A 70,963-nucleotide genomic window follows, 5' to 3' on the forward strand; every position below is an offset into this window, starting at 1 on the left:
GCATTGTCAATTTGTCATGGCATGGTTGTAGATGATAGGATGTAACTTAAATCACACATATATTAATTCGACACATTCACTATCAATGACTCCTTAACACCTCAACCATAAAATGTACGAGTGCTGTGAAGAATTATTCCTTGACTTAAAAATTGAAAGGTCTCCATATAGATTCACACCTTATGATAAACTTTTATGTGCGCGCGCATTGAGCAACTTGCACAATTTGAAAAAATCTTTATGGTGAAATTAAGCCTGTAGCCACAGGAATGTTGATATGGGAGCGTCGTCCACAAATTCTTTGGATAGTTGCTTATAATAATTACAAGAGCAACGACCTATTTCATTCATCACACGCCTAGATATTTCTCATTCCTAGCTAGCATTGAGTTTTCTCATCATTCCGACTCAGACATTACAATGGCCAGTAGTGTTGTTGCTTATTATAGTCTCAGCGTCGTCGGCTGATCAAAAGGTGTTATTGTCACTGACTGCATAAAGATAAGAAATTGTGTGATTAAAACGGTATGTGTAGGGACTAAAAGATGCTTTTAAGTAAAAGAGTTAAAAGAAAAAATATTGAAACTATAGAAACTAATTAAATAACTAAACCATTTAATAGAACAACATAAAGAAATCTTGAGGTTGTGAATCATGGCTAGCAAGAGGTTTGAAATTGCAATAGTAAAATTTCTTTGTAATTTTTAACATTATGGAAAATTAAATTGTTGGTAAACATGGCGGATGTGACTATAATTATAGTTGTGACGCGATCACGGTGTACCCAAAAATCTAGAGGTTGTGATCAATCATGGCAGCAGATGGTGTATTTATAAGGTGGAATTTCGGCCTTGCGTCAAGTCTTGTCAGCCGCCACGCATTGATAACACTACCTCATAGTACTGTTCTTTTAAAACCATGACATCTAGTATACTGCTAAATTTGCAAGGTTCTGATGTTTTTTCAATATTCATACACAAACACTTAGCTAGTGAGCTAACTACCATAATTGCAATACCAACAGTATGAGTGATTTTATTTTGACAATTAAAAATTTCAAATCAATAACTATCTTTTCTCTCTATCTTTCTCTTCTTATCGCATTACATCATCAATCATATTTATCATTAATCATTTATTTCTTTTTCTCTCTCTCAAGTTGTAAATAACTCAAGGTTGTCCAAGAAACATTTTCCCACTAGTATACCATTAGACAAGTCATTCTAAGTTGATCAGTAATTCAAGAACCATTAAACCCATGGTCCTCATGGAGGGGGACATGCAGAAAGAACAACAATTCATTTTTCAGCTCTCTTTTGAATACGTTTTTTCTTATTTTGAATGAATTTCTTGTAGTTCACGTTACATTCAGAAAAAAAAAAGGTTCCAATTAATTAGAAGAGTTAATTCACAGGAAATTTACATAATAATGAAGAATATATTAAAAAGAGGGCGTGTATAAACTGATGTTTCCTGTAGTATAATAGTCAAATGAGTTATATATGCATTACCACCATAAGTTCTATATGTTCCCCTTACTGTTCTAAACGAGCAATCTAATCATAAGCAGTGTCTTTTGGTCCCTGTTTTGCTGCCAATGGTTTTGGATGCTTGTGCTAGTTAATTTGTTCTTCTCCCAGTTGGTAGCAAATCATTATCGGCAAGAATTAGAAAAGAGTAACAGAGACGTAGTATATTAACACATAGCCAGCTAACTATCAATTACTGAAAAATGCAGCATCTGCAACTTGCAAGATATATGGACGACAAATTAAAGATAAGAATGGTGAACCCAAAACTTTGCTTGGCAGAGACTGGGGAAGAAATGGTTGATCACGTATATTTGATTCCCAACCCGCATCCTCAATCACTTGACCCAGTAATGATGAGAAACGAACCCAATAAGAAATTAATGTAGACCCAAGTGCAAGTAGTGTCATTGCGTCAACGGTCAAGTGTCAACCCAACCTGAGTGAACTTTAGTGGATAGAAGTGTCATTGAAAATGAATTTATATTTGAAAAAAATATGAATTTGATTTTTGACAGAGAAGATTTTATTGGTGAGTAATTTATAAATATTTATGTAAGTGGTTAAGTGTTTATTAAATCTTAAAATCTGTCAGATGAATTTTTGGGATCCAATTAAGTAAATTTAAAGGAAAAAAGAAAAACCAACACAGCATTGTGTGACATAATGATGATGATTTTTCTAATGTTTGAGAACTTCATAGGTTCAGTCTCAGGCTCTTAGCCAATGAAAAAACAACGCTAGCTCGATCCACCAAACGCATTCCTACATTCTACAGTAACATTTTGAATCATGTCCCCCCTCATGTCTGCCAATAGAGCTGTTACATTTATGGTCCATTCTTTGTTCAATTCAAGTGAGGATTTTAGAATGTGGCTAGAGCAGCAGAAGGAGAAAGCAAAAAAGCCTATTGGAGGATGTGATTCTGTGCACTTTTTATATGGTCAACTAGTATACTGTGTTCTGTAGAAGGAAATGAAACAGTAGGATGGCTACAGTGGTGCCACTAACATTTGACACGAGTAATATAATCATCAACGTCCATTTCAAAATCAGGTAAATTGGGGTGAAAAAAAAAAAAGAAAACCCAAAAGAAAAAAAAATAGAGAAAGAAAATAATAAATGTGATATACAATAGAAAAAGAAAGAGAGATATAAAAAGAAAATATGAAAGAAAACATCGGTGCATGAAAAGTACTTTTCATTTCATACGAATATTAAATAATAAAAATTAAGTGATGACATGTATTTTAATACTAATTAATATTTATTAAGCGTTAAAATAGTTGTAGAAAAAAATGGCATTTTAATACTAATCAATATTAGAAATTTGATACCTTGAACTCCTTCATTTTGGTTGTATGTGAAGAATAAAGTTTGAGTGTATCTTTGGGAAGACGTTTTCAACCCTCCAAATGTACATTCAACTCAAGATACAAAAGAATTCCTTTTATCAACGTATGTTCACCACCTTAACAAAAGATATATATTTTTGTGATTTATGAATTTCACCAACGAATTTCCAAACATATCCTGAGTTGCTAAAAAAGAGCTGGGCTGATAGAGATACTTCAAGACTATGTATCAAATTAATACACAGAAAATTAAAATTAAATGAGTACAAAGTTATTACGATATTACATCATGCAAACATCATAATTTTGAGTCAAACCAAGTTTGGCTCAACTTACCATGGTTCACCTTCATTTCACTACCAAACCAAATCGTAGCTAATCTTATCCAGGTTGCCAAGTTTGTGAACAAGTGAAGCATGCACTCCAATTGTGTCCTTGGAGTAAACCACTCAGGTTTGGATTCCAATTAATTTCAGTGTACGACTATCATCAAACATTATTTATTTATTTATCATTATCATATTTGTACAAGCATGACTAGTTACAGTTAAAAAATCTGATCATATCATCTTTAGACGAGTCATTCTTTTCAATAATTTTTTTTATCTACAAAGTTTAAATTTGAAATCTTTGTTTATGATGATTGAGTCTAATTCTACCCGGATTAACAATATGTTAATTTTAATTAATGTGTTTATGCTAGTATTTGAAATTTAATTTTAGAAGATCTTAATTTCATAAAATTAATTTTATTAAATGTGATTTGAGCTTAAGTCATATATGCTCAAAAACTTTATCTTAAAAGTAGGTTTATACTAAAAAAAACAAGTTTTTACTAAAATCTAGCATAAATTTTCATATTCAACATAAATTTAAGTTTTCTTCTAATTAAACGCGTTTGAGAAAAATCATTACCATTTTTTATATCGTGTCCGGTTAGTGTTTGTGTTTGATCAAGTATCAGACAATACTATTAAGTAATTAATTAACCCGTTTTCAGATAGCAAAGCAAACATCCTTGGGCCAAACTTTGTTGCGAAATCGTATAACATTGCTACTTTGTTGGGCCTTATAATAGGCCAGTTTGATACTTTGGATCATCTCAGTTTCGCTTACCAAAGACAAAATCATAAATACAATCAAAACAATGGGAAAAGATTTTACTTTGTTTCTTGAGTTTCAATGAAGTTTTCATTTAGTTCCTTTTTTTTTTTTTGACGTAATCTCATTTGTGAGTCGGATTGTAAAAGTATCACAATTAAGTAAACTAAAAGAAAACTACTGAATTATATCTTGGATGTAACTACATTTATTAATGACATGAATAAATATTAAGCTAAACATATCATATTATAGATATATATTAACATGATTTTTAATTTATACTAGTCACTAGTTGAATTATAAAAATAAAAAAATAGAGATAGAGAGAGAGAGAAGCTTTTATTAAAGTCATATTGATATTCTGTATAAAATCTTATTTCGCATTGAACAAATTAAGGCAGATATTTAATTATAACTATTAGTTATTAAGAACTTAATCATGAATGAAATAAAAAAAAAGTTATAAATATTTTTCAGAAAAGAAAATGAAACCAATTGCATTGCAACCATGTAAAGTGTAAACTGTACCCGGTTCAGAAAAGTTATAAATATTTTTCAGAAAAGTTATATTGTTTTATGGAGTTTTCTAATCAATTAGGCACCAAATTCCAAAAGCTAAAAAAATTAACGACAAAGGCAGTGGTGCCCAATGGCCCCAATTGACACCCCAACCTAAGATAAAACATGACTCTGCATATTGGCATTTGCCCCAGCAAAATCTTTAGTTGTTTATTTATTTATGTCACAAACTCATTATTTATCGAGTCATGAACTGATGCTTATGTTTTTGTATATGTCGCAACTTAGAGCTAAGCTGTGAGTCACTAACTAATTAACCTAGTTGAGATAACATTATTGATTAAGGGGGGAAAAGTTCAATAAAAAAAAGGAAAAAAATCAAATAATTGAATTTGGAATTTTTTTTTTCCCCTCAAAAACAATGAATTTAAAGAGTATTCACAGTAAAATTAGATTTAAATCACTTTCAGGATATAAATTATGTTTGAATTTATAACTTATTAGGTGAAAATTTTATCTTATTTTACTCGAATAGTCATTTGAGGTTTTCTTGATATTAATGATATGTTAATTTGGTTCAGGAACGACATTAAAAAAAAAATACTACAATGGTAGTAGAAAGTGACGCTAGTGTAAATGTTTTCTTTTTTCTTTTTTCATTTGGAAGGTAGTGATGCTGTCGGTGAAATTGAAAATCATGAGATTGAAATAACTTGGACACTACGTCAGTTTTTTTTTTTTTTTTAACGATGGAATATATTATTTTTCAATTAAAGGTTAAGATTTTTTTCATTTTTTTCTTTTCTTATTTTTCCATTTTGTCCCTCGATCCTCATCTCTCCCAAGTCTCATCCACTAGTAACAATAAGTGTTGCTACCACCAGAGCCAACGACGGCAAAACCATCAGAACCCACGGTAGTGGGAAGAGCAACGACAACAGTAACGACTCTCTCTCTCTTTCTCAGATTTAGAAACTAAAAATCGGTCCTAAGAAAAACACAACTCTTTCAGATTTTTGTTTAGATACCAAATATTACAAACTTGATTTTAGCTCTTGTTTGAAGATTTACAATTAATATAAAAATAATTTTCAGTATGCAATTACCTAAATGACTTAAGTCTAAGGGTATATATGAAACAAATAGCGTAACTAATGGTGTACATAGAGTAAATAACATGACTAAAGCTAATGTTGATACAAAAATTACTTCTAATATCATCAATGAAACTTGAATCTAAAAATCAAAATCATGTTTCCCACACAATGTCAAACACTATAATTAATATATATATAAAAAAACATGTTTAACTCAGGCTCAAGTTGAGACATCTTAGCCGCAAGTTTGGAATGACATTATTTACTCACATTAGATCCAAAATTTACATCTAAATTGACAATAGTTGCATAAGCTACAAATTTTTTGTTATCTCATATGTGGATTGAAATATTCACCAAAAAAAATATGTGGATTGAGAAATTGACCTGACTTAGATTCAAACACACACTTTAGAATAAAACACACCCAAAATTGTTTTAACTTAAAACCAATTGTGAATCTATAATCAATTCATCAAGGTAGACTTAAATATATAAACATTTGCTTAAAATCATGTTAACTTATATTTAACGTGATTGTATATCATCTAACATGAATTTAAACACCGGTTATCGGGCCATTAAGCACAAAAAAGACGTCAAATTAAAATCCTCCATAGATCTTGTATTAATGCTGCTTCAAATAAAATTTCACCTATACACAGTGTATATTCTGGTTTCATGACTAATCATCGCAACAATTTCCGCAATTTAGAGAGACAGTTAATTTAGCTCATTACTTGACATTTTTTTTAATGTTGTTATTGACTTATTGTGGTTCATCTTTCGGATATATGATCAATAATGGTCATGTACAATTAATCTATACATTTCTGCATTATAAACTAATTAGAAACTATCATTTTGATGTCATTTAAAATAATTATTATGAAAGTCAATCAATTATTTTATCATATAATATGATAATTTATAATCATAGTACCTAAAACAATTTTCTAGGTACTGAGAATGCATTTTAATTGATTTTAAAAATATTAATGACACATTTTAGAGTCTTGTTATATATTTTTTTATTTTTAATATAGAATAAAAATTATGTAAATTTGTTATATATAAAAACAAGGTATATTAATTTTTATTTACATTTATTTTGTAAATAATTTTGAAGGTTCCCCTGTCTCAGTGTCCCAACATAAGAGTCCTCCCACAGAACAACAGTGATTGAGCCCCACACGAGCAATCCATGCACAGAAAAGGCGGAACAATTATGGCACTCACTTTTGAAATAACGAAACTGCTAAAAATTGTTACTCCCACGAGGCAATAATTGTACCCGTAAATTATTGATTTGGTTAAAAGTAGATTAGGCGTGTGTGTGTGTGTGTTCAGATTTTTAATTTGACGATTAGGAAAAGTAAACAACGACTACGATCTAATAAAAGGAACCCTCATGGTGAGTGTTTAAATTTGAAGTCTCCAGAACATGTTCACTCGCATTTTCTAAGAGAGGAAATGGATAATCAACAATGTTATGCCAATAAAAGATGTTTCAAACTCTCGGTGAGTCAAGGAAATTGAGTGTTTATAAAGGAAATTTAGTCTTAATTCCAAAGTAATATAAGATTATTAATTTTGATATTCCGGAACAATATCAACAATTGCTTTATGATGAAAATGTTTGAAAATAAATTATTTATTCATGCATTTTGATAAATAGGATTAAAAAGTCTAAGTTCTTAACCATTTTTATCTCTCAATTGTTTCAATAATTTTCTTATATCATTTCCTCTAAATCTGTTAAAGGTTTAAATATACGAAAACTATGGAAACTATTGAGAGATAAATACATAATCATGCCATTAAGGAGATAATGTGTATCAATGAGTGTGGATAGAAGATTGAATGATACATAAGTTATTGAGTTGTGACTAACCAACACATATAGGAGATGGACCAGATTAATATTTTTTTTCAATTCATTGATATTTTATGGTTAATTAAAGTGTTGGCAACAAGTATGAGTAATTAGATACTCAATCAGTAAGGATACAAATATAAGAGTTAATTAGATCATAATGGATATTGTAATACATCTTATTTATTTTCATTTTTATATCTTATTTCTCTTATTAGATTTCATCTTTAAATATTATTTAATAGATGTATAAGTTGTACCATGATAATTAAGACAAACAATGTAAGGCTTTTCAACACTCCATCCATATGTTTTCCAGGTGATGCCTCTCATAATAGATGATTTACATAAATGAAAAATCATGTTAGATTTCAATTCATTTTAAAATCGATTGATAAACTGAAGTTGGTCAACAATAATATAAACTATATTCTCCCTTAAGAATTATGACAGGTAATGTTTGACTTTTCAACACCCTAGGTAGCATTCTACAAAAACACATTACAATTAAAAAAATGTTTTGTTTTTTTTATTCTTTGTCAGTATTTTAATAAAATTAAAAGAAAAATGATCATATATTTTATCCTATTCCGTTTTTAATTTATATCACACATAAATAGAATTCTTATATTTTATTTTATCCTGTAATGTCACGTCTATCAAACACTACCTCAAGCCCTCAACCAACAGGATGATCCTACTATTTTACACATTTTACAAATAACCAATTTGTTCAATTAACTAATAATTTGGTCCAACCCTGTATAACAGATAGCTCCAATATTATGATTGGGTATGTCTTTTGTACGAAAGCTCCAATGGCTTCTTACTACTTCCTCCTCTTGCTAGTTCTCGTTGGTGCAACTACAGCAGCTTCTGAGGAAGAGCTATGCACAGACTTTTACTCCTGCACCTGCCCAAACTTGTTGCCTATAGTGAAGAAAGGAGTGGCCAAAGCCATTCAGAAAGAACCACGCATGGGGGCTTCCTTACTCCGATTGCATTTCCATCACTTCTTTGTAAACGTGAGTATATAATAATTAATAATGTAGTATAATATATATATGTGCATTTATGTTTACTTCATTTAACCTTTTGTATAGGCTGCAAGGTGCAAGAAATTAGGTAGTCTGACTCATTATGGTCCAAATAATCTTATAATGACACGTAATTAAGTGTCAAATGTTGTTAATTCTTGTTGTAAATTGAAAATTTTAAATATATCTCACATAAAGATTGACTGAAATTATCTAATAATTAGCTTGTTCCAAGTTGCTTTCATAAGATAGTGATATTTCAGGGTTGTGATGCACCAATACTGTTGGATGATACAAGCAACTTCGTTGGAGAGCAAACAGCAGAAGCTAACAATCAATCAGCTAGAGGGTTCAACGTGATTAATGATATTAAGGCCAATGTGGAGAAAGAATGCCCCAGAGTGGTGTCATGTGCTGATATTCTTGCTCTGGCAGCTCGAGATTCTGTAGTTTGTGTAATATAGATACTCCTTTCGTTTTTTTTTTTAATTATGGGATTTTGGAGAAATTTTATTTCTATTTACATGTTATTTATAAAATTTAAGATCACATTAAATGTTTTTTATCCATTAATTTTTTTTATCTTTAATTAATGTAGCCATGTATTTATTATGAAATAGAAAGAAAAAGGAATTAAATAGGAAACTCCACACCTATTTTGTTATAGTTGAAAAATTATTATATTTTTTTATTTCAAGAAAATAACTTTAAAAAACAGATAAAAAGCAACTGAAGTAGTAATATTCTGTGATTCTATTTCTATCCCAGTCAAAGTTATCAATTATTATGGCCCTTGAATTAGTAGCACTTACTATATCTTTTTGTGTAAAACATTTGCAGTTAGGAGGACCTACTTGGGAAGTGGGGTTGGGGAGAAGAGCTTCTACTACAGCATGTAGAAGTGATGCTAATAACAACATTCCCGGGCCTTTCCTCAGTCTATCTGCTCTCATAAACAATTTTGCTAATCAAGACCTCTCAGTTACAGACTTGGTGGCTCTTTCAGGTGTTATAATATATTTGAGATGTCTTAAGTCAGTTAAAATATATGCCTCCCAACAAAAAATAATCCCTCATTTTAATAAAAGTTAAAATAAATGTTTTTTAATATTTTTTATCCATAAAAATAAAAAACAGAAAATTTACAACAACTTACTTACGCACCGACCACCTTACTTTTTAATACATCTGGGTTCCAAATTAAAGTTGTGGTTTTATATATGTGGAATGATTGTGATGGCATGTGGAGTTTCTTGCATTAGTAATTCATTTTACATAATAGTAGTAGTATCTATTTAAATAGAATTTGCAAGAGATGAACTCATAAAAAACTGAGGAAATTGTTGTTCTTCCCTTTCATTTTAACTAAAACGAATAATGTGATATTCGACCAAAAAAAATTATTAGATGTAAAGAAACTAATTTTGTGATTCTGCCTTTTCAGAGCTTTTTCCATAAACTAATTCTTTCCACTTTTAAGAAAAATACTAAATATTTTTTACTTTTCATTTTTTAAAACTAGCATAATTATTATAATCTTTTGAACATATGCATAATTAAAAACACACTTTTTCCTAACGAAATCAAACAAAAAGGTCCCCAATTTATTTTTTTCATGCAGTCCAACAAAAACTCATTCTTTACTCATCTGCTATCCATTGAGGTATGAAATTAGAACCAATTTATTATTTATTACTTTTCTTATTATTCGGTTTACTTCTTAAATAATGTGATAAAAAAAATTCTTCTATTTCAACATAAAATCTATATATAATCAAGGACATTATAATTTTATTTCATTTTATCTCTTTCTATTTGAGCTCGTCTCATGTTATCTCTTCTCACTTCATTCATTCATTATTAAATATCCCATCGTATTGATCTAGGTGTCTTTATTTGTTTCTAGATATCAACGGATTCTAGTACTCTTAATATTGGTTATTGCGTGAGTAACAAAACAACCATTTCCTGGTTATTATTGTCATAATTAAGAGTGTTGTTCTGTCTATTTATTACCTAAAATTATCACTCGTCGGTTTGAGTTTTGCTCAACCTATTTATTGATATAAAAAAAAAAAATACCACTGTTCAAAAGTTGTGCTTGGAAAAATATTTTAGTGAATTTGGTCATTTCATTTTTTTTCTGGAGAATAAATAATATTTCTTACTATTTTGAAAGAAAAACACATTTTTTTCCTGTGTAATACCTTCCATTTCCTGCACTGAATTGTGTGTTCCTCTGCCTCTGTAAGAACACTGCCGTACTGAAGAAATGAGAGGATCCTAATTGAATTTTGGCTTCCCATATTCACTTTTAGTGTTTCAAACTTTCAACTCACTAACAGCAACTTTTCAATAACAGGGGCACATACCATTGGCCTGGCTGAATGAAAAAATTTCCGAGCACACATCTACAATGATTCCAACGTTGATCCCTCCCACCGAAAGTCCCTGCAGAGCAAGTGCCCCAGGAGTGGAAATGACAAAATACTCGAACCCCTTGACCACCAAACTCCAATCCATTTCGATAATCTTCCAGAATTTGGTGAGTAAAAAGGCCCTTCTTCATTCTGATCAGGAGCTCTTCAATAGCAGTTCTACTGACAATCTGGTAAGAAAATATGCTGCCAACTACTGCTGCATTCTTTGAAGACTTTGCCAAGGGCATGGTCAAAATGAGCAACATCAAGCCTCTCACAGGAAGCAAAGGCCAGATCAGAATCAATTGTGGGAAAATAAATTAAAAGTTAGCAAGTGATGATGTCTAGTATGTTTTAATATAAATTTTATTTCCCTCCTCCAAAGTTATGTCAAATAATTGGATCCTCTCGCACCGTCAAGCAACCTTATTAATCATCAATACACTATGTAGTTTTATATGTATACAATATATGCACATGACTTTGTGACAAATGAACGACAATCAACATAGCCAGCAAGCAGACTTATAGCATCAAATGAACGACAATAGCAAGCTATCTATCCAGAAAAATTATATCTCTTTGCATTTGCCTGGTTAAGTTTTTAAAGAATCACCAGCCTAAAACAAAGCAAGGCATTAAAATCACAAAATTAAATGAATTATAAGAATACTACTAAACTCCAAGAAGAAATTTACAAGAGAAATAAGAAAAAAAATATATAAGGACAATTAATATGTTACAGTGTTAGGCTAAACAATTTTAACTTCGATTATTCCCACTAGACTATTACAATATATTTGGTCAGAGAGATGACTGGGGGGTAGTTACTTCATCATGAAAATCACGATATCTCAACTATAAAACATTACAACCTACCGAAACAACGAAATTTCAAGCTGCTATTTATAGTTATATTACATATCCCCCACTTAATCCAGCTCATCACCAGATTCAACCTCCAGTTTGAATTCATCAATCTCTTTAAAGTAAGCTTTCTGTTTTTCTATAAATTCTTGGAGCTGGTGATTCTTGAGCTCATCTTTTTCAGATGACAAAGCACACTGTTTCTGAAAATTCAGAAAATATGCATCAGACACTAGCAAAATATTTATTTTGACATGATTGAACATGAAACTGAGAAACAAGAAGTATGCAGAATCTATGGCCTGTAAGCAAGCCCCCTGCCAAAAGAAAATGTCATGTGCAGGAGAAAACAGAAGTGTATGAAGCTAGAAAGTACCAGAAAATTATATATTCTACTTCCACCCAACAACTATTTCAAAGATTTTATTAGGGCAATGAGTAACGTGTAATGACAAAGGAAATCTAAATAGTTGGGAGTCACAATAACTATCAGAGATTGAAAATTGATCAACTTCCATTGTAACCACTATAAAACTATTCCAAATGACACAAAAATGGTGGTTCAGTGAAAAAGGGTCCCACTATATCCCAATGGGTGGATAGGTTGTATCTGAGGCTATATAATCTGTGGGCAGATCACCGGGTGGCAATCTTAACATTGCATCAAGATTCACCCTTCACACAAATTAAAATCCTACAAAAGTGTGAAATACCCATTATATTTTAGATGCAAGTTTCATAGACATTCTAAAATTGTTTATGTAGTTTCATTAAACATCAAGGGAGGTTGGCATAAAATTGTTTGATGTATAGATGATGGACTTGTGATTACTCATGTGGAGTCATGCCACAGAGATTGACATACTCACTAAAAAAGCAGGAATACTCATCTTAAACAATAAATAAACAATCCTCAGAAAATGCTCGTTGCAATATTTTTAACAAGGACAGTTTCATAAAAGATCAAGTTCTTGTTGAATAACTAATTCAATATCCCTAGAGTCAGAGGGGTTTGAGTTTCCTAATAAAACCACAGAAACTCAGGAACACAACAGTAAATTAATACCTTCGTACGAGGAACTGTCATTGCCTTTGCCTTGGGTAGGTTTGCACCTTCAAACTCATCATCTTTCTCACTGTTTTTTCATCACAAAATCATACACAATAATTATATAGAAGAACTTCCAAGAAAGAGACAATAAAAAGCAAAAATCAAATACAATTCCCTTAATGAAGACAACCAATATAATGGACCTATCCAACCATAACATGGATACCAACAGAGAATCGAAGGAAACATAAAATGTTAAGGGTATAAAGCATTGTAACTGCAAAGCAGGACCGACTAAAAAAAGTGAAACAAAAAGGGATAACTCTGAATCAGTAATCTATTCAGGAAAGCTTCACAAGGCTAAGAAATTTCATGCATTCATACATATATGCCTAATATAGCCAATCCAAACAGGAAACTCCACAAATACTTTGGCAAACTCCTTTCAAGAACTGTGAAATGTTTAAGTAGCAACACACTCTCTAATAAACTCCAGTATTACTTCAAATTCAGTAGAAACTACAGAATAATAAGTAATTACCAAGTATGAGAGATCTTGAAATTGGGCGTGGTAGTGAAAGGAACAGCCACTGCCTTCCCTTTATCCCTCTTTCTTTTATTTGAAGAACGTCTTCGACTGTACACGACTGTAATAGGCTCAGAGGCTTCAACATCAACAATCTCTAAAGAAAAAAAGGGAATCACAAAAAAACGACAATAATAGGAAGTAACTAAACACAGCGATTAAACATGGTATATTCAAATTGAAGTATTGCTAAGCTGGAATAAAAGTTTTGGTTGCAAGACAAATTGAATTTGAGAATTGAATGGGGGAGTGATGAAAGTACCGAGGGGAGAGGGAGAGGGAGAGGGAGGGTTTGGGGAATTATGGAGATTGGTGGTAGTGGTGGTGGTGGTGGTGATAGTAGCAGCGGTGTTGCATTTAGCGGGTGCGGAAGAAGAAGGGTTGGTTATGGTTTTGTGAGGTTTGAGGGGAACAAGGGAGGGAGAACAAGTGTTGGTGCGATCGGAAAAAGGCTTTCTGCGAGTCACCACTCGTCTTTCGTTACTACCAGCTTCCATTCTTACTTATGCCTTTGCCTTTCCATTGGAAGTGCCCAAAGGATGTAGAAGATTGAGGAAGAAGCTTCTGTGTTAGCGGGAATTTTTTTTTTTTTCCGGTTCAAGGCCGACATGGACAACGCAACTTGGGTTGGGTTGGGTAATATCAATAGGCCCATTTTGGTACATATCCAACTCTACACACATTCATAGGCCTCATTAATAGCTGAACGTAGCTTTTTATTTATTTATTAAAACCAGTCATATTTTTTTTTATATTATTCTGATTTTTTTTTATTTTATAAAAAATGTATTTTAGTATAAATGCTTTTGAATGTGTGTATAAACAATCATAAATATTAGTATATACTTAAATAATCATATGTTTACAAATATTTTATATCATTTTACTTTATATAAATGTGTCTTATAAAAACATTAGCTTTATAAATATATTTACATTCTTTTTTACTATGGTACAAGTACAAAGTATTCACCTTAATTTCCTACTTTTCCTAACTCTACACACACACATAATAATTCTTCTTCTTCATTCTCTATAATTAGTGTGGTTGGGTGTATCTTTAGGGGGTTCAAACCGCATATGCAGTTAACCGCATATGAAGTTTTCTTTTGCCTTTAATATTGCTGTATTATAAAATTATTATTGCACCACACTCCAGTCCCAATATATCAATAGTAGTATCTTTTTTTGTAATCCATTGTTTTTAACGGCTTTACCAGCTCCAAAATATTAGTATGCTGTAACTTCTATGATCGCTTCACCAACTTGTCAAAATTGTGGTGCTCCAAATTAGACGTTATGAATAATATTATATAACAATAATTTAAAATATAAAATAAAAATAAAGTTATGCTTGACATTATATTATATAAATTATACCAATATGAATATATTATATTAGGTGACCTGCTGATATTGAATCCAATTGATATTGAATCTAATTGAGGCAACATAAATACGACACGCATAAAGATTCTTTGCATTTATGAAAATATTTTATTTGTCTTATAATAAAACATTTTAAGAATTCGTATCTTTACTTGACGCTAAAAAAATACAACAATTATACATTCTAGACCCTTAACACGTGTGCAGTAAAAAACAACAACACGTGTGTAAAGTTAATTTTTGTAATAGTATTCACAATATGTATAAGTACATGAAATAAATTATAAATATGCATGTGAGATTTATTTAATTTTAGAATATATTTGGATTTAATAGTAAAAAATTACATAAATTGAAGTTTTTTAGATTTTACTTTAATTCACTAATTCCTTTTTTGTTTCTTATATTTTTTATTTGAAATTAGTTTTAAAAAGATATTTTTCTAAAACACTTTCAGATAAATAAAAAAAAAAAGTACTCTCTAAAGTAAATTAAACTAAATATGTAAAATATAAACTTAATCAATTCATTCTATCATAAAATATTTACATAATACATACAATAATAACTTGATTATATTTCATACCATTATTTTTGCCGACATATTATTTAATTTGTTCCATCCATGATTAAACACTTAATCATGCCTTTATGTATCTTAAACAACCAGAAAAATTCACAAGGCTCGTCACTTCACCTAAAGCAACACCGTCCTCAGAAACAAAACCAGCATAAGCCTCCTCCGGTTTAACCTTTTCAGTGTTCTAATAAAACAGACAGAAACCCCCCTTGTAAATTAACAAACCAAGGGGCCACAAAAGAAGCCCAAATTACAACCTCACCCTCATCTCCTTAGCCTATAAATACTCACCCTCTTCATCCCTTAACCTCTCATCACCCCCACCTAGCTGGTAAATTCTAAAGATCGAGCAACAAAAGATTCAACATGGATGCAATTCAATTGTGGGTTTCAAAGCACAAGCTAGCCACAGTTGGTAAGTTAGGCACAACTAACAAGTAGTTTTCTCCCCTTCCCCCACATCATCATCTATGTTCTCTAATAAAGACATTCTTTTGGACACTCTTTATATCATGTTCTATTTAATAGTTCTTCCTGAGTTTGTAATTTTTAATCAATTTTATCCAATAAAAAAAGTATACTTAAAAGAATGTATTAAAGAGTATATTCTTAACAAAGTTCGTAATCGTATCACTAATCAATATCTATTATAACAAATTTTAAAGTTGGTGACAAATTTAATTATGACTAAAATAATTGGTGTTGGTTTTAGGGGGTCTGTGGGCCTCTGGAATTGGGGCATCGCTTGTGGCTTATTCACGTACAAGGTCTCCAATGAAGCCTAGTCTTAGACTTATCCATGCCAGGTACATTACATTAATTACATGTCCCACAATTCACGTACTTAATAGTGTTCCTTTTTTAAAAGTCAAAATATATATGCAGAATTTAATTTTTATTTTTGTTGTTTTTTTGGATTGTAGATTGCATGCCCAAGCGTTAACACTGGCAGTGTTGTCTGGTGCCGCGGCTTATCGCTACTACGAGAATCGTGCAGATTAGCCTAAACCACAGGCCCAGCTTCTTCAATGGGAGATCCTCAGTCCTTACTAAGGATATTAATTAAATATTATAAAAAAATAATGCAGATTTAGGAATTTATATTTCACATAGATGATGAGGAGAGTGTCCTCTATGATATCATCTACTTTGTTGTAATCTTTTATTTTTCTTTAATATTATCAGAGGGGGGAAACAGAGAGGTTTCCCTACCGATCAACTTGGTGATTGAATTGTATAAAGCCCATATAAAAGGGAAATTATCTTTATTTGCTTTTAATTGTTTTTTGGGTTTTATCAAGGGTTGTTTTTCATTATGAATGAATTAGTTGGACCTCTAATCACTTTGTTTGGGCCCATTGCATGGTACAAAACTGTTCAATTATTAACGGCCTTTAAAGTAGATGGACATGCAGTATCTAACACGTTTTTAACACCCATACTTTATTAGGTATTCTGTTCATTTTTTTAATTAGTTTAAATACTTTAGTCGATACTTTTATAGAATTCAGTTATTAGAGTTAACAATTTTACAAGAATTGACATATAATAGTATTATTAGAAATAGTTTTTTAACTTTTAGAAAAGTTAACTTAAATATAATAAAAACATTAAACAATAACGTCTCTCATTTTTTTTCATAAGATTTATCATTGTAGAAAATATAAAACTTAATAAGTTAGTTTTAAAAGGTGATTTTTTTTTTTTGTAAAAGTATAATGTTAGATACCAGAATAATGAAATAATATTTCATAGTTCAAATTAGAGTTGAAAAAAATAGATTACTGAATGTGAATTAACTAGTACAAGATTATTATAGTTTATGGGAGATATTTGTGGTTTATACTAAAAAAAGAGTACATGTAAAAAAATTAAGAATTGACAAAAAGTTTGACTTGAAAAACCCTCAAGGAAAGAGTACATGTTGAAAAAAATAATAATTGACAAAAAAATTGACTTGAAAACCCCTCAAAGAAAAGAAGGGGAAAACCAACGACTTTGGTAGTAAAAATATTATTAAGTGGAAGAAATTAGAACATCTTTCTCTAATTACAAGGAAAAAATATTTAGCATTCTCTCTTGAAAATAGGAAAATAGGAGTAGTAGAAGAACATCAAAGGAAAACCTATGCACTTTTTCTCCCTGAATTTGGTTTCTCAAATGTTTTTGGGATGCAGAACTGATCATAATCAGCAAGAGACCGATAAGTTTATAGTAAAATTAGTTAAGTTTTATTAATGACATATTTCTTTCCCGAAATGTTTCTTTTTAATGAATTTATAAGAATGAAATCATAAATTGAAAACATAAATTAATTATTATAATAATTCATACTTACATAATAAACTTAAAATTTCACAATTTATTATAATTAAAATTACACAACTATATCTATTTAATAAAAATTATATTATTTTAATAAATTTTAATTTTGATAAAAAAAACATCTAAAAATCACTACATATTAACATTATATTAACAATAAACTAAATAAGCAGTCAAATTTAATGTTTATATAGTAATTTCTCTAGTCCTTTATATAAGAAACAAAAAAAACTAATTTATCAAAACCAATAAAAATAGGTAAATTAGTTAATTTAATTAATAATAACTAAATTTAAATTTTATTCAAAAATATTTATAGAAAGTAGTGATAATATTTAATGGATATTTAACCATTTTTATGTAAAAATGATAATGTGCGATAGTATGTTCTATTTTAGTCTCGCTTAAGTAGGACAGACTAGACACATTGGCTTATCTCGCTTATGATTGAGTTGATGGATTGACCCTTCATATTTAAAAAAATAAAAACTAAAACTAAATTTAAATTGTATTAAAATTGCTAGATTGATTATTTTTTTAAATCAAAGCATAAATTTTAAAAGGTAAGAAAATTAAATAGATATTTTAAGAAGTGATAGCATATCTTAACAAGTAAAATAAGTAATTGCAAAATATAAAAAAGAATGAGAAGTGATTATATAAATACAGTAAATATATCAAATGGTATATTAACCCAATAAAAATAAGATATAATATATATTTATTTTTAAAGAAAAAATAAAGATGGACCAATCCATCTGGATGTGGGTGATATCAAAAACCAAGTCTCTGAGTGTGACTCAAAGTGTGGGAACTGGGAGTATACGTCAACCAAAATTTGAGTTGAGTTTCAACTCAAGTCTCCTTGTCTTGTGACTTACGTGCACCAACATACCTTTTCTCCACTCTGACCTAAACCCAAAATCCAAAACCCCTCATCCCTTCACTCTGACCCGACCCTTACCCTTACCCAAACTCCTCTTCCTTCCACAATTCCACTCCTACCCCTTACCAATCCATGTCCTTAAAAATAGGAATTCTCAACTTCGAACCCATCATGTCCCTAACTAACAAGAACAGGACTAGGAGATCGTTAACTCCCTCCCTCAAGAAATAATGTAACAAGAAAATATAATTTTATTTATTCGCTTCCTCTTAATTTCTTGTTTAGTTTTACTTGAATAAATAATTACTTTTTTCTTCTAACTTTTTGTGAGACTTAAAAAATAAATATGCACTATTTTTTTGGTCATATATGCACTAAATAATATAATATTACTAAGTAAGGTGACAGGAATAGAAGAACCTGTACTAATACAGTATAGCTTTGAAGCAAATAGATCATCTTTTTAGGCAGTGCGATCAAACTTAAAGTCTTAAACCCATATTGATGCATTCTTTCTTTCGTCAGCGTCAGAAAACAATTAAGGGTCAGTGATTAAGAGGCTTTTTAATTTTTACGTATACATAACTCATACAATCTAGAAACTGTATAGTGTATACTTTAAAAAATGTACCCCTTTATGTATATAATAGTTCAAAAGTCCAAAGTGCCCAGTAGAAGAATATGTGTGTCCATTGTAAGGAATAATTAAATTATAGACCCAATATACTTCATTATTTTCAAATTAATACGTTGGGTTGCTTATCATGCAAAGACCATTTTTATAAGCTGAAGGATGGTGCAGCGCCTGAGCGACCGTGAGGTCACCTGTCTTCGGTTCATGATTAACTTGAAAACATTCATCACTAGTCTATTCCATGGGTAACAAGTGTCAACTTTCATTGCTTGAAGTTTCAGTAGGCCACATCTTTGTTACCTTTTTTTGTACTAAACTCCGTTAGGGAAGGTGCCATTTCAAGTTTTACGTGTCTCATCCGGTTAGCCTCATTCCATTATACTTTTGACTTTAAGAACATTGTTTAGGAAATTAACCTAATTGGCATGATTTGAATAAAATTAAACTCATTATTAATCATTCATTCATTACATTACGAGGTTAACAGTCTAATCATATAATTTTCGACTCCTCAGTCCTCATATATATTTAACTAAATTATATAAAATAATTAAAATGCATTATATATGCATTTGTTTATGCATCATTATATGTATATATGTGGGTATATATTAGATATGTAAATGCTGGCTCCATACATAAATTTTATCAACCATCAACTACTTTTTATCATTCTCTTACAGCTGGCACATATATATTTTCATTAAAAATTGGAAGCTATCTTGTACGACGCCTGATTCCTCAAGGAACAATTTACCAGTTAGCCAACATGAAAGAAAATGGGAAAAAAAAATTGGAAAATTGCAATATATATAGCAAACATTTGATTACTGATTTACTCTTCTTGATCGCCACTTTTGCTCCAATTCTTTATTGCTTGTACCACAGCTTGTTTCACAACATGTGCATCAATTGTCTCCACTTGTTCTTCATTCTACAAAAGTTACATCATATATATTTTTCCGTCATTATTATAAATGAATATACATTGGAGAAAAAATGCAAGAAAATGTATAATATTAATTCGTTACTGAAAGACATTGTACCTGGTAGACAATTAATGAATACTCTATTATTATTAGGGTTAAGATTTAACACTATATATGCATGACCATCAATTAATGCACACAGTAACTATGTCCCTTTACTGGCGTCCCCCAATGAGGAACGTTTTATAAAAGGACAACACATGTGACATCCTAAAGTATTGATAACACAAGGAAAAGAGAGAGATCAAATGATACACATGTTGAAAACAAATAAGCAATTGTAATATAGTTTTTAAAAATTTGCTATGTATGCATATATCTTACTTCTCCAACTGCTTGAAATCGAAAAGTGTCTGTACAAGAAACCCTAGCTTCAAGCACAGTGAGTCTCATCTCTTCAAAGGCCTCCAATATGGAAACAAGCAGACCTGAACACCCTTTTGCCGAGAAAACATTTATAAGAAATCCCTTTTCTAGGGTTTCTACTGTAACCTGCACAAGTCCATTCACCAAAAATGCCACTCCAATCAATGCTTTTATATTGCAAGGAACTTGATCAAACATATATGTACTGGAGTTGTTGAATATAGATTATGCTGTTAACTTTTCTCAATTAAGAAAATACCATAGGCAAAGGGTTGTGGACACTTGAAGTTTCTGCAGAGGCTATCTCTTGATTCAGTCTTTCTACCTTTTGCTTTAACTTTTCGATATACTTTGATGCATCGACTATGATCGAAGTTTTATTTAGCTGCCATAAACCATGCATATATAATAATAATTAAATAATTTACTATCTCAAATACGCTGCATAGATAGGAAACAACTATATATATATGCGTTGGTTTACAAGACATATGATATTAAATTAAAGAAAGTTGTCAATCACTATTTTCAACCATATTATATTGTAATAATTAATATTCATCATAAATCATTTTGTGCTTCCGTTTTCTACCCAGATATGGAAATGAGAGCACAGAAAGATAGTCGAAGATGCAAAAAGAATGAATATGGATTAGTTCAATAAGGAAAAAGGAAATTATTATATATAACTATGTAAGATTTGAATAATAAGAAAAATAACAAAGAAGAAGAATGTTTCCTTTAACAAAAATGGAATCAAATTCGGAAGAGGAACTGAATAGCAGAGGGGAGTATATATAAGTGTACAACAATATTACTGTCTAACTGAACATTCTTTTAGGCAATTGGCATATTTCCTTGAGAATATTCACGGAGAAATATATCCAATGGAAAGAAAGATATCAGAGGAGAAAATGCAGGGAATTACAGCATGAGAGTTAGTAATAGAACGAAGATTTTGCAGCTTCTCATGCAGTGCTGCTCTCTTTTGCTCTTTGGAAACCATTTTGTGTGCTCTCTCTTTCTCTCTCTCCTCTTATGATCCTTCTTCTGGCTTTCTTTCTCTCTGGTGCTTTTCTTTTGCTATCAACTCTGCAGAGTTCTGTGGTCATTTAAAAGAAAGGGATGAGCTCTCAAATCCATATGATCTCATGTGTTTTCTCCCCACATGACTGTCTCAGTTTATTCATAAATAAATACTATATACATTTTGGTTGAACTTACAAAAGTACCCTTTTGTTATATATTTTGGAGTTTTTCCATTTGCCCAATTTTGAAATGCTTCTTTTCTCTTTGCCAAAAGTGTTAACTTATTGATTATTGATGTGGCAGCTAGAAGATTATGGAATTTCATAAATATAATACATATATAATAGCAGTATACTAGCTAGATCATTGAATTGGATTCTTCTTCTTTTTATTTATTTAAAAAAGGTGTTAGTTTATCATCTTTTCAAACAATAATAATTTGTCAACTTCTGAAACAAATTTTAAAAGAAAAAAATAATGATTATTTTCTAAATACTAAATTTTCCCAGAAAATATGTCGAGTGATATGCATTACCTTATCAAAGTGTTATAATGAAATCATAAATAATTCATCAAGAGGAATAAATATATAGTTTGTGAGTAACTTATATATATAGCTGTATGCCAGAAAAATAGGAACCACTTAGTTTTTAAACTAAGGAATATAATTATATAGCTATGCAGGTTTATGTATGCGGGATGGCAATAACTATCCCTTTTTTAATTATGTGTAAAACGTCTCTCTGTATGTTCTCAGCATTTTGGTGGCCACTTCTTGTGCCTCCTTCTTTCTTTAATTAATAATAAATGTTTTGGCTGTTAAAAAAAACAAAAACAAAAAAGGGCATATTGGGAAAAAAGAATATCTGGCATAAGTTTTTGAGTTGGAAGAAAATGGTAGAAGGGGAATCATCAACTCGTGATAGTGAAAATATGGCCATCGAAAGAAGTGAAGGAGAAGCAACAAAAGGATGTTTAGTTGTGATTTTGGAATGCCTCCAAACACTCCTCACGGGGGCTTTTTAGGCTCTCCTCCACTCTCGATCCTTTCTCGCACCAGCAATCAAACTTTTGTCTTCTTTCTTCTTCTCTCTCCACACGTGCCATCATATATATATATATATACCCTTCTCATCGTATGAGACACCTAATTAAGCTGATTTTCATATTATTATTTTTTATCTTTCCCGCTTGAAAGTGAAATTAAAATGTCATGATTTATATGCTTTTGTTTCGTAAATATGTTACGATTAACTATAACATGTATACTTGCTAGCTGGAGGTTCCATGCAGTTCTAAGAAACAGATTAAAATCCATTATTAGCTTTGAAACCACATCAATTTTCATACATAATTATCTCTTGTCTAGCTTCCATATATATCCAAAGCTGTACATAAATTTGACATGGATGTTCACATGATCATGATATGGATTTCTGTATATATAACTTGAACTGTGGTATTCAAATCACGGACACTGAAATTACTGTATCCACTTTTTCCTAGTTGCAATTATTAGCTTGTCCAATAAAGAAACGCTCAGCAGATATCATAATAGTTTATTATTGATTTCTTTTTTATCTTCATTGAAAAGGGCATCTGATTCTGATCTAAATTTCTTGATTTTGTAAAGATATAACCCAAGTCACGTTTACTGTTTAACTAGCCAACTTATGTACACTATGTATAAGTAACAAGTCCCATTAATTAAGAGAAATGATTTGACTGTTATAAACTCAAGTCTTATAATTGTTAACACGAGTCAAGTTTTTTATTTTTCATAAGTGAATAAAATTAAAGAGTATAAAGGGAATTTTAACCACTTAACAAGTTGATTGGAATTGAATAGCTTTTATGCATGGCTTGATTTCTCTGTAGTGTTAACGTTGGATTTACTTCTCACTTGATTCAACATAGGAGTTTGATTCGGAGGAATATATAAATTTTAAAAAATTTGGATGATGGTGACTTAATTTGCATGATCTCTAGTTAATTATATTTGATTAATTACACCGTAACTAAATTACTTTTAGGCTGGGGACTCTAGATCTTATTAAATTGTACTCGTTGGCTTGACTTAGATCATTTCTAAAATAGGTGTATATGTTGAGAGATTGGTCCTTTTATCCTTTGTCTTGTATGGATGTATAGAAAATTTATTTAAGAACTAGACTTTGAAGATGTCTGAGGTTTCTTGTATATAAGTATTGGAATACCTTTTCTATTTCTTTTATAATATATTTTTTTCTAATAATAAAAATTTCTTAATAAAATAAAAAGACTAATTATTCACCAGTTTTAAAAAGATGTATAAGTGCGTACATTTAACTTTAACATAAATTCATGATCCATTGATTAATTAACATTCGATCACTGATAGTATTGGTTCAAGCTAATCTAGGTAGCAAACTTTTATCTTATTTAACAAATTAGATCTAGTAATCTAACAATTGGCAAATGTATTTCTGAAAATTATATCATCTTTTTGCCAATCACATGGACTAAATTACCACATGCTACGTACGTTTCCCTTCCTGTGTTAAGAAATTAATTAGGAGTCTCTATTAATGTCAAATGTCAATAATTCAAGTAGACTGAAATGCATTGCTGGAAGGAGAAACTCCAGTATTAATTTCACACAGGATTTGTCTTTTATAAGAAAGGTATGAGATATCCAAACAAAAGGGGAAAAAATGGGATGGGACTCTACCCTGATCATAACTTTTCTTTTAACGGTAATAACACTTAAATTAGCATTTCTTTTTTAATCTTGACTAAATTATAATTTTGTTCTACTTAATTTCTTAAATTTATAATTTTAATTTCTCTAAATTTTAATTATAACATTTTGATTTCTCTAGTATTATAAATAGGTGATTTTGATGCTCTTATATATTATTTATAAATAATTATAATTAATTGAGTTATTAAGTTAATTACAAATTAATTATTAAAAATTTAATAAAAATATTAATAATTCTAATTCTCCACCATACTGTTCTCTTCTTCTTCGCAAACACTTTTTTCACTTTCATTATCACACACAATTTCATCGACAACAACACCATATTAGTATTAATAGTTTTTTATTGAATTTTTTTAATGATTAATAATTTTTATTTAATTTAATATTTCTAATAATTACAATTATTAGTTAATAATTTATCAAAAAGACTAAAATTGTTAATTTATAAAATTAAGGGATCAAATATTACAATTAAAAATAAAAAGGATCAAAATCATAGATTTAAAAAACTGGGATCAAAATTATAATTTAACATTTAATCTTTAAGCTTTGAAGTTCATAGTTGTTTATGGTTTTCCCCATGCTTCCGAGATCAAAGGTTTGTTCCGCTGAACAAAGACATTCATAATCGTGACTATCTATGGTTTTAGGTAGAAGTAATGAAAATGAAAAGAGTAGATGGAAAGGCATGAAAGAGACTGGTATACATGCATCCAAGCATTAGAATGCTAGTATTTTTTGTTGTATAATGAAAATAAAAAAGTTTAAACTTAGAATCTTATGAAAAATAATCCTAACTCTCCTCATCCAACGTAATATTATTTTGGTCCAAACACACTGAACATGAATGTTGGCGTTAATGATGATTGATGAGTGTATTTAATTATAATGAGCTTATATATATAGCAGCCGAGAGATAAGCCGTCCAGTAGTCACAGGATATAGATATAAACATATGATATTTGAATGACAAGGATCATATGATATGATATGTATTTAGAGCTGTTGGTTCTTGTTGCTTCCGCGTTCCAGTATTGTCACCATTCCACAAGGACAAATCACGTACCCACCTCCATTCACATGCGTGACCATTAATCATCACAACAAAACAATATCCTCCATACACATATCCCTGCTCCTACCTTGTCTCTTGCCTTCCATAAAAGTATTTTGTTGCTCTGAACTCTCCTAGAGCCTTTTAGATTCCATTAGTGTGCTCAGCTAGTTGCTAGTTTTCCCCTGTGACCCCCAATTTTCCCTCCACAACCTCGAGCACAATGCTTTCTTGGACCCTTATATATGGACCATACTCCTTCAGACCACCTTCGTTTATTGTATAATTCATCTATCTATCTCGATTCCTCTATCTATCAATAATAATATTTTTTCAATCATGATTTGCCGATTAATTAAAGGACACAATCAATAAATTAAAATATTCATAATTTAAAATTGGATTAACTTCTATTATATAGCATTTTTATGACTTCAATTATGTAGTCTTTGTTTAATAAAAATTAAACTGTTAATATAGAGATTATGAATTTATATATTAACATAATTGTACTTCTTTTTTTTTTTCGGCACACAATTGTACTTGATACCGACAGGCAATTCTATTTGGATAGAAATTTGATCCTATTAATACATCACATGCATATTAGTATTATACATTATATTGTTAATATAAATTCAAAATGTGTATATATATATTGATAGTTTATTTTTTATCAACCTATGAAAATAACTTTAACACTTAAATAACTATTTTTATTTGTTAGTAAAAAAAAATTTATAATAAAGTCAACTTTAAGATATAAAACAGCAAGATATCATCGCGAGGGTAGTTTTCTATGATGGGATTTATTTTATTTTATTTTATCGAAGTTTCCCTATAGTCCCAAAGGGAAGACATAAGGGCAATAAGGGCAATTTGTGATTTTAAGGTATTTATAATTCAATTGAAATCCGATGCTGGAATTCATGGAGAGAGATGAACCGATAAGCGCAATTTGTGATTTTAAGGTATTTATAATTGAGTTTTTTGAGTCATCATATTATATAGATGGGAAGTACCTAATAGTTTTGTTCATTATTAATTATTTCAGTCAAAGAATATAATTAATCATTTTTAATAGAATTTCTCAAATCTTTATTTTTATCCACAAAATTCAAATTCCAAGATTTTATTTAAAAAAATGTAAGTTCAGTTTAACTCAGACATATGATATGTTATATAATTAAGTTTAACTTAAATAATTATGAAAAAATAAATTATTATTTAAAATAAATTATCATATATAATAAAATTATTGAACTTTAAAATAATCATTTTGAAAATATATGTAAGGTGAATTCTAATTAGTGAATTAATGATGTGAAAATTTTGTATTATCAATATGCATGAAAATTAAAGTCTTTATAATTATGCATTTACTTTAATTAAAATATAAAACACATTATGTTTTATGAATTAATTGAATGAGACATATAGCTAAATATCAGCCTCATAAAAACACATGGTAACAAAAGGTTATGCTAGTCAATTCCAAACATTGAAGTTAAAGTTAAAAGCAAAGGTAAATATGTACTGACTGGCACATCATTGAAAAATTGACAATAAAGAACAGGACTTGGTTGGGCGTGGGATCGAGACTAGCTAGGTCATTATCATGTATTTTGATTTAAATGTATCGTAAATATGTGGCACAAAATACAAAATTATACTGGCAAGTTTTTTGTCTTGATAAACAGTGGCATGCTATAATAACATTTAATATATATATATATATATATATATATATATATATATATATATATTAATTAGTGTATATTAACAAGTTTCATAAACAAACATTTGCTAACGTATATATAAGATACGAGAGTATGAAAAGAGGAAATCTTAATGATGCAATTTAAATAAATAGTTAAAATTAAATTTAATTACAATACTGTTGACTATTTACAATCCTGATTAAGTTCGCTAACCTCACGTTTTTTCTATATTTTTCCACTGTGTTCACACAGTTTATTATTAGGTGTGAGCATTTCAACTAAAATAACTCATTGGCTTTGATTCAGAAACCAATAATTGAGTAAGTAATTAATGTTGCTAAGAATTAAGCTGCACAAAAAACTGCAAGCGCATGCTTGGTGAGGTACACGTGCAACATTGATTGATTAAGATTTTCTTAGACTACGAACATAACGAGACGAATAAGAATATTGTAGACAGTAAATGTTATTTTGAATATTTAATAATTACATATTCAGAATTTAAATTTGAATCTAATAATTATGTTGCAACAACTTATCCAGATAATTTACAAGTGGTTATCATTGATTAAGTTTGTTTACGAATCACATTAAATTTACACGGTGTTTTTAAGAATGAAAGAAAATGCATGCACTCCGTTGCGTTATCCCATAGCTCTTATTAACTTCATATTTCCTGTTAATATTGGAGCCTAATTAAACCCTTTATAGCTGGAGTGTCCTTGGAGACTTGGAAGAGTTGTTAGTTGCAATAAAGTTGGAGACTGAGAAGATTCTGTTTTGGATTTGAATGTTTTTACTTACGCATGTTTCATGAACGATGAATATGATATGTACGGTACGCCTTTTGTATGATTGGAGTCATGCATCTACGTATATATAATATGCCGAATGATTACTATATCATGCTGCTTAATTGCATAGATTAAAGTGATGCTATTATTTCGTAAATTAATTACTTAAAATTAGTAAATGATATATGATGAATGCGAGTAATGTTCAATATTATATATGTGACGTTGCTGACCTGTACGCGTTTTGGTGTCCATTAATTAGTATAATATCATGTGACCAATTGTGACCAGAATGAAACCAAAAACAGAAACATTTTTTAGGGTCCAATTATGCAGAGAACTCTATTGCTCAATTCAGAAAAGTTTCTCGTGACATTCCAAATTATTTTAAAAATGAATCTGAAATGTTTGTCTCTATATATGAAAATGAAATCGATAGCAGATTCACACATTTCACAGAGCCTCCATTTTATCTAACTGGCTATACGGTAGATCTGCAGCATAATCCAAAGGATAAAATGAATTATCTTTCTGCCTGCCAATATTAATATTAATATTATATATATATATATATAATATTATATATATATATATATATATATATATATATATATAATGAGTTTAATTTTCTGTACGCTAGTTATTTTCTCTTCTTATCCCGAACTATTTTGTGTTTGTATCGTACATTAGTATGCTATGATTCTTGTTACTTGCGAGATAGCAAAGCTCACGTGAGTTGCACTTTGGAAAAGTACATTCACATGCCAATGTGTGACAATGGAAACAAAACTTATTAAAAGTATAAAGTTGAGTGACAAGTGCTTTTGTTGTTCATGGACAGGTAAGAGAATCCGTATGTAGCATAGGCCACAATGCAAGAATCTATCAAGATAATATAAACAAGAAAGCCAAACATTTTATTGTATATACATACACGTATCTACAAACGTGAGGAAATGAGTATTGGGGCAAAGGGTGCTCCACGGGTTCAGTAATTAAGTTTGTAAATTCGACTAACCTGATCCGATTAAAACACATCAATTTAGGTTTAGTCATTGTTCAAGGTTTGAATCCAACTAAATTTGTTCAAATCTGATCATCTTTAGTTTGGATAATGGGTTTTGTTTTTAAAGTTGCAAATCGATGACTTAATCTATTGGCATGATACTCTTTAAAATTATTATTAATATTATATATATATATATATGTATATATTGTTGTTTAATTTTTTTTAAAGAAAATCTAGGAACAATATGTATTTTGATTGGTAGACCTAACCTAACTAAACTGGTTGATTCGGTTCAAGTTTGAAAGAAAAAAAATGCATAAATCCTCTCAATCCATATTAAACTAAGAGATGAAATGTGCAACATTGGTCTATCTTAATATAAAAGGATATTGTAGTTATAATGAATAATTAGGAATGAGACTTACATGTAGGGTCGGGGGCAAATGATCAAAAGGAGTAATCTCATTTGAAATAGAGTAATTTTTAAATTAATATCCAAATAACAGTAATTCATAACAATTTTTACAACTTTTGAATATGAACTCATAAAAATTGATGATTTCGATTTTTTTAGTGAAGTCATAAAAACTCCAATGATTTTAGTTTTTTTAAATTTTTTTTATATGAAGTTTTAAAGTTTATAACACTTCAAAGTCGTTCTAATTTTTTTAATTTTTAAATTAAAATTAGTATTAAAACTAGTTTTTTTTAAATTATAACTAATTTAATTTTTTTTATAGTTTTATTAAATAAAACAATTATAAATTAAAATTAATTTAGAGTCCTTCAAAACTAATTTAATTTTTTTAAAAAAAAATTAGTATGACTTTAAAGTTGTTAAATATTTTACAATTTCTATTTTTTTTTAAAAAGTTAAAGTCATCAATTTTTTACGATTTTATATCCATAAGTTATAAAAATCCCTATGATTTACTCCTATTTAGGTATTAATTTAAAAATTATCTCCTTTTGATCAAACACCCCTTGGACCGCTTCCAACAACTTTCGATAAGCATGGAGTTAATTTTAAGAAAAAATAGCTAATGTATTGATAGTATAAATAATTTTATATTATCATTTAATTATAACTCAATATATTTGATAAATTTATTAATTTTATAATAATTATTTTAAAATTAACGTTAATTTATAATTAAACGATAATGTAATTTTACATTTCAATGAATGCATATAATTAAACCCTTATTTTAAACACTCTGATGTATGCTTAATTTTTCATTGAAATATGAACCATTAAAAAAGCATTTTCATAAATATGAGAGGGGACTGAGGGGTCTAATCGAATTTAAAAATCCTTCTAAAAGCTATTGTCGATCAGTAATACTTTCTGATTTGGTCAAGGTGACATATTACACGGATAATTGAGCCATTCAGTCTGAAATATTTTTCATGTTTTCTATCTTATAAGTAATGTGTATTACGACACTCTGAAAGATAACTAAACATACCTTTTTTATATATAGATTTTAAAAGATTAAATGAAATTTTAAATATTTTTATTTCATTATTTAAAGTTCTAATATTATTAATAATTAGTTACCAATAGTGTTAAAAGTTACATAATAAAAAAGGCTTTCTTTAAAAATTGAAATTTATTCACATTAAAATAAATTAAAATATAAAACACATTATTTATCCCAAGTTAATAATAATAAACTTCACCAAAGGTATTTATAAAGAACAAAATTAAGAAAGTCAAATAAATAAAGCTTGTCGTAAAGTTAAAATTAAGTTTTGTCTATCTCAAGTTTTGAAAAAAAAAAAAAACAGAAGTTATATAATCTCTTCAAAAGTAAATGCACATAAATTGATTTTATTTTCTTTTTTTTCTCTTAGATGGACGTACCCAACTGTTTATCATGTTCAATGTTCAATGTTGAATTTCTTATCCTCTCGTCTTTCAATTATGCTTTTCTTCCCCTTCTTCCAAACCCATTTATTTTTATTTTTTTCTGGTAAGAATTCAATCTCAGGCTTTTCAACCGAAGGAGAATAAAAGGGTCACTGCCACTGGTCTTCATATATGTAAACATATAGTTGTTATAGCTAGCTAGATACACGTACCCCTACATAGCGCTTTGCTGTTGTGAGTGTGTTCCATTCAGTACAAGGCAATTTCTGCAATTAGATAAAATCTTTGCCCTGTGGACAGCTATACCATCTTGTCCTTTCTCTGCCATAATTTTGTTGCCTACGAACTTTAATAACAATATACACTATTAAATCAGCAACTTTGTTTTCTTCTTTATTATTATTAATTATTCTCTTTATCTGCAAATTCTAATGCATGGGTCTTTGAAAAGTTGATCGAATCCTAGTATCAGATTTTAACATTGCTGCATGCTGTTATAATGGCTGCCAAAAGCTCTTCTGTGTTCCAAGTTATTACTGCCTTTAGGTTAGGATAGATTATATATATAAATTGGTCGCTTCTCCAATAACATAGGAAAAATGCACCTTCGTGAACATATAATAAATTAATTCAACTTTGTTTAGTATTCCCCTTAAAAATATAATTTAAAATTAACATAAAATGCTTTTATTTAAAATGTAATATTTATTAATCGTAATTTTAATGGAAAATGGTACATACGTATTTGTTAACTATTGCAGCCTTAAGATAATGGTTAATTAAAATTGAAAAAATTGAAAAAAGGGATTTTATAAAATAAAATAATTAATTAAATCATAAACAAATTAAACGAACCGAATTCATACATTACACTTTTAAATGCATTATGCCTAAAGTTTAAATTTTAATCAAATAAATCAAGTTTTGTATTTCCTACTTGTATAAATTAAGGCTCATTAATTCTTCTCCTTTATAGCTCTAGTAGACAAATTGCAATTAACAGACGTTTCAACAAATAAAAAGACATTGCAATGTAAAATGATAAAATACGATTATATATACGGAGCAATAACTATTTAATTAACATCAAATAAGTTAGGATTAAATCCATTTTTGGTCCGGTATTAGTTTCATGATTATGTAATTTTGTTTTTTCAAAATTATTATTATTGCACATTTGATTATGTTTCAAATGGAGATGCTTATATGAATTGTTTGATCAATGTTGCTTAATTTTTTTAAATATTAGAGTGGATGACATGAGTTACTTATATAAATAACCGTTACTTAAAATATTTATATCATAAATAACATATTTCTCAAGTATGGTAGAACACAGAAAATTAAGTTGATTATTCATTTTAATAACTTTAACATGAGAACAAATTTTTGTATAAAATATTTAAATTTATGATAAATTATATAAGATCCACAAAATTAAGATAAATAACTTATTTATATATTCAACTATGCATTGTAGTTATTCTTAGTGTGCCTTCAATTTTTTAACAGAAATATCTAAGGTAACCCTAATATATTGACATGACAAATGTCATAATCTAATATGTATGATAACATGACACTTACAATGTGCTAACAATATCATAATTGTGCTATTTTGATCTTTAGTGTTACATTATAAGCATAGTGTCATTGCGACATCAACATATGTATTGAATTGTTAAGTCATTTTATATGTTAAACATATCAATGTCACATCGTTATTAATGTATTATGTCAACAATTTTCATAAATAAATTGATAATACATTAACAATGAACTAAGAAAATTGTTAAATATTAAAAGTTTGAAAGATCAACTGTACAATAATTTAACAAAGAATTAAAAGTGAATTTAAGTCAATCAGTTGCTAAGAAAATGCATACAATATATATAGTACACCATCTAAGAACCCATTCTTATCCCCTGACTCCAATTTCATTTCATAGGACGTATATATTCATTCAAATTTGTTCCAAGTCTATATTTCGAGTCTACACCTTGTAGGTAGCTAGGCTGTTACTCATCCGTATTTATTTGATTTCTATAAAAGTAGAACATCTCCTATATATAGTACACCATATGAGAACCCATTCTTATCCCAAGACTCCAATTTCATTTCTTAGGTCTATATACATTTTGCCTAAAAAAAATAATGATACATAAATATCTCATTATTTAAAATATCTTTCAAATACCTCTTGTTTCTTTTTATCGATTTTTTACTATCACATTATAAATTTTATCATATCAATATTTTTCTCTCATATAACTTTTTATGCAATGATTTTTTTTTTAAAAAAAGTTCTATATACTATATACATTCAGATTTGTTCTGACGCTATATTTTGAGTCTACACCTTGTAGAGAGGTTGTGACTCACCCATCATGGAGATTCTCTTTCTACTTATTAATTATTATCACTCTTCCAGATCCTAGTTCACATACTAATTTGAATGATAAAAGTATGTTTGAATTTCAGGTGAAAAAAATTCAAAATTATGTTTCAGAATAAAATCAATTTGAGATTATATTTGATTATCCTACAAAAGTATGTTTCACAGTAAAATTTGACCTATAAACTTAATTTTAAAGAAACAAGACTTGAGATGCTTTTATAATACCTTTGGAAACTTCAATACAAACATGCACCAATAATACCTTTGGAGAAACATGGCTAGTTCATCTGACCAGCACCTTCATTCTTTTCATTATAGGAAACAATCTGATCTGGTGGGTCTTTTGATCCGCAAAGGTTTGGGCTAGCTGCATCAATATCCATCACAGAATAAATAATAAAATATTTAACTTCCACGTTGTTTTGGAGAGTTGAAAAACATGCGATACAGACGAAATAAATTTACTGTGCACAGTTATTTTTTTTCATATGACAAAGATTTATTTTTTTGAAGTATAAGGGTACTTCTGCCATATATAAAGAATAATGTGATCCGAATAACATAAAAAAACATTAATAGTAAAATGTAAGAAAAGACATGAATGAATAAGCAAGATATATACAGTGTTGTGGCTTGTGAGGTGTCGTTTGTCCGAACTTGAGAGCTTCTTCTTCACAAGGCTGCAAAATCCACCACAGCAAACAATGAAAAGCCTCAAAATAGCAGAGAGAGAGAGAAACACTTGAGCTTATCAGGTCTTTTCTCAGAGAGACATTTCAGCAGTATTTTTATTTTATTTTTATTTTCAACTGTTTGTGTTTCTATTTGTGAATTTGCGGATAGTATTTGGAGTGGAAGAGATTGTTACGTTATTTGTGTTTTTCATATCTGTGATTTGGTTGCGACTGATGCAGTCAGCCCCCACAGGAACAAGGTTTCAAGTCATGGGGCACTGGGAAGAAGAACAGTCACAACTCAACCATTTGAAGATAAGAGGGTTAAAAGAAATATTGAAAAGGACATCACTCCAAATTTGAAAACCACGAGTCTATAGGGAGTGTCAGGTGAGTGTGAGGTTACAAGAGATCCAGTACAAATAATAGTACACCCCGGCATCATGGAATAGATAATACTAATTATATCTAGTATCTAGTATGATACAAATATATAAAAAAAAAGTATATAAAAAAGCTAGTTTAGTATAATAATAATCAAATAATAATAATAATATCTAGTTGGTGCCACAACTATATATTTTTATAATATGAGAATGACTAATATTATATTCTCTAACATACTCCTCTTAATACAATTTATCTTTGGTTAGAATTTATGAAAAATTATAAAATTAAGAGTGAGAGTCATTATATAACAAGTAAGACCTAAAAAATTATAATTTTTTTTTTTATAAATTTTAGTCAATTATAAAAATGATACTCAAAAGAATGTGTTAAAAAGTATGTTATCAACATTTTTTTAATATTATATACATATTTCTAACACAAATGATTGATGCAATCATATAAGGTTTCGTTGTGTTTATATAAGTGAAAACGATCTAGTTAATATGAGAATCAGTGTTTGATTCCCACTATTGCAAAATTTTATCAAACAAACAAAATTAGGGAACACTCGTGATTTGCGACCTAAGACAAAAGAGACATCAAAGTTCAAAAAACACTACTTACATATCAAGTTAAGTTATGGATTACAAGATCTTCGTATTTACAATGAAAATTCATATTGCATATGAAAAGTAGATTATGCATTTCAGTTATATTTGTGAAATTTTTTATCAATTGCCTCAAATTTGCAGATCAAATATAGGTTAAGATGAAGAACATATTTTAATAGGGAGTAACCCTTGGATGTGTGGTTTGGGGTCTTTTGCTCCTTGAATGTATCCTGATTACGGTACTACGTACTTGTACCTTATATTAATATATATTATTATTGCTGTGTTTTCCCGAAGAACATAAGGGGAAGTGTGCATTTAGAAGGGTATTTTAGGTACATAGAAAGAAAAGAAGTGTATTAGTAAAGAAGGGGAGTGGAAATAGCAATTATCTCATGATGTTATGGTGGGTTTATTCTGAGGCCCATGAAGTATAGCCCGGCAACATGGTTCTCCTCTTTTATAATATTATTATGTGCATAACCTCGTACCTCTACATATTCTACCGCGTTGTTGCTGAAAAGTGAAAACCGTTGTCTTTGAATTCGAGAAACAGTTGCACTGTAGCATGGCCATTGCATGTGGGAGAATGGTGAAGAAAGCAAAAGGATAAAAAGAAATGGAAGGATAACATCAGCACTCAAACCATCGAAAAGATTTCTAAATATTTTGTGTTTCTAATGTTCCTGCTTTGTTTTTTGATATAGAAAAATACTGTATAGCCTGAAATTTTTCAACAGAATGGCTTTGAAATTTTTCCTTCTTATTGATCCTTTCGGGACAGATCCCCAAACTTAATATACGGGGGCGAAATATTTTTAGTAATAAGTATTAAATAAACATTGAATTATAATAATTAAATATATCATATTGCTATCTAAGTTATAGATGACATTTTTTTATCATCAAATTTATCTATAGTAAAATATGCATCAAATTCAATTAATTATATATATATATATAATTTAAAGAGTATTCTAATTAAATACTACTCTTTAGTTTCAAATATAAATAAAAAAATTCATTATATCTTGGTCCCAAATATAAATAAATCTTAATTATTTTTAAAATATCTTTCATTTAATAAGAGATTTATGTTTGACATCAAATTCTAATGAATATTAATTTTAAAAAAATATATTTTTTAGTTGACATTCATACAATTTAATAAACATAACTAGTTTTCTTAATATGAGTGAAATTATTATTTTTTGCTTATATATATGTGATCGAAGAAAATATGTATTTTATAGTAATTCTTATAAGCATTAATTATCTCTTCATAGTTCATATTATGATTCATAATTAAATGACTTTTTTTTTGTATTTTTAATATATTGTGATAACATATTGTAGTTTAATTATAGAATAATTATAGAATTTAATGTTATGATACTAATGAATAAAATAATTTTATATTATTATTCAATTATAAATTATCATTTGAATTATTTTAAAAGTTAATAAATTTATGAGTTGTGATTCAATGACTAATAAAAAATATATATTTTGCTTCCCCCCTCCATCCGTCTTGCTTGCCTGGGCTACTTTAATGGTGTGATACTGTGATTGAACATATCTACTTTGACATGCATGGCTTATGGCTAGATCTTGAGGTGAAGATAAGGATTGAAAAACACAGGGAAAAAGTGCTCCGTTGTGATAACCTGTTATTAAAAAAAAAAAAAAACAGTTTGTTAAGTCAGTGCCTCCTACTGTCAAGAAGAGATCTAGAATTTTTATATTTATATTAGCAGAAAAATTAAACCCATCATTTTTTTTTAACCATCCAACCATACAACCTTTATATCTCCAGAAACTAAACTATAGGTGGTCTCTAACTCTTAAGGTCGGTTATAAGTTGTACATTACTGCAGAAAGGATGAATTAGTACGTAGTACGAGAGTTGCAAATGTTTGAACAGTATGCTCAGCTGCAATCATATATGGACTACATGGGTTAGTTACTTATTTTTCTCTTTTCATTCCAAATTAAACATTATTTTGAATTTGGTTTGTTAACATTTCTTGTCTCAGCGATCTTTGTAAGGATGGTTCTGCCATGTTCGATCTATGGGGGTGATAAAGGTATAGCACTATTGTGTGCTTATAGGTTAATTTAAAGTATTGGTTTATTGTTAATTTGTTGTAATTATATGAAATGTTGAATACAGCATTCTTTAACCCACTAAAGTTGACCTAATAGTAAGAGATTAAATAATATGCATGAACTCATAAGTTTTAACTCAAATATCATTATTGTAAAAAAAAAATAGCATTCTTTGATACTCGTTCTTTTGTTTTCAAAAAGAATTTAATTCTAATCATGATTACATGTTAATAATCGTTATAACTTATAAAGTATCTGTCAAATTCTTAGAGTCATGCTTTGTGATCCTTATTAGCATCAATAGTTCTATTGTTAATTTTAATTAAACTTCTTAGGTGCATAAAATATTTTTTTACTTATATGGGAAACACATTGCTATTTTTGGAAAGAAAAATGTGTAAATGGTTAATTTTTTAGTGATTTCTTACATAAACTCCTTTCGAACACTGCATTGTTATCTACACATGATATTTTTGTATCTAATACAAGTGTACAGTTGATAAAGTTATTGGGTCATGCTGTCACAATTTCAATTATCGGCTGTCTGAACTTTGAGATAAAGAAATTCTTTAATAGTTTCCAGCAAACGTGTTTAAATAAAGATTTCAAAATACTTTTTCTAGAAATTTTATCCTACGATCAAATTAGTCTCTCTCTCATATTTAAACTCACTAATAATAGACTATTATTTCTTCCTTCTTTTTTATGAAATTTCACAAGGTAAATTAATGACTCAAGTTCATGATTCTATAAGTAACGAGTTGTATTGTTTTCATATCCCCTTGCAACTATTTGCTTTTTTGATCGAGCCTTTAACTTTGAACAAGTTAGAAAAAACAATCAGCACACTGCATAAAAAATTGACTTGTCTTAAGTTAAAAATATCTAAAGTAAAAAAGAAAAGCTATATCTACTCTTAATATAAAATGAGTAAAATTCAAAAGCTATTTAAATTCGAAACTTTTCAATTCAAATGAACAAATCTATTGCGTAAAAAAGAGGGAATGACAAATTACAGAAAAGAACGACCGTCAAATATTAAGGCTTTCATGAGAGTCTTCAGGTCTAAGAGCTGACTAAGAAATACCAAAAGTAGTCATTTTGAACTTGTGAAATTAATAGCAAAGATTAAGCAGGCTTCCTAATATAAAAATCAACAAAAATACAAGTTCTTTGATTGGTAATAAATAACAAACACAAGATAAAATTAAATATGTAAAACAATGGTCCCCTATCTTACTTTTCTACAGCGTTTGTTCTGATAATTAATCCAAGGAGACCAAAACGTGAAAGAACCACTTCAGCTCTCATATAAATGTGTGTATATATATATATATATATATATATATATATATACATATAGCTTAATCATGTTATGTATGTTTTCTGCACTACAAACAACAAAACTATCCTAAGCAAAATTAAGCAATTCTTTCTATAAACTCTGAATATATCTTTGAGGCATTAATTCTTAATGGAGGCCAATGCTCCTGAATTGCCTATGGAAGTGGCACATGAGTTCCCCGTGTAGAGGATAGCTTCTGTGTGACTTGCCCATCAGAAATAACTGTGAAGAAGAAATACCGCGGATTCTTCTTAAACCAACGATACGAGGTGTTAGATGTTACGGTGATCTCTTGCTTCGAGTTGATGGCTCAAGCCTTGACGTGTGTTAAAAAGTATATAAACTTTTCTCTTTAATTTATTATGCATAATATGATACTTGTATGAAATACAATACGTATCATCTAATACTACGATACCATTATTCTAAAAATATATAGGAAATGATCATACATGTATCAAAATTCTGCTAATCTAAATGAAGAATAGACTTCTTGAGAAATGTCATTCCTCTATACTTCTTAGATATTACTAAATTCAAAATAAAAATATGTTACTATTATGGTAAATTGCTTTCTATTTTCTATCGAAATATTAATTGATTTTGTCAATAATTACTCTCTATCAAAGAATTTAACTAATTATTTTTAATGAATTTTTTTATATTCAATTATGTTTTTTCATCAATAATGCTTGGATATATTCAAAAACCTTATATCCTTAGTTAATAAGATTGAATTCAGTATTACAATTTGGACCAACGATTGATGAAATAGTATCAATTTCATTCTTTTCTTAAGATTATCCATAAAGTTGAGAATTATTAAAGACATGGATATTTCACATATTCAGTAAAGCATACAAAAATATTGATATCAGATATATATCGAGTACAGATACGTGAAGCAAATAAAATGTATAATGCTTCATAAGTTCTCTTCAAGTAAACATGTTACATGCCTATTGCCTAGTAATTAATTAATGTATAGCTAAGACTCTTCATGTCATTATTATCAATGCTTAATGGTTTAAATTTCCAAGTAATATAAGATACACAATTAAAACACTAGACTAAGAAATTGACGGTGCATGAACATGTGATGATACATTGAAGATAAAGCTGATAACACTGCCGCATGGGTGGATGGTTCATAGAGGCAAAAGCTCGGAGGAGAAGGATTTGATTTTTGGGGTTCAACGATCCCACCCTGTTGACATGAAACCACGGCTTGATGTGTTCATGGCCACCAATATCAATGAAGATATCAGCAGCTTTCAACTTGTTGGGAGCCACATTGACAAGTCCTGCAAAGTTTACATAGGAGACACCATGATTGCAGAGGTATATATGTGGTTATGGTTATAGAATTATAAATTAAGCAGATTTTAATCTTGAGCTTAATTTGCGTAACATTTTTAAGGTAGATGTCAACAAGTGGCTTAAGGTTAATTTTGCTTAAGAATACTACATACACCTTTGCATTTGGCTGCAAATCAATAAAATTTATATGATGAGCATGTCATTAGCATCATGTCAATGCAAGTAGTATATTAGGAGTATCTTTTTTGTTCTGGCCATTATAATCCCAAAAATGTGAAAGTAAAAATTACCCAAATTAAATTCCTTTTTCAATAAGTATTTATAGAAATATTAGTCAATCAATTTATGTACCTCATTTTTCAAAAAAAAATAATATCATTTAACTTTTTAATTAGTTGATATGAATAAAATAATTTTATGTTTTAGAAAATTAATTTATTTTATTTTCTTCTCTTATAAATACATGCATATTAAAAATTTTATTTAAATTGACTCTAATTAAATACATGACGAAACCTAGATCATAAAGGGGAAAGACCCTATTTTCCCTTAAAAAAGGCTTTTTACACTACAAACTAACGAAATTAAATTACAACATACTTGCAGGTAATTGATGTATATCCAAGAAGCAACTTCAGCAATTGGAAAGAAGGCTTGAAGGTCAAAATCAATGCAGGGGTGGATTATGATTTCATTGTTGCGTTGCTTGTAATACTCACAGTAAATGATTACATATGATATTGATCTCCCCCGGACAGGCTTATACTACTAAAAACGCCAATAAAGAACTAGAATATAATAGAATTAATAAAATAACTAATTGTATTGTACAAACGTATTATGATGAAATGTAATGAAATTCTCAATCCTTTTCATTCTTTGAAATTGAGGGGAAAAAGAAGGTAAATAATGGAATAGGTTCTAGTAGTTTTCAATATATTCCATTTTCATTTTATCAATCCGAACAATAAAACAACCTTAAGTCAAACTTATTACAAATTATATTTCACCCTCTTCCGCGTATCCAAACATAAAGGCCTCGGCCTTGGTTTTTGACTGCCCACGGAAATAATCTAGGTATATACTAGGAAAATAATAAATTTAAAAATTGTGATAAATGTTTTAAACAACCCCAAGTCAAACAATATAAAATTCAATTCTTTAATTTTTTTTATACGATTTATTCCCTTGTTTTGACTTCTAATCTTACAAGCATTGCAAAATCAAAGCATCGCTAGTAAAGATGAGTCTGGCCTTGCAACCGCTCTAATGTCTAATCAAAGTTAATTAAAACGTTTATATTTTCACGAAATTTGCAAACGTCTTTGGTTCTTAATTATTTAGTACCGATATTTGATATGCCTCATATATACTTCTATTTGACATTATTTTCTTACAATAATAGAGCTTCAAAGTTAGAACTTATATGACTTTTTACATATTACCTAGTCCTCTACCACTAGATCGATCTTAACGAATTTGTTTTAATTTTTGTAAAATATTTTAGAAATATGTATAAAAACAAAAATTAAGTAAAATAAAAAGTACACATATACTATATTCAGAATTTGATATACAAATATTTAAATTCAATTGAATAACTAGCAATCATACATGTGTCTTTCTAATAATACATTTTTTCTCTTAAATATTTTTCTGTTTCAATTTTAGTCTTCTATATCTTTTAATTAATCAAGCAATAAATGATAAATCACAAACACTAATTTATCAGAACACTATTTTCAATTAAAGATTGAAAAAATATATATTTTTTGTTATGCACCCTATCTTTTTAAACACGTACGGATAGAGGACACCATTAATATACACTCACAGCTCGCCACATATAGATAAGGTAACTAGGGACAGAGTCCGTGGCCTAACAAGAACCGATCACATGTAGTCAAGTTGCTTATGTTAGACCGATTTGGATTGTGATCATAAGAAAATGACAGGAAATAATAAATTGTTAAAAGAAATGGACCAAATGATAAGACATACAATAAATGAATACATGTACTGTTGACACAGTATGTATGGCTACAAGATCTGTTCTCAATAATGGGTACCAGCTACCCAAATGTTAACACACGGTGTATTTGCACTTGGGTTTCTTGCATAATAATGGTGGCCAAATTTTGTCACCTTTCAACATTAAATTTGGATCTCATATTATATGCATGCACTTTCAACCCCAAATTTGGATCTCACATCCTTGGTTACATTTTACATAGCTGGTCTGTTCTAGATATACGAATTTTACAACAAACAACAATGGCATCCGAAAGTATAAACCCAAGTCACCAAGTGCCTCAACTATCAAATGCGTCTAGAATTCTCTCTTTTTCTCTCTACGTCTCCCTCTCCCCTAATAAAAAATTCTAAATATAGGGAAAAATTGAAAAGGGAAAAGAAAATACAAATTTACGAGGTGCTACTGGAAGGCTTTGTATATGTTGGTGGAGATAGCAATCACACTTGTTATCGCAGCTAGTATAACCATAACCAGTGCAATAATTTTGTCCCTTCTTGTTGATATACCGTAAGAATCCCTGTCATTTTTTGATAAAAGAAAAAAATAAATTATACAGATAAGAAATGTGAATCACCAAAATTGATATTTTTAATAAATTTCAGTCGGTCGAGACGGAATACTGTGAAATAGTGTAAAATAGAGTGTCGCTAGTATTTTTTTCAGATTTATTTGACAATTGTCATTGTTCAAATGAACAGAAAAGGACTAAGATTACGAGAGAGAGAGAGAGAGAGAGAGAGAGATTACCTTAGAACAATAGCACCAGGGAAGACAAAGGCAAGGCACACTGCAGATGTTGATCCCATGAACTGAAAGATGTACCAAATATCTGGGACTAAAATAGCAGCAATGTAGCTTAAGGCTAGCAGCACTAGAGTGAGACTCACAAATCTCTTGCTGTCTGTGGCTAGAGGAGACTTCTTAGGGAAGAAGAATTCGTCTACGTTGGTTCTCAAGGAGAAGTTGAGGAGAGGGAAAGTCAACATAACATGAAAAGCATAGCTTAAACGGACTAAAACATTGAGCAATGAACCAAGTGCAGAACCAGCATTCTGGTCAAAATTGACGAGAATATCAGACTGTGTTGAATCCCCAAACAAGAGGTACCCAGATAGGCCTATTGAAAAGTAAATGACACAACAAAGCAGCAATGCTATTCGAACCGCTGTTGCCATTTCTGATGGCTTGGCAAGCTCAAACCCAATTGGATGCACTGCAAGTTTAAATTAAAACAATTGTCAGCAATCAAATCTTTAGGTGCTTTAAAGTTTAAAGGAGGTGTAATGTAACAAAGTGGAAGGTAAGTAATTAGGTACGTACCATTAAAATGAAATGTGTAGGCTGTGACTACGACCGGCACTGCAGTAAACAGATCAAAAAAAGAGGTATGTTGGTCCAAACAAGGAATCAGTCTAGGGGACTGTGTTCTTCCTTCAACAATAGCAACTATTGCTAACACGGTACATATTGTAACAAATGCCACAGCAAGAAGAGTTGATATTGCAGAACTGAACTTCAACGACTCTGTATGCAGCAAGCAATAGCATAGCATGGCACAACAAAATAAAATGTTAGTCCTGGCTACGCGCATCTCATATATCAATAACCAAAAAGACGAAATTCACATTCTATTCTCCAATCAGAAATGAAGTTTCATCTAATAACCTATCTTGATCTTTAATGCAAACTTTTATTCTGCAGATGATCCAAGTGAAACTTCAATACTGATTATAGAACAACACTAGAAACACTTAAGTAACTGCATCTAACCAAAATGGTAAGGCAAATAACTAAATATTAAGGATTTAATTTTGATCAAAAGGTAAAAAAAATTGCGGATGTCATCATAATAAAAAATTGGCTATCATAAGTCATAGCCACCACCTAAACATCAATCACCCTGGGTCCTGGGATAGGATCAAATTAGAAGTCAAAACGCAAATAAAGATGTAGTGGGCACTGACCTACGCGACGGTACAAGACCAATGGAAGCAAAATTAAGAACAAGACAACCAACAGAGCAAATTCCCGAGAACTCCACCAGTGAATCCCAAACCACTGTTGCAAAACACCCAAATGTACTTCCCCTTCACGTTGATTCCCAGAAAACACATCCGCTGTTCATTGCATCAAATAACACACACGAGCACATGACACAACACATTAAATAATCAGCATAAGCTCATAATTAGTCCAAGTAACCAAAATTAAGTTCATAATGAATTTAAGTAACTAATATTTGCTTACCAATAATAATTAGGTACATAATTAAACACCCGAGATTGGTGATTACAACAGCGACTTGAGCTGCCACTGCTCCCAAGGGTCCAAAGGCTTCTCTCATGACGCCGGCATACGTCGTCGTTTCGCCGGCACGTGTGAACCTCATGAGGAACTCCACGGATAGCTCTGCAAGAAAAGCAATCACGAGAATCAGAACCAACGCCGGAATCACTCCGAGGACCTTGAGAGTCGCCGGAAGAGACATTATTCCGGCGCCGATTATGCTGGTGGCGACATTGAACACGGCGCCGGACACGGTGGCCGGCGGAACATCCTTGGACTTGGATCCCGGGAGGAGAGGGGCGTGTGCTCCGGGCACCGGCGACATCCCGGCGGTGAGTGAGTAAGAAAAACGAAACTAAAGTTATTGTTGTATTGTACAGATTGCAAGATTAACGTACGAAAGGTTGGATTTATGTAATTGGAGTGAAGAACTTTACAATGATTAAGGTTATTGGATTTACCATAGTGCCATTGGTGAATGGACTGAGTGGAGGTGTATTGGGGAGAAGAGTGAAGGGTAAGATTGTAAATTGAAGTGGGACTTGTGACAGGTTGGAGTGGCATCGCGAGGATTCGTCGTGGTTGTATAGAGAATGAATGAGAAGCGTGAAGAATGTGGACACCAAAAACCAAAATGAACTTGGACGGGGAAGTGGATTATGGTGAATCTCATGCAGCTTTTCTCTAATTGGTCATCACTCTTGCCTTCAAATACTAAAAATAGACTGATAATAATTTTATTTTCTTTTTTCTTCTTCAAAACATGATAATAATACTTTTTTCTTATTTATATACTTTTTTAACTCATTCATACTCATTAAAAAAAATTAATTTAGTTAATCATATTAAATTTATTAATAATGTGTATTACTCTTTCAAAAGTATATGTCCTTACTTATTTTTTAAAAAACTAACTATCTCTTTTTACTTAATTACTTCTCATCTAATTAATTAATATTTGAAGGAGAATATATAATTAAGGATAGGTTAGGAAAATATAATTAATATTTCTAAAAATTGGAAAATGATGACAAATAAGTTTTTGAAAAAAAATCTTATAAATAAGAAGCCACCAAAGGAATAATATCTTAAGAATTACTATAAGGGCTAAGGCTAACCAATGCCCTAACTAGTTAAAAAATTAAAAGAAATAAGGTTTTATTCAAAATCATGTGGAAGCATATTTTAAAAATTACACGAGAGTGCATCTTTTTGCCTTCCAACAAAATCTTTTCTTCCACTTATATTTTTACCCTTATTTACTCATTTATTCAAACATGTCATTCTCTTTTCATAAAACATTATTTTAGAAAATAATTAATAATATATAGAAAGAAGAATACGATCGATATTGAAATTAAGATGGTTTGAGACTGATTTAAGTGCTAAGGATCTATAATCTTAAAAGCAGGCCCGTGTTTGAACCGAAATAACTACAGTTTCAAAATACAGGGTGTACGTGCACTACTCAATCTCACCTTTAAATTTTATATATTAAATCACTTTTTAAAAGATAAACTTATCATTTAATAAATTAAATCAAAGGTCCATATTAATGCAATTATTCTCACAACTGTAGAAGATCTTAATCCGTATGAATCTTTATAAAATCATCATATTGCTAATTCTTTGATTAGGCTTCCCTAAAACTTGAAAAGACTGGGCATTATATTTATAACATCATGGTTGCTTAAAAATATATATATATATATATATATATATATATATATATATATATAACATCATGGTTAATAACTGATCAATCCCTGAACCATTCAAGTTGGTCCATATAGCAATTAATTCCGCTTGTCCCTACAGCCAAAACAACCACCACGTACTATTGCCATCACTTGATTTTTTGTCTTTGATATGCCATGCATGTCCCCGTGCTCAAAAGAGGATGTGATTGTGGTATGAAACACAACACTTATATATAAATTAAGTAAAAATAATGCTAACAACACAATCTTTTTAATATATTACTTATTATTATTATTAGTTAAAAATTATTAAAAACTACAAAATAATAAGTTAGACTCATTAATGAGACTGATCACAATTTTTTGTGATGTCCAGTGAATTTTAATTTGGAATAAAAAGGGAGCTAAAAAATGTTAAAGATCAATGTATTGTAAGTATTCTTTTTTTAAAAAAACAAATATATAGAGAGAAGAGAAATAGGTAGCAATACCTTAGAACGATTGCAGCAGGGAAGATGAATAAGAAACAAACAATGGTTATGGATCCCAAGAACTGAAAAAAATACCATATGTTTGGGATTGCCACGGCCAACAAGTATGTGACACAAATCTTGGGGTGTCGTCTGATGATCTTCCGGCAAGTACTTCTGTTGGCAGTCCGGCGGCAGCAGCGGTGCAACAACCTGGCATGGGTTATGTTGGACACGGATGCAAGCTTCATTTTTGGGTGCCGTTGAATCATCAAATGTTGTAATTGGAGACCAGGCACGGATACTTCTTTTCCTAATGATAGAATTTTAGAATTTCTTACACTCCAAATACCCATGCCTGCATTTAAAAATTTATTTATTAGGACATGCATAATCTCCATTGCACACGTGTAATATTCACTGCTACTATAGAATTGAGATGCCTTCCACTTGTTGATTCGTATCTTAATACACTCAATTCAAATCTATACTTAATATTTTTTAATAAGGAATGTTCGTTAAGTCCATATTTTTTTTATTCGTATCTTGATATGAATTCACACAAAAGATGTATATTTTTTTTCTAACATGATTATTTCATACTTAAGGTAAGAATTTGAATCTAAACCATTTAATAAAGGACATAAGTCACGGTCAAATTGATGAATTTACTTATTTTTATTTTTAAAAACATGTGAATTTAAGTTTTTTTTATCAAATCAATCATTTTTTGACGGCTTTTACCACCGCAAAGTCAAATTTCATTTCAGTAAAGCTCCCTTGTTAGAAACCATGGATATCCACCACTTGAGATAACAAAGGTCATTCTTTAATGGAGCTCAACTACATCAAAGGAAGCTCAAGACAGGATGATATTCAATGGTGGCTACGACGAGGCACATGGCTGAATATTTGAATAGATAAAATTGAAACCCTGCCTAAACCTGATGTACTAACTCCAATAAAAGCTAACAAGGCAGACTCGTGTTTGAATCAAAGTAGGATCGTCTATAGTTTCAAAATACAAGATGTGCAATTCTCAATCTCACCTTTAAATGTTATTAAATTAATTTCTATAAGATAAATTAATCAAATTAAGGACCAAATTGATGCAGCTGTTCACTAGGCTTCCCTAAAACTTGAAAAGACTGGGTGTTATATAGCATCATGGTTAATCATTGAGCAGCCCCTGAACCATTCAAGTTGGTCCATATAGCAATTCCGCTTGTTCCTACAGCCAAAACAATCACCACTATTGCCATCACTTGATCTTTTGTCTTTGATATGCCATGCATGTCCCTGTGCTCAAAAGAGAAGGGGATTGTGGTATATATGAATTATTAATTTATATAAATTAAGCATAATTGTATATTATAAAAAGCAGGGAAATTGGTAGTAGTATACCTTAGAACAATTGCGGCAGGGAAGATGAATGAGGTGCAAACAATGGTTGTGGATCCCAAGAACTGAAAAAAAAACCATATATTTGGGATGGCCACAGCCACAAAGTATGTGAGGGCTAGCAAAGTCAAAGTGAGTGACACAAATCTTGGGGTATCTGATGCAAGGGGAGGCTTATTTTTGTTTGAGAAAATTAGTTCATCTATGTTGGCCCTCAAGGAATAGTTCATGATTGGGAACACAAGTGCAAGATGGAGTGCATAACTTAACCGAACAATGGTATTGAGTAATCGACCAGCACTTGTATGGGAGTTTTGGTCAAAGTTTACCAACACATCGGGCATGATGGAGTCCCCAAATAAAAGGTACCCAAAGAAACCAATAGCAAAGTAAATAGCCACGCAGATTATCAACGAAATCCGTGCAGCCAAACCCATGTGTGCAACTTTTCCTAGCTCTGCTCTAATTGGATGAACTGCACCAAATCATTTGTAATTAAGTTAGTCATAGTAAAATAGAATCTTTGGCAGTAAAAAAACACTTTCATTTGCTAAAATCTCATCTTGAACCATTAATAAAGAGAGGGTTGAATGATTTAATAAGATTACTAAATATTTTGCTGAACAATAAAAAGTATTAAAAAGATGAGTGTTAACATTTTTTATTATAAATTATTGGATAATTATTCTTGATACTCTTGTAATTTCACATTCTCTTAGCTTATCTTTATAAACTTTTTTTGTCACTAAATTCCACTAAAATTTGGGTTAAAGTGAAAAATATATAATCACAATTAAAATTGTAAATAATACTAAATCTATAACTAAATTAAGTTAACAAAATTTAGCATTTTTAACTTTAACCCAAACTTCAAGTAATTTAGTTATTAAAAACTTATAGAGAAAGAGAGAGAAGTTGAGAATTAATAAAAAAAATTGAATAAAATATAATTTATCCATCATTTTTAATTGGGTAAAATGATAATTATATATTGGGATTAATAAGTTAATTAAAATATGTTAAATAATCGTTTCTTTGTTTTTTATTAGTCCTTGAAGATTATAGTACATATAGATAAAAGAAAAATAATTAATCTCTTCATTTATATTAAAATTTATTTATAATTTCCTCATACGTTCATTATTTTTTCCATTTATTACTTTAACACTTTATACACCATTATTTTTTTTATAAGAGTATAATTAACAAAACAATAATTAATTAATGTTATCTTTGAGTATTTTTAATGAAAAAAATCATTTTGGATTCTTCAATTTTTTTTGTGGATTTCATGATGTGAAATAAGATGAAAGAATTTTTATCTTTTTTTTGGTTTAGTGTAAAACCCAAGTTGAGTTCTTAAATTTTACTTGCACTAAAAAAAAATAGAAAGAAAGACATTAAAAAACAATTTTTGAAAAAAATAAATTCTTAAAAGTTTTTCCCCTAAAATTTAGCCTCTAATATGAAAAACTCTTGACACAATGAGCTTAAAAACTCAACTAAAAAATCATGCTCTTAAAACTTTATAATAAAGCAAGAAGTTCTAAAATGTTAAAACTAACCATTGACATGGAATCCGAAACCCGTGACAAACACTGGGATAGTGGTGAAAAGGTCAAGGACGGTGGCTTGAGAGAAATCAGGCACTATTCTTAGTGTTTGAGTTTTTCCAGACAACAATGCACTAACCGCCATTGATGAACATATTACAACAAACACAAATGCTAGTAGGATTGCTATAGCAGAACTATACTTCAGTGAATCTGTACATATAAAACATTGAAAACAATATAAACTGTACTTAATTAGCCAATTGTTCTTAATTAAGATGAAGGGTTAATTTTAATTTGCCAAGAAAAATTGCTTGCGCATTTGGGTATAGTAGTAATACTGACCAACACGTCGTAACATAACAAGTGGAAGCATTATGAAGAGTGCAACAATAAGAAGAGCAAAAGCACGAGAGGTCCACCAGTTGATGCCAAACCATTCTTGTAGAATACCCAAGTGTGTGATTCCGTTCGACTCGTTTCCAGAGAGCACGTCTCCTTCCAAAACAAAGCCAATGAGCCCACTCAATTTTATATATATCATAGACAAGGAATAGTTAGAAACTATGTAGATACAGGACTTAGATTCGGTCCTCATCGTTGTTATCATGCACAAAAATGAGACTTACACATATTAATTGTTACTTCTAATCAATTTAGTTGATAAATGCAAATACATTTTCCCAAAAAAAATGAGAATATATTTAAAAGTTGATCATATAGAAAGTGTGTGATTACCAAAATAAATAAAAAAAAGTGTGATTAATATTTCTTATATTTTTTTCTCCAACATTACTAAAAAAATTAAATGTTTATTAATCCTAGTAAAAAAGTGTGATTAACATTTTTTTATTTCTCATCCTATAATATCATTTCACTTTTTGAAAGTCCAAAAATGAATCCTACCAAATAAGTAAAAAATTGAGTTGTTGCAAGTAAACTTAACTTAGCTTCTTACTCCTGATGAACATGAGATAAAACAGTAGAAAGAAGGAATTGAAGGTACCAAGGATAATGAAATAGATGATGAGGACCCCCAAATTGGATATGATGACGCAAATCTTAACGGCGAGGGATCCTATGGAGGCAAAGGACTCTGCCATCATGCCAGCGTAAGTAGAGGATTTACCGGAACTTGTGTACCTTAGCATAAACTCCACAGTCACATCTGTTATCAGTGCCACCAACACGATCACCACCAACCCCGGAACTATGCCTAAAACCTTCATGGTCGCCGGAATGGACATGATTCCGGCACCGATCATGGTGGTTGTTATGTTGAACACCGCTCCGGAGATTGATCCATTTTGCGGATTCGGATCTTCCGGTGGAAGCAGCCGGGCAATGATGTTGGAGCTGGACACAGATTCTTCAAGCTTCATTTTGGATGGAGACACATATACACCACCCACGTGGTTTTTTATCCTTTCTCAACTGCTAGTACCAGTACTTGTTTTTTGGTTTTTTGTTTTTTTATCAACCATTTCTTCTGAAAATAACTAATTCTTTTTTAAAATATAAGAGTAAGAATATGGGTTAATTTCATTTATATTTTTTAAGTGAATTTTATTTTTTAGATTATCTTTTATGTTGATTAATGGAAAGTTTAATGTTGTAAGAATATTTTTTTCTATTTTGAAAATTATTTAGTTATTAATTACCTCAAGAATGATCAAATATTGAAAATAAATAAAAAGGTAATTTAAAATGACTACTTAAATAAGATGAAATTAGTTAAGATTTAAGATTTATTAAAATGATTTTTCCATAAATATTTCTCCACGGTTTTCATAAATATTTGTAAGAAAATAAAATAAGTTTATCTGAAAATTAAAATTAATTTATGTATAAACTAAATTATAAAAAGTCTTTTTATAAACTTTTTTTTTTACTTGTGACTGGAGTGTTCACTCGGTGTGTATAAGACGGGCTATAATTACATGATAATATAAGAATTTAGAAGTTCTAATTTATTTGGTTAAATAAAATGTTATTGTTGTAACTTATAAACCTCAATTAATATTGTATTTATTATTTAACTCTTACGGATAAACCCCCTTCTGATCTGCACGGAAAAATATATTTTTCTTTATTCAGGAATTCTTATAAAATCAAATAAATAATTTGAAGTAGTTAATAATTTCGTTTAGCCTTATTTTTTCTACTAGGAAGCACAAACACTTTTTTCCCTAAAATTATTTGGAATTTTATACTCGCCAAATGTCCATGTATAATTCTCTGTGTCTCAAGGAAAACATTGCAATTTGAAATCGTCTATGAGGTGTAATTGTCATCTTCCCCATCTGGAGCCTTTGAGAATGCCTTGTCTGTATCCTGGGAATTGGATTGACTTGCTGATTCATATCTTAATCCACTCACTCAATTCAAATTTCTCACATATGCCCTTCAAAAATTAAAATTAATGAGAATACGTTTGTAATGAATGCAATGGATAATGGTTATGAACCGTAAGGAGGTAGGCTAGTTAAGGTGTTTACCGGTAGATTTGACTCAATTTATTATTCAGTTTAATCAAAATTTTATAAGTTAAGTGGGTTGGGTATATGTAATTTTTTTCCATATTCAATTCAATCTAATTTGATCATAAATAATTGAAGTCGAGGTGGATTAATCGTTTGTAAATATTTAAAAATATTTTTTATTTTATAAAAATTAAAATTTTTAAGAATAGTAATTTTTTTTCTTAAAGCTTAGTAAGTATATAATAATTAAATCCTTTTAAAAGAGACTACATTGTAATAATATTTTACTAATATAATTAATGATTTACATGCTAATACACCGGGACGGAAAAAGGGACTGGACCAGCCTACTAGCTTGCTACCAATTTGGTGGGATGAGGTGGATAAGTTTTCTATATTTGACACAATTTTAAATTATTAACAATAGTTAATTATAAGAGTTTATTTTTTATATAATTAATTATTATTATTAATGTAATTTTTTAATATTTTCAATCAATTAAAAAATGATTTAAATATGGTTTTCAATATAATAATTAATATAAAAGTTAAAAATCTAATCATAAATGATAAGTTACTATTAATAACGATAAAACAGAATTATTTTACTATGAGAATATTTTATTCAATTATTCTCTTCGAAAAATATTTTATTCAATTGTTAACATGACCTTAATTTCAGGATTCGAATTTCTTAAGATATCAAATATGAGTATTGTGAGCGAAAAAAAAATTAATTGTAAAAAAATCTCAACTAAAGATGGTTAATTAAATTCATGAAAATTAAAAAATACTTCATAGTTAGTACATATAATATAGTAATAAAAAAATAATTTCAATGTTTGAATGAATTCATCAGTAAATATTATAATTACAAAGACAATTTAATGTAATTAATTTTATTGATAATTTAATTTAGCACAATGCATTTTTTTAGAGCCTTTTGGTTGTGCACATAGATTTTCATTTTCGTTCCAATTTGGTGATGAATAGTTTCTATCTGTGTCTCAAGTATAAAAGAACAATTAACATAGATAGATTGCATGAAAGAGAGAGCATTAAATTGAATTGATCGATTATTTCATTCATTCCAATATGGGCGATCATTTGGCCAGGGCCGAGGATTTTGAGAACAAGGCAGAGAAGAAACTCAGCAGTTGGGGCTTGTTTGGCTCCAAATTCGAGGACGCTGCTGATCTCTTCGACAAATCCGCCAATTCCTATAAGCTCGCTAAATCATGTAACCTTAAGTTTTACGTCTTTTATTTAATCGTTGGTTAAGGTTGTCACACAAATTTGTTCACATTTTAGGGGACAAAGCAGGATCCACCTACATCAAATTAGCGAGTTGTCATTTGAAGGTAACTAACTAACTAACCATCAAACTTCTGGATTTTTATTTTATTTGTTCATTTTGCGTTCTTTCATTTGATTATCTCTACGCGCTGTGATGAATCGTTTTGTTGTAGTTGGAAAGCAAGCATGAAGCTGCACAAGCTTATGTTGACGCTGCGCGTTGCTATAAAAAAACTAATATAAATGGTATGTGTGTGGTTATTTTACATACATTAGGATTAGGATTTTTGAACAATTGAACATATTTTTCTGTGTGTATATGCTTGTTGTCAAAATCATATATGCCTTTGCACGTGATCAAATTGTATAATGCATGCCATCACTTAATCGAAGTTCGATGTTAAGGTTCTTTTTCTCTCTCTTTTCAATGCAGAGTCTGTATCTTGCTTAGACAATGCTGTAAATATTTTCTGTGAGATTGGAAGACTCTCTATGGCTGCTAGATATTTGAAGGTATATAGCTTATAATTTCTTTATTTTAGTGTGGCTAATGTATATTTGGTTATAAATGGTGTCCTTTTTCCTCTTGGCTATACTTTTTGAGGCATTCTTGCTGGAATTCTCGTGAATGTATCATGATTGGATTGAATTTTTCTTTTGTATGCACAGGAAATTGCTGAGTTGTACGAGTCTGAACAGAATATCTCGCAGGCCGTTGCTTACTATGAAAAATCAGCGGATTTTTTTGAAAATGAAGAAGTGAACACTTCAGCAAACCAGTGCAAGCAAAAAGTTGCTCAATTCTCTGCCCAGCTTGAACAGTAAGACTCTCTATTTTTCTGCTTGTTTTGATCTTGTTTCTTGATGTGAACTGTGAAGGCCTTGATAATAATGCATGAACATCTGCTCAAGTTTTCTTCTATTGTTTTGATCTTGTTACTACCTTTTTTGTTTATCAAAACGTTTTTTTTGGTTTAGTACGCTGACCTTCCTGTGTCACCCACTATTATGGTTTGGTATCTTTTCTCCCCCCTAACATCTGCGCAAGTTTAAGAATTTGCTATTGATGTGTATGCATGGTTTTAACAAATATTAGTCCATTCATTGCTGCATTTAATCTTATTCATATATTGATGTGTACGGTGGTTTCAATTTGAGCAGAAACTCTAGAATAATGTAAAGAAAACATTTTTTTATGAAAGAAACTTTATAATAGCCTTCTCTATATGTTAAATTGAAAATTAACTGTTTCAATTTTTTTTATAATTCTCCAGATATCAGAGATCAATTGAGATTTATGAAGATATTGCTCGCCAGTCTCTCAGCAATACTTTGCTGAAGTATGGAGTTAAAGGGCATCTTCTTAATGCTGGCATTTGCGAACTTTGTAAAGGGGATGTTATTGCTATTACCAATGCATTGGAGCGATATCAGGTCCAATATTTTTCAAGAATTTACATCTTGAGACCGGTAAAATCACTAGTTACTAAATTCTTTGGATATGTATTTGTTTATGCAGGACTTGGATCCAACATTTTCTGGAACACGTGAATATAGACTTCTGGCAGTATGTTTCTAGTTTTGGACATTTCAATAACTGTCTCCTCTGTTATAATGTTCTTATTAATGTTTGGTTTTATGATAAATTTTATTCTTGCATGTACTGATTCATTGCTCATTTATTTCTGAAGTACTGATGATTTTAAAAAAATGGGCAGGATATTGCTGCTGCAATTGATGAGGAAGATGTTGGAAAGTTTACTGAAGTTATCAAGGAATTTGATAGTTTGACTCCTTTGGTAAGCTTCAAATTGTTGTAAAATGAAACAGTTTTTAGTTGACGCAATGGAGTAAGACTTTATTGTTCTTGATATATAACAAGACTTTTTTCAATTTTATTTTTTTGCATACCATAAATAGCTTTGGTCGCGGTAATTAATCAACATTTCATGTTTGTATGAATGTTGTGTAGGATTCTTGGAAGACAACACTTCTTTTGAGGGTGAAAGATAAACTCAAAGCCAAAGAAATCGAGGAGGATGATCTTACTTGAATTGCACCATGGTCTTCTTTCGGTTGGATTTCATGTTTGATGATTTGTCTTCTTGTATTATACTTGTTTATCCAATTGTTCATCTTACTGCTAATATAACTGAAGTGATTGACATAAATTCTTGAAATGAATGTTGAGGTAGTTAGAGTATGATCGGATCCACACTTTTATTGGATTTGCATATCTCCATGAGTTGTCATAAAGAGATTTTTTTAATCAACTTATTTGGAAGTTTAAAACTCTCTAGTATTGATTGATTATAGAATGTCTCACAGTACTGTTTTGGTCATTTTATTTAGATACTTTCTGAATCATGACAAGTGAAATAGCTGTTGGATAATACTACCTCATCAAAACCAAGGAACATGGTTAAATTAGTTATTTTTAATTATTACTAACATAAATTCAAATTTTATTCCACAAATGTTCTTGAGATTAATTGGTTGGTGATTAGATATAATGACACTATTCATCATTTAAGAAATATTTTTCAAGGAACTAGAATAAATTAGTATTCTTAGTAACTCATTAAATGCATCATCTACTTTCATGGGAAATGAGTGATATTTTATGAGTTTAGATCTACTGGTTTTCTTAATATAATCAATGCGGTTTATGTTCTCTTTTCTTAAGATATCTTGGAGTTGACTTAGAGGGAGTTTGGTTATTCAGTGGCTCTTGGTTTATAATTCATTTAGCCTTCTAGGAGACACAACGCAAGTTAATAAGGGTGTGCTGGAAAAATAAAGGGGTTTTCGAGGTAGATACAAATGGGTGAGTGGGTATGGGAGACAAGTCGTAGATATGATGATACATGGGGTGCAAGGAATGTAGTGGAATGAAATGAGTGTATTGGTTTTTTTTTATGGGAAAATGAATGTATTGGTTGTATATGCACCATAGTTTTTTTATATCAATGCGTGGGGTATATAAAGACGCAGAATGCAAGAAAGGTGTGATACAGAGAAGTGAGGAAAAGGTTGGTGCTTTCTAGGAAAAGGTTGAAGTCGCATGAACGAGGAACTGTAAAATGTTGGATTCAAGCATAATACAAGGGCTAGTCGTGGAGTTTTTTTTTATCATGCAGAAAAACTAAAACAACAGACGGAACTAAGGCCTAACATGGAGAGTGTTACAGATTAAGAGAAAGAGGGCACTGCTCCATGATATTTAACTTAACAAGATCAGACGAGCCTAATTTAGCTAGCAGATCTGCACAGCCTAATTTGAATCCGGATTTCAGATCATGATAGATTGCCATGTATAAGAGTCCCCCGGTTCCGGTTCCAAGCATATCAAGAACAAAGGAGTCAACCTTAGAACTCCCTTACAAACAAAAGTTGACTTGGTGGTAAAAAGAAGAAAAAAAAGAAATAGATCCTGATTCTTTCTGTTAGTAAAAATAATAATAATTAATAACTAATATTTATTGATTAAAAAAAATAGGATTAACAGAATTGTAAAGCAATAGAAAATGTATTTTGCATTTTTTTTTGTGATTATCATGTTATTGATATAAAATATCTATCAGATTTATTGATGATTTATTTTCATCGAGGAGCCTAATTAGTTTTATTGAGATTTTTTTTTAATCATATTTTTTTCTTTCATAAGATCCAAGCCTGAGACCTAACTTTAGGAGATTAAGTCTAACATATTACTCGGATATCATTTTTAAGAATTAATCAATAGGAAAATTTATGTACAAAATCATACATACTTTTATGTAATGAAGATTAAAATTAATAATTGATACTAATTACTAATATAAAGTTCCAAATTTAATTGTAAAATAATACTTAAAAATCATGCCTAAAAATTATCCTTAATCATTGGGACAGCTCATTGGGCTTGCGACCACGTTATTCAGTTTGGTTTTGGTTTTTCTTTCGCTCAACTACTAGGAGAGGAACGATTCTTCGGCTATGCCTTCCATACCGTGTGAAGGAACAAATTTAGTGGGGGTTTCATTCCACATTTTGTAATTCAAGTAATTCTAAAATTTCCTACTTCTAATTAATTCACTCATTGAAACGGAAACACCTTGAGTGTCATTTTTATTAGTGGTTTGACTAGGGAGGAGAATATTAGGCCAACCTAAAGCTCAACGCAAAATGAAGCAAACAGAAGTCTTTTTGTTAATAATGTTTACTTAATCATGGATGACATCTACATATTTTAGGTCCAACTGAGCATAAATCTTAGTTCGAATTCGCTTACCAAGATGGACAAAAATAAAAAAGAAAAGAATTTGTTCAAAAAGAATTGGACAAAAACCATTTTTATTTTCTTGAACAGATGTCAAGTGGATTCATGAGCTAATTCACCTTATTTGAATGAAAAATAAAATACAGTATAATAGACAGCCAACAAACAGCTGTAGTAGAGAATAGAGATTGCAATACAAGTATACAACCTACATCCATTCGTGCAATGGTTAACAAATGGTGTTTGTGTGATTTTCAACATGTTAGCTGCAGCTTAGTTGTTATTAATCTGGCATTTGTTATGTGTTACTTAGCTCTTATGTGCTCATCTCTCCTTTACAAATATTATTTTTTACCCTAGGAATTGAAAACGTACAGTATTAAAAAGTTAACACTAATTAACTCATATTAGTCATATAATAATTTGCTCAATGATCAATTAAATTAAACACACTTAATTCTACTTCACAAATATAATTGTGCGTCATATGCATTTAATATATCATCCAACAAATACCAATGGCATTCTATATGGTTGCTTGGCACATCAAGTTGCTTCTCTTATCAATCTCCTCCGAATTGAAATAACAGTCATACTTAAACTATAGCTAGATATTTTATAATAATAGTTATTTATTTAACAATGATATTATGAAGCAGGTAATCAGATAAAGACACCAAAATAAACAAGATCGCATAGCTCTTCAAAGTGATGTCATCTTAATCAATATTTATTTGATTTTTAATTTTTAATAGGCCACCTATATAGAACCGGTGAGTCGTTGCATCATGCAAGGTCTGTTATGTAATATGCACCTCATGGAATCAGCTCAGCCGACATAAAAGAAGATATTGACCCTGTAAAGAAAACAACAAAATTTATACTTTAGACATATATATATAATGAATTATAAACAAAACAAAACTTAAATACAATTTTATAGAGACTGTTCTTTAATTAAATTAAAATTTCACTTCAATAACTTGGGTAATAAATATTTTATTAAAAATAATATAAATTATTAAAAAAAACTCTAATAATTATTTGAAAACCACACTCAACATTTTTCTTATACATTCTGGTATATTTATTCCAATCTCATCGCTTGGTTGATATTAATGAATTCCAACACTTATAACATTTATAGAAAATTACAAATTATCTAAATTTTATCCTTATAAAGAAAGATTGAAAAAAAACGAGTGAGGCAAAACGAAGGAGAAATGAAGAGGATATTGCATATTTGCATGTTAGTGGCCAGTGGGACCCGTCTCTCCCTTCTACAATGACAACTTTCTAGATAACTTTATTTTAATTTTGTTTTCTTCAAGCTGTGTTTGAACTTTGAAACAAGGACTAAATTAACAGAGAAAGATATAATAGGAATAATATAGATAAAAATAAAATAAAAAATTACTGTGTAAACGAATAGAAAATTATTGTTCATAAAAAAATGAAAAGAAAATCATTTAATTTTTAAACGCTTAAGAATAATTCAGCCACCTCCCCTCTCATTTCACGCATGTTGGGTGATTTTGTTTTTGTTTTTGTTTTATTTAAACTCTGCGTCCTAGCACCAAAATTTATTTTCCTCTGTATATTCACTCATCTAAATAATAATTAATAAAAACCAAAATACTATATCCTTATTTATTATCCTCTTTTTGACACAACCACACAGTATAACTGTTGTCATGGTTGTCGGAAGAAGAAAAATATATATTTTCCAATTTCCACCCCTCAAATGAATTTTTCAACTTGTCCTTCCCTTTTACTTTTCTAGGAAGTCGCATTAAGCAATTTGTTTGACCATGTTCTGAGGAACCGTTCCTTCATTGCCACATCTAACTGTTCTACTTTGTTTCACGTTGTACAGATTGAACTTTCCAGAGTTTAGATTCGTTAGTTGTTTTGTGAGTTTTGCAGAGAATATAACTCTTCCTTCGATTCAACGCTTTCTTCCTCTTTTGTCACCTTACAGGTACCTTTCTACATGAACTTAACTCCTCGCACCTTCAAAGTTTCATGTTTTTGTTCTTTTTTTTTTACTCTTTTCCTTGAGATGAATTAGTTGGTATTATCAGAACTATATTTTTTTTTCTAGTTTGTGAATTTTAATTAATTAAAGTGTATAATGATCTCTTTACTGGGTCATCATCGCATATATAAATCTGACTTTTTTTTCTTTGTTCTTATGGATTCACATGAAATTTGGTGTGGATTTGAGAATCTAGCACAATTGTTCTGTTCTTATCCTCGCTGATTTTGTTTTTATCATTGACTATAAGGTTCTGATTTTGATTGAGAAGGCTCAGGCTTCATATCAGAATGGTTTCCGTTGATAATGGTAAAGATGAAATTGAAGAATCTAATGGAAGTAAAGTAAATGAGTTTGCTTCCATAGATATTTCAACTTCTCGAAGAACAATGGTGGGCAATGAAAATCCTCAAAGAAAGTTCCAGGGCACCTTGAGTTCTATTCCCAATAGGATCAACTTCTTCAAATTTGGTTCTGCATCTGCCAAATTCAGGAGGCTTGCTACTGAGAAGGACCAGATTTCGCAAGGCGTGCCTTCCCCGGGTTCTATTGGGTTAAGAGAGCGCTTCAGTGGCATGTTTGCTAAGAAACTTGACTGGGTTTCACTCAAGAAGATGTGTTTAGAATGGTTTAGGGACCCAATGAACATAGCCCTTTTTGTGTGGATCTTGTGTGTTGCTATTTCAGGTGCAATTCTGTTCCTTGTCATGACTGGCATGTTGAATGCTGTGCTGCCAAGGAAGTCACAGAGAAACGCGTGGTTTGAAGTGAACAATCAAATACTCAATGCACTGTTTACCCTCATGTGTTTGTACCAGCATCCAAAGAGGATCTACCACCTTGTCCTTCTGTGCAGGTGGAGTCCACAAGATATCTCAAGGCTTAGAAAGGTGTATTGCAAGAATGGGACTTATAAGCCCCATGAGTGGGCACACATGATGGTAATGGTCATTCTCCTTAATGTGAACTGTTTTGCTCAATATGCACTTTGTGGTCTAAACTTGGGGTATAAAAGATCTGACCGTCCGGCCATTGGAGTTGGAATATGCATATCTTTTGCTATTGGTGCGCCTGCAGTTGCTGGTCTGTATTCCATTCTTAGCCCTCTAGGTAAAGATTATCATTCTGAGATGGATGAAGAAGCACAGATTCAAGAATCTGTTGCTCAGAAGCAAGAGCCACTGAGAGTGAAATCATTTCAGAAGAAATATTCATTTGCCTCCAAACAGCAGCGAAGGGTTATCGAAACTAGACCACAGTGGAGTGGAGGAATACTTGACATATGGAATGATATTTCTCAAGCATACCTATCACTTTTCTGTACTTTTTGTGTGTTTGGTTGGAACATGGAGAGACTTGGCTTTGGAAACATGTATGTTCACATTGCTACTTTTATGCTATTTTGTATGGCTCCCTTTTGGATTTTTATCTTGGCTGCTGTGAATATTGAGGATGAAACTGTTAGGCAGGCTCTAGTAGCAACCGGGATCATTCTGTGTCTTTTTGGTTTACTGTATGGTGGTTTTTGGAGGATCCAAATGAGAAAAAGGTTCAATTTGCCTACTTATAACTTCTGTTTTGGCAAGCCTTCAGCTTCTGATTGCACACTTTGGCTATGCTGTTGCTGGTGCTCTCTTGCTCAAGAAGTGCGAACGGGGAATAGCTATGATATTATAGAAGATAAATTATGCAGGAAAGAAGTTTATTCTAGTGACCAACAGCTAATGTCACCTTTGCCTCGTGAAGATGTGGCATCAAGCAAATCTGGCACAAGTTCTCCTTTGGGTAACAACTCTTCCCCTTCTATGATCAAGCCATCTAGTCCTCTAAATTCAAGCGGTTTTGTTAAGGGGTATTATAGTCCAGAGAGGTCACTATCTACTGTAAAAGAAGAGGTTCCTGAAAGAAGTAAAGATGGAACAATGAACCCACCAACTCCTCCATCAATACAAAGAGAATCTCCTTAGTCCATAAAGGTAAAAAAAAGACAGGGATGTCTTCTGCTCCCTAATAAACATGGCATTGTATGGGATGATGGTCCATCAAATTTTGTGCTCAGTGTATCCTAAGCCATGGTTCTGTTCTCTCAGCTCTCTTTTAATAATGTATGTCAACCTTGAATTTTATCTTAGGAAGTACATTTTAGATGTCGATTGAGCCACATTTGTGTACTTGATTGGGTAGATGTCTGTGTGAAGCCAAAGTCCTTTCTTTCTTTTTTGTGGTTTTCTTTACAATTTTCCTCCAATGTGAATTGATTTAAATGACAGAGGGCATGGTTGTAGAGAGCATTGTACATTCTTAAATCTTAACGTGTGTTCCTTCTTGTGAGAGTAAAATAAATGATTGTGTACACACAACCAGGTTTGTTTTCCAACTTGTATTTTGGAAAACGACTTATTCACAGCTGTTTCCCTGCTGATCTCAAGGCATTGATGAAATGCTTATACAGCTTTCCTTGTTCAATCCAAGATACAAGGCGCACGTTTGTATTGGTGTGTTGCTGTTGTGTTCTCATTTTGTTATAGATTAAAAAAAATAAAGGTTAAATTGTTATTTTGTCTCCCTAGTTTTTCAAATTCACAATTTTGGTCCCTTTGATTTTTAATTGTAATATTTGGTTTCCCTAATTTTACATCACGATTTTTGTCCCCTTGTAGATTATTAACTAATAATTGTGATTATTAAAAATATTAAATTAATTATAAATTAAATAAAAATTACTAATCATTAAAAAAATTTAATGCTATTAATCTTAATGTAGTGTTGTTGCATATTGTTGTCAAAAATTAAGATTATTAATAGTTTTTTATTAATTTTTTTAATAATTAATGGTTTTAATTAATTTAATAACTCAATTAATTGAAATTATTTGTTAATAGTCTATTAGGAGGATCAAAATTACCTATTTATAAAATTTGGGAATCAAATGTTACTATTAAATTTAGCTCATGTATAACACCTAATAAAGATTTGTTTTTATATAATTATGATTTTAAATATAATTCATAATAAATATGTTTTTTTATCATGATATTAATACAAAATATTTATTATTTAAGACATTGACTAATGTTCCTTAAAGATGGTGAACACACACAAGGGTGTGGTGTTGGTTTATAAATTACTAATACATTATAACTAAAATTCATAGTAAATATTTTTGTAAATATACAGTTTTTTGTTAGACTTTATAGCATGGACAAATAGTTGAACAAGGTCATCGTTACAGGCAATGACACAATGGAAGAAGTTATTAGAGTTATTTGAATTTCAGAAGATTAATAAGAATGCACCCCCCTTGAGAAAATGCTCAGCTCTACCCCAACCCAATTGCTAAATTCACAATTCCAGTTAGCACAAAGCATTCATATTTTCTTTGCCCCAAGAAACATACAAATTAAGGATTTATGGTATCAACATTAAGTTAAATTCTATTATCTATGTCGAGTTTGTAGAGGTATAAGTATATCTCTTTCAATTTTATTCTTCACCTTTTTCTCCGAATAAAAGCTTCTGATAGAGAGGCATCAAATTAAATAAGATATATTTTTTGGTATTGAATTTTTTTTTCAATTTTTTTGTTATTTTAGATGTCATGCACACATAAATGATATTCACAAATCCATTGTAACTAAATATTTTCTTATAAAAAAAAACAGATCCACTTTGATTCATGAATGATCGTTTTAAGGTGAGATCAAAGATAAAGACTAGGTAATTTTTGTTTTAATATGAAAAAGTTTAAGTAAGTTAGGATGCAGGAATTCACTAAAATTAGGACAGACCACAAGACTTAAAAAGAATACTTAAATAAATACTTACATATTACCCATAACACAAGGTTTTCACATCGACAACAGAATCAAACTTTACCAACCTTTATTGGTTGAGACTGAGTAATTAAGCCATTGCAATGAATTGAACATATATTGAATATATGTAATGTCCTTAATTTTCATTCTCTCCTTATCTCAGGTATTCAAGCCTATTGATAAAAACTTGTTTGGGAGGTCTAATATCAGACTTTTTAATAATCCAAGCATTCCATTGACAAATAGATCTAGTTGGTTGACAGTTGTTTTATATACATGCAATTTGTTACAACAATGATACACTAATATTGAATGAAGGGCTTTTGTTTTGCCCTAGACTCAATTTCTTTTGGCAATAATGCTGCTAGTCTGATTTTAGGTGTTGTCATGCAGCCTCTCGTCTGTCCTTTCTCCATTCCCATGGCTTCTCAGGATTTTTTGAAGCCCATAATCCAACACGCTTTGCTCTGGCTTGTTTTTCCCACTAACACCATAAGAAATTAGGAAAGTTAGCTTTGAACTATGATGAAAGAACCAGAACAACATGGGTTAGTACTTACTGTTTCCAGTTCCGGTCGTTTGTCATATGCTACGTAGTGCCATGCTAAACCTTTCTTTAACATCATTTCCTTTGTCACAACAGAAAAGCAAGATGAGAAACTGAGAAAGTAGAAACATTTATAGATTAAGAGCAAGATGACAACATGTACACATAAAATGAATACCTGTACAAAAATGCCATTACAATAGATATCACCTACAGAACGACCATAACGATCTTCCTCATAAACAAGGATCCTCAAAGGCTTGCCTTGAACAATCTTGGTCAGTTCAGTTTTAGCTTCCTTTCCATATGGCATTGCACTTTCTGGTGCATCAATTCCCCTATTTTGTTTCCAGGGTTCATTAGTGTCTCCCACAACAACAACTTAACCACTCTAACACTAGTGCTTGTAGAGTCATTACCTTAACCGAATCCTATACTTCTTGGCTAGAATTTCCTCGTTTTGAACCGGAATCACCCTAAGTAAGCAAACAATTAGAAAAAAAAATTTGGAGCATTGGAATCATAGATATAAGGAATTGGAAAACTACAAACGAACCGATATCCTGAATCAATGATCTGTTTGTGCAATGCATCCGCTTCTGTAAAGTTCCTTCGTGCACGCGCTTCTGATCTTCGCACGGCTGCTGCATGCACATTTCCAGGGACAAATGCTGATTCCCTGGGGTCTGTTGTGCTAACATACACAGTTATAGTGTCTCCATCTGCTACTGCCTTTGCATCAACCTAGTCCCATTGAGAATAATGATGATTCATGTCATGTTGTCAACTACCACATTTTCAACTCAGGTATACTTATGACTTTACACATTTCCAATCCAGGTATACTTATGACTTTATATTATGGATTGAATGGAAATGTTAAATTCTTACCGGCAAGGTGTGCATTTCAAATTGAACTCCATCAGGCAAGGATGAAAGGGGTTGGGTAGTTCCTTGAACCAGTGTGTGTGGTAGAGGAAGACCATAGAAAGCCAACAATCCCTATTAAATTAAGCAGCATAACTTTCATCCACAATGAGCTTTGTTTTTTTTTAGATGACTTAGGTAACATACTAGTACAGTCATACTTAAATTCAAAGTTTGGAAGAGCATGCAAACCTCAACATCTGCTTTTTGATGTCTTCTCAAGGTCTGAATGACAAGTCTAGCTGCTTCTTCAGGTGTCTTAGGAGGAGGTTTTGCCTCTTTCCAAGCATCTACTAACTTTCTATACCTTCAAAAACATTGTAAGGAACAAAGAGTGCACACATAGTTCAAAGGTAAAGACTTGTGAACGTTTTACAGTATTCAATTTAAGTCCCGTTTGGATAATCTTTTCAATAAGTATTCTCAGGAGAAGAAAATAAGAAAATCAAATGAATTAAATTTCTCTAGAAAGTTAAATCAGCTTGGGGAGAAGTTAAATGAGAGAACTTGTATAATCACCTTATACATAAGCTAATTTTAATTTATAAAAGTTTAATTCATTTTACCTTCATATTTTCTTCTCCTAAGTGTTTATTAAGAAGTTTATTCAATGAAAGCCTTAGTAAGAAGAACGGGGTTGGTGAGTATACCAATTAGCCTGAGCCTTCTTAGAAGACACAACATGCTTGCTGAGTCCTTCCGGGACCTAAAAACATTTTAAAAGGGAAAACATAAAGACCTCACAAAACCAATATACCAAATTAGCCGAAATGCATAAAGACATCACAAAATGAACATGCCAAATTAGCAGAAAAAAACAGAATTACACCAAGAGTAAGTTGTCATGCTTTTAAATTGCGGTCGCAGTTGAGTTGCGGTGAGTCAAACGCTATTTAAAACCATGGAACTAAGTTCCAAATTGTAGGGCTAAAGGGAGCAACATGTATATGTACCTGGGAGGTGATGTCAAAGTGAAAGAGATCATGGGCAAGTGTTGAAACACCAACGGTGGCAGAGGAAACACCGTGTGGTCCAAGTGATTCAGAATCACCAGCTGCTGTGGGCTTGCAGCAATGGCTGTAGAGGAATCTCAGGGCGTTCCCCATGATTCAATCTTATCAAAGGTTGAAACTTTGATGAGAGAAATTGGGAGAGATGAAGAGGGAGAAAACCTAGGGGTGTGGCAACGAATCTGGTATTTTTATTATTGGGATCGGGTAACACTTACAAATGGAAATGTGCAAAAAGAAAAAGAAAATTTTAGAAACAGAATAGAACAGGTGGCGAATTGTGATTGGCTGTTGTGTTGAATTCTTATTTTTTGCGACGCTGTTGGAGAGAAACTGTGGCTGGCAGGTCTTCGTCAACGGTTTAACGTGAAATGTCGGAAACGCTTTTTGAGTATAAAAAAGAAATTCTGGCTTGGTTTAGGGGCCATTGATGGGGTGGTTAAAACTAATGTGATGCTATCTTTACAAATTCCAGCATGTATCTAGGCATGTGCAAAGTTTTTAAGAGTTTAATTTATATACACGTAAAATTAATCAGAATTTTGTGATTGTTATTACTATAAATGATAATTTATTATTAAATGATTCTATAAATATCATTTATACTATTATATATTATTTATTAAAATTTAAGTATGAATACAAATACTATGTGTAATGGATCTTAACTAATGTAACGAGATATTAAATGTTTATTTTTATTCTTTTAAAAGATATTTTTTGAATTGTTAATATGTAGAATTTTAATTTTAAGTATTTACTTAACTTAATATTTTTTGCACAGCAAAAAAAATTAAATTAATATTTTTTTTTAAAATTATCACAATTTCCTTAAATGATTACTTTTGGATTCTATTAGGTAGTATAATAAAAACTAAGAATATGTGACCACTTGGTTGGAGTATTAGGCAATGGAATGTAATTTTTTTTACTGAGAAATACTAATAGTTAGTTTGTTAATTTTTGTTAGGGAAAATATTCTAGCTAAAGACAATCTATTCCTTCATCCGTCCACTTTGTTAGTTTATAAATAGTTTTGTTTTGTTCGCACTTGGCAGGTACAAATTATAATCTTTTGAGATATTCTATTTCACAAAAATGGAGATAATTGGTAAGGAAAAGTTTCAGAAGATTGTCTCGTTCAAAATAATAATTGTTCATACTATATAGTGAGGTAGCCAACTAGCCATTTTATTTTACTACTAACTATATATTGCCAAGGTTGGCCCTGCGTCAGCAATAGAAAGATAGGGAGGGAAAAAGACAATGCAGTGCAGGATCATTTCAAATGCCTAGCTAAGAGCTTCACTTTAATTTATGAGAAATTTAGCTGTGCATTATTTTTTTATAATATTTTATATTAAAGGATAGAGAAGACGATGAAAGAAAGAAAAAAGTGCGATAAAATGATGAATGTAATAAAGAAATTCTTTTACAAATAGTACAAACCATACATTATAAAATAGATTGTTGGTGAACTTTATTTGGTGCCTAACTTTTCCTGGTGCCCACTTTAGGTTAAGGTAAGGCAAGTTGCAAAAAAAGTAACATAAAAGAAATCTAATGAATTGAATCCTCCCTTAATACAAATGGACTGTAATCAAGAGCTTCAATTGTATGATTAATTTATGAGAAATGTCTATGCAAGGCATGAACATCAATCAGTCTAACCGAAAATTCATGAAAAGGAGCATCCACTTGATTGTACTCACCTAATGGTTAGTTTATAGGGAGTCAATCTCACAAAGAATCCAAGAATACCATAGACCTAGGAACTTTGATCCTCTAGTTGTTACTTTCTGCACCTCCAAGTTACTTCCTACACTCTTTTTAGAATATTTTTTTTTATCTTTTGGATTGGTCATTCTGGAAGCCCAAACAAGAATGCATTCTAGAATGTAATTTACATTCGGAAGTCATAAAGAATGTGCAGGAATCAACTTGGGAGGTACAGCAAGAATATACTGATAGTCTTTGATGATACCACCAAAAACTGTTTTACATAGGCCTATTTGCTGTTGCTATTCACATTCATAATTTCATATTCAACTTCATTTACACGCGAGTATATCACTATTATTAAACACTTTTTCCCAAACATAACAGTAAACTCACCTTTGTCCATATATACATGTTTGATGATTATAGAAGTGAAACTAAACCACACCCACTCTTAAAAATTCAATTCAGAACTTTCAAGAAATAAATAAGAAAAACAGCAGTATGATACTTGTCAAATGTATTGCACAAGTTAAGGTTCTAACAATATTGTCATAAACTCAGTCTCACGCCATCCTAGTCAAGTAAACCCAATATGTTCAACAAAAATATGTGGTCATAAGTTTGATTTTTGGCCTGCACATATGAAAAAACATACATATGTTTGAAAGATGTTAATCTCTTAAATAAATCTCGGTATCTCGAAAGATTAATCTTTGACTTTCAATTAAGAGATATCTTGATTCACAAAAAAAAAATGATCAAGAAAAGGTTAAGTTGTTAATCAAGTTTATTTCACTGTTGAAATTCTCTCTTAAAACTGATTAACCTTAGAGTGTGTTTGGATAGAATTTTAACCGAGGAAAGTAATTTATCAGAGAATTTGAATTTCTGTCATTTAGAATTTATTGTTTTGATACTTTTTATGAAGAATTTAAAATTTTAGAATTTTAAAACAAAATTTTAAACAACTAAAAATCTGGAATTTCAATCTCCTTCTAAAAGTGAGAAATTGAAATTCTCTTCTTACAATTTTCTTCAAGAAACACCTTCTGAGCTCCTAAAATATCGATCGGGTGTGAGCATAGAGAAAGAACACTTATAACTAGCACATCAATCATATCTTTTTTTTTTTTTCATTCATTTTTTTCATCCTCATAATTTTAATTTTTTTTATCCAAACACAAAATTTTGAAAATAAAAGAATTTCAATTGAAGTATTTGAAATTCTTAAAATTTAAAATTTTTCAGAATTTAAAATTTTTCCATCTAAACACACTCTAAGGAAAATTGTTGAACAAATATATAAATAAGTTGCACCTCAATAGGGATATGGTATGGAACCCTCCAACAATGGTGAATCTATATATTTAGCATTTTTGTTATCTCAGGAGACAATTGTCACAAATCTAATGAAAGCTGGAGGAATTATATTAGTTGCTTGTTTCCTTCCTCTTCATCTTTGTTCACTTGTTTTTGAGCCAAACCCAACAGAGACATTGTGGTTGCCAACCTTACCGATGAGTGGAGGCCAGTTACTCCCAAATCAACAGTTAAGAAAGTTTCATGCGCCTTTTGTTGACAGAAAGTGAAGGATTCCATCTTTTAAGTACAGAATTTGATTCCGTATTCACTAATTGCTATTTCATATAAATATGGCTGTATGTCACACTGTGCCTAAAACATTAAAAATCACCCTACCCTTTTTCTTTCTTCCACTTGCTCGAGGCTTCTAACATCAGAGACGTTAACTTTGCATCAATTTTCCACTCAGAGACAATTAGAATCGCGAATGTAAGAAACTTACTAGCTATTATTTTATCCTTTTGTTTTCAGCTATATATGGGAAAGAAAACTAATCAAAGTTTCTTGTTGTGTGTCATCAGGTAGTGGAAGTGAAGGTTGGTTTTCACTGTGATGAGTGTATCAAGAAAATTCTCAAGGCCATCAAGAAGATTGAAGGTGACAAATTCATTTCCCAAGTTCACAATGATAAAACTAGATATATATATTATGATGATCTCTTTGCTATAACGTAATTTTTTGCCCGTTGCTTTGCAGATATTGAGAAGTATAACGTGAACAAACAGTTGAACAAGGTCATCGTTACAGGGAATGTCACAACGGAAGAAGTGATTAGAGTTCTTCAAAAGATTGGCAAGAATGCTACCCCATGGGAAAATCCTAAACCCCAACCCAATTGCTGAATAATTTACAATTCCAGTTAACACTTAAAACGTAGCCTTAAAGTTTTTTTTTCCCTCAAGAAACATATAAATCAAAGGAGTTATATCGTATTACGCACGAAGTAAAATCTTATAATCTATGTAGAGGTTTATATTATATATCTATTCCAATACCTTTATCTCCAAATAAAGCATCTGATAGTGAGGCATGAAATGAAATAAGAGATCAATAAAAATAATGATTCTATTTATTTGTATACAATCTATTTGTTTAACACTGTTTTACCGTGACAAACGGAACAACATAAATTGGATATTTGTGATTTGTCATAGTAGTGTAATACTGATCTTAAATACAGCTGAATATATAGAAGCATACGTTCACATCCAAAATTATGTTTTATACCTAATAATAACAATTAACAATCAATTGTAAGAGTAGCAGTGATTGTTGTTGTTGTATTTGTCTCACATGATATACATCACATTTCTATCAAATATAATAATGATGTTCTAGTATTAGTCTCACATGATATACATCACATTTCTATCAAATATAATAATGATGTTCTAGTATTACTAGAGTGAAAACCAAGAAATGGAGGAGTATAGACGAAAATCTGCAGTGTATTAAAGCATACACTAGATTGCACTGAGAAGTTTAACTGTACATTTTGATGAGATGTAATAACAATTCCACTTTTAAACATTAATCTATTTTATGAAATAACATATATCTAATACAAAATTGGGAGGGTTATTTGAAAATTAATTTAACATTTTGATGGTCAAGAAAATAATAAGCTCTACGGAAGGTGTTCGTTCGTAGTGCATATTTAGTGTATTGTTCAGCTGGAGAATCCCACGTTTCAAAGTGTAGTTCGATGAGAAGTAAGAAATTACTACTTCTAGTCAAACGTCAGTTTGGTGGCATGGCAATTGAAAAACAGAGCTTATTTTGAAGAGGAACGAAACAAATTGTCATATTTCTTTTTGGAGAAAAAAGAAAAAGAAAAGAAAATAACACAAGTGTTTGATGTAAGCATAAGATGTTATAACTTGAAGAAGGTTTCACTGTCAAGGGTTAATGATTCACCACTCCTCCTTCTCAGTTTGCACATTAGAAAAGCGAAAAAATCTACGTTTGACTGAGCTGTAGCAGATTCCAAGCACAGCTGTATAAATAAGAACTAGTAAAATATTAGTTTCGATCTGACTTTCGTCAAGTAAACTTTTGCGCCAATTGACTAGTAACATGATCTTATAGGATTGTGTAATTGTGTTTGATGTTTTTGATATTTTTGTCTTCTGGACTTAGGCCACCTATGGGAAAGAATTCGTGGTGTCTCATTTGCCTCCTTTAGGTACAATTACTTGTCAACACAATTGGCATTTTGTTTTGGTCTCTAATATATTACGCATTGAAAACGATGGAAAAAGTATCTAGTAGAATTTTTTCTATAAAAATGTTATGCAATAGAAATAAAATAAGATAAAACCATTACTGTAACAAAAAAGACAGAAAAATAATAATCCTATGAAGATATTATAT

At 30.4% G+C, this 70,963-nt stretch overlaps 9 protein-coding genes, 2 long non-coding RNA genes and 1 pseudogene across 16 annotated transcripts; 6 read left to right on the top strand and 6 right to left on the bottom strand.

Moving 5' to 3' along the window:
* The first annotated feature begins 8,210 nt into the window (after nucleotides 1–8,210).
* On the top strand, nucleotides 8,211–11,504 carry LOC100791936 (peroxidase P7-like; annotated as a pseudogene).
* Nucleotides 11,505–11,643: 139 nt separating this feature from the next.
* LOC100792460 (uncharacterized) lies at nucleotides 11,644–14,031 on the bottom strand. Of its 3 annotated transcripts, none has more exons than XM_026126502.2 (4): nucleotides 13,710–14,031; nucleotides 13,397–13,562; nucleotides 12,871–12,940; nucleotides 11,644–12,007 (listed from the first exon to the last, which is right to left on the bottom strand). In XM_026126502.2, exons 1-4 carry the CDS (start codon nucleotides 13,936–13,938, stop codon nucleotides 11,870–11,872), a joined length of 603 nt encoding a protein of 200 aa, XP_025982287.1. In that variant the 5' UTR covers nucleotides 13,939–14,031; the 3' UTR covers nucleotides 11,644–11,869. The 3 variants fall into 3 exon arrangements, with proteins under 3 accessions (XP_025982287.1, XP_014625443.1, XP_014625440.1); XM_014769957.3 differs by having other exon boundaries at nucleotides 13,397–13,502; nucleotides 13,704–14,024; XM_014769954.3 differs by having other exon boundaries at nucleotides 13,397–13,538; nucleotides 13,704–14,018.
* A 1,639-nt stretch (nucleotides 14,032–15,670) lies between these two features.
* LOC100527847 (uncharacterized) lies at nucleotides 15,671–16,689 on the top strand. Its single transcript, XR_413373.3, has 3 exons — nucleotides 15,671–15,825; nucleotides 16,123–16,216; nucleotides 16,334–16,689. It is a non-coding gene; the product is annotated as an uncharacterized lncRNA (long non-coding RNA).
* Nucleotides 16,690–20,012: 3,323 nt separating this feature from the next.
* On the bottom strand, nucleotides 20,013–21,778 carry LOC100306253 (uncharacterized). The gene is given in 4 exon segments (NM_001249149.2): nucleotides 20,013–20,189; nucleotides 20,569–20,736; nucleotides 20,870–20,995; nucleotides 21,539–21,778. Coding segments are annotated over 4 exon segments (471 nt in total). The 5' UTR covers nucleotides 21,617–21,778; the 3' UTR covers nucleotides 20,013–20,090.
* Nucleotides 21,779–32,566: 10,788 nt separating this feature from the next.
* LOC102668268 (uncharacterized) lies at nucleotides 32,567–34,287 on the bottom strand. Its single transcript, XR_413316.4, has 2 exons — nucleotides 33,858–34,287; nucleotides 32,567–33,602 (listed from the first exon to the last, which is right to left on the bottom strand). It is a non-coding gene; the product is annotated as an uncharacterized lncRNA (long non-coding RNA).
* Nucleotides 34,288–39,507: 5,220 nt separating this feature from the next.
* LOC121174312 (protein LURP1-like) lies at nucleotides 39,508–40,422 on the top strand. The gene is made up of 2 exons (XM_041013406.1): nucleotides 39,508–39,705; nucleotides 40,291–40,422. Exons 1-2 carry the CDS (start codon nucleotides 39,508–39,510, stop codon nucleotides 40,420–40,422), a joined length of 330 nt encoding a protein of 109 aa, XP_040869340.1.
* A 1,408-nt stretch (nucleotides 40,423–41,830) lies between these two features.
* Nucleotides 41,831–45,118, bottom strand: LOC100793508 (amino acid transporter AVT6C). Its single transcript, XM_003519362.5, has 5 exons — nucleotides 43,967–45,118; nucleotides 43,684–43,836; nucleotides 43,040–43,243; nucleotides 42,467–42,932; nucleotides 41,831–42,236 (listed from the first exon to the last, which is right to left on the bottom strand). The coding sequence occupies exons 1-5, from the start codon at nucleotides 44,328–44,330 to the stop codon at nucleotides 42,119–42,121; spliced, it is 1,305 nt and encodes a 434-aa protein (XP_003519410.1). The 5' UTR covers nucleotides 44,331–45,118; the 3' UTR covers nucleotides 41,831–42,118.
* A 2,023-nt stretch (nucleotides 45,119–47,141) lies between these two features.
* LOC100794031 (amino acid transporter AVT6C) lies at nucleotides 47,142–50,550 on the bottom strand. 2 transcript variants are annotated; one of them, XM_003519363.5, is made up of 5 exons: nucleotides 50,136–50,550; nucleotides 49,475–49,627; nucleotides 49,142–49,342; nucleotides 47,580–48,051; nucleotides 47,142–47,474 (listed from the first exon to the last, which is right to left on the bottom strand). In XM_003519363.5, the coding sequence occupies exons 1-5, from the start codon at nucleotides 50,509–50,511 to the stop codon at nucleotides 47,351–47,353; spliced, it is 1,326 nt and encodes a 441-aa protein (XP_003519411.1). In that variant the 5' UTR covers nucleotides 50,512–50,550; the 3' UTR covers nucleotides 47,142–47,350. The 2 variants fall into 2 exon arrangements, with proteins under 2 accessions (XP_003519411.1, XP_040864961.1); XM_041009027.1 differs by having other exon boundaries at nucleotides 49,475–49,624; nucleotides 50,136–50,543.
* Nucleotides 50,551–52,563: 2,013 nt separating this feature from the next.
* On the top strand, nucleotides 52,564–55,123 carry SNAP02 (soluble NSF attachment protein SNAP02). The gene is made up of 9 exons (XM_003519364.5): nucleotides 52,564–52,852; nucleotides 52,924–52,973; nucleotides 53,082–53,154; nucleotides 53,342–53,421; nucleotides 53,578–53,729; nucleotides 54,183–54,342; nucleotides 54,428–54,475; nucleotides 54,627–54,707; nucleotides 54,881–55,123. The coding sequence occupies exons 1-9, from the start codon at nucleotides 52,708–52,710 to the stop codon at nucleotides 54,959–54,961; spliced, it is 870 nt and encodes a 289-aa protein (XP_003519412.1). The 5' UTR covers nucleotides 52,564–52,707; the 3' UTR covers nucleotides 54,962–55,123.
* Nucleotides 55,124–58,687: 3,564 nt separating this feature from the next.
* Nucleotides 58,688–61,498, top strand: LOC100795088 (uncharacterized). Of its 2 annotated transcripts, none has more exons than XM_003519365.5 (2): nucleotides 58,688–59,150; nucleotides 59,458–61,498. In XM_003519365.5, the coding sequence occupies exon 2, from the start codon at nucleotides 59,498–59,500 to the stop codon at nucleotides 61,172–61,174; it is 1,677 nt and encodes a 558-aa protein (XP_003519413.1). In that variant the 5' UTR covers nucleotides 58,688–59,150; nucleotides 59,458–59,497; the 3' UTR covers nucleotides 61,175–61,498. The 2 variants fall into 2 exon arrangements, with proteins under 2 accessions (XP_003519413.1, XP_006575549.1); XM_006575486.4 differs by having other exon boundaries at nucleotides 58,831–59,150; nucleotides 59,479–61,498.
* A 1,626-nt stretch (nucleotides 61,499–63,124) lies between these two features.
* On the bottom strand, nucleotides 63,125–65,725 carry LOC100795618 (uncharacterized). Of its 2 annotated transcripts, NM_001255851.2 has the most exon segments (9): nucleotides 63,239–63,506; nucleotides 63,583–63,651; nucleotides 63,748–63,907; nucleotides 63,989–64,045; nucleotides 64,126–64,313; nucleotides 64,461–64,571; nucleotides 64,689–64,803; nucleotides 65,147–65,202; nucleotides 65,450–65,670. In NM_001255851.2, coding segments are annotated over 9 exon segments (1,008 nt in total). In that variant the 5' UTR covers nucleotides 65,603–65,670; the 3' UTR covers nucleotides 63,239–63,407.
* A 3,189-nt stretch (nucleotides 65,726–68,914) lies between these two features.
* On the top strand, nucleotides 68,915–69,533 carry LOC100782367 (protein SODIUM POTASSIUM ROOT DEFECTIVE 2; the record flags this gene model as incomplete). The annotated part of the gene is made up of 3 exons (XM_006576044.4): nucleotides 68,915–69,019; nucleotides 69,112–69,187; nucleotides 69,287–69,533. Coding segments are annotated over 3 exons (327 nt in total), but the record flags the coding sequence as incomplete, so codon positions are not given.
* Nucleotides 69,534–70,963: the final 1,430 nt, after the last annotated feature.

This window comes from Glycine max, chromosome 2, assembly GCF_000004515.6.
Source record: "Glycine max cultivar Williams 82 chromosome 2, Glycine_max_v4.0, whole genome shotgun sequence".
NCBI classification, from domain to species: domain Eukaryota; kingdom Viridiplantae; phylum Streptophyta; class Magnoliopsida; order Fabales; family Fabaceae; genus Glycine; species Glycine max.

Coding starts and splice junctions, on each gene's coding strand:
- LOC100792460 (XM_026126502.2), bottom strand. CDS start 13,938: ATGGAAGCTGGTAGTAACGAAAGACGAGTGGTGACTCGCAGAAAGCCT. Junction 13,563..13,709: donor TCCCTCTCCCTCTCCCTCTC/CCCTCGGTACTT, acceptor ATTGTCGTTTTT/TTGTGATTCCCTTTTTTTCT. Junction 12,941..13,396: donor TTCAAGATCTCTCATACTTG/GTAATTACTTAT, acceptor ATGAAAAAACAG/TGAGAAAGATGATGAGTTTG.
- LOC121174312 (XM_041013406.1), top strand. CDS start 39,508: ATGGTTCATAGAGGCAAAAGCTCGGAGGAGAAGGATTTGATTTTTGGG. Junction 39,706..40,290: donor GAGACACCATGATTGCAGAG/GTATATATGTGG, acceptor ACATACTTGCAG/GTAATTGATGTATATCCAAG.
- LOC100793508 (XM_003519362.5), bottom strand. CDS start 44,330: ATGTCGCCGGTGCCCGGAGCACACGCCCCTCTCCTCCCGGGATCCAAG. Junction 43,837..43,966: donor TATGTACCTAATTATTATTG/GTAAGCAAATAT, acceptor TGCAATGAACAG/CGGATGTGTTTTCTGGGAAT. Junction 43,244..43,683: donor GGTCTTGTACCGTCGCGTAG/GTCAGTGCCCAC, acceptor TGCTGCATACAG/AGTCGTTGAAGTTCAGTTCT.
- LOC100794031 (XM_003519363.5), bottom strand. CDS start 50,511: ATGAAGCTTGAAGAATCTGTGTCCAGCTCCAACATCATTGCCCGGCTG. Junction 49,628..50,135: donor CATCTATTTCATTATCCTTG/GTACCTTCAATT, acceptor TTGTTTTGGAAG/GAGACGTGCTCTCTGGAAAC. Junction 49,343..49,474: donor TGTTATGTTACGACGTGTTG/GTCAGTATTACT, acceptor TTATATGTACAG/ATTCACTGAAGTATAGTTCT.
- SNAP02 (XM_003519364.5), top strand. CDS start 52,708: ATGGGCGATCATTTGGCCAGGGCCGAGGATTTTGAGAACAAGGCAGAG. Junction 52,974..53,081: donor TAGCGAGTTGTCATTTGAAG/GTAACTAACTAA, acceptor GTTTTGTTGTAG/TTGGAAAGCAAGCATGAAGC. Junction 54,708..54,880: donor TTGATAGTTTGACTCCTTTG/GTAAGCTTCAAA, acceptor AATGTTGTGTAG/GATTCTTGGAAGACAACACT.
- LOC100795088 (XM_003519365.5), top strand. CDS start 59,498: ATGGTTTCCGTTGATAATGGTAAAGATGAAATTGAAGAATCTAATGGA.
- LOC100795618 (XM_041006191.1), bottom strand. CDS start 65,602: ATGGGGAACGCCCTGAGATTCCTCTACAGCCATTGCTGCAAGCCCACA. Junction 65,203..65,449: donor ACTTTGACATCACCTCCCAG/GTACATATACAT, acceptor AAATGTTTTTAG/GTCCCGGAAGGACTCAGCAA. Junction 64,046..64,125: donor ATCATTGATTCAGGATATCG/GTTCGTTTGTAG, acceptor TTGCTTACTTAG/GGTGATTCCGGTTCAAAACG.